The following is a 72,089-nucleotide window of genomic DNA, read 5'->3' as shown; positions in this document are numbered from 1 at the left end:
AGAAGAGTTAAAATACATTTATCAAATTTCAGTGTCTATCAGCATCTTTGTTGCTTTCGGCAAGCGTGTCCTCAATTTTATCATCAATTTTCATATTAATATGCTCCTGATATCTTTGAGGGATTACTTCTGTTTCACACAAATTCCTTAAGTTTCTAAATTTTTGAATATGAATGAAAATAGCAGTGTAAATTCTCTGCGAGATATTAAGTTTTCCCTAATTAAATTGCCACGTAAAAAACATAAGATAGACATGATATATATCAGTGGATAGGGAACTTTTTCTATTTTTCAAAAATGTTTTTAGCTTTTGAAATTCAAAAATGCATGGAATACTTTTTTGAAAAATATGACAAAAAACAACAAAGATACAAAATTTTAAAATAGAAATTAAATTTTTATTTATGAATATTATTTTATGAAATTTTACAGTTATATAGATTTTTGTATTGAAAATGGAAAATTAAAACCAATTTCTAAATTTGTTAGTCCCCATCCATACTGTGAAACATTTGCTGCAAAACATTTGAGTTTGTTGATGAAAGGGGAAAGAGGAATGGAAAAGGGTACTCTGTTTCATGTACCTGAAGTTTTTGTTGAGTATGTCATTCACATTTATTCGTTCATATTCGTTCTGTACAGAAATGTCAAAAATTGAAAATCAAAAACTTCACTGTGTGGACACGAATGTAGTTTCAAAGGAGAATTTACAAATGTTTTGCAGCAAATGTTTCACAGTGTGGACCGGGACTTATCGTGAATCCCGCAATTCCTAAAAAAGTTTTGAAAATCCCAAAAATTAGATTTTTTTAGTTTTTTGTCTATAATTATTTATAAAATAATTAAGAACATATTGGGCCATCTAAAATGGCCCTATGCGACTATGCGATTTGAGAATTTTGTCCCTAAATTTGAATTTTACATAAAAAATAGGCGTTTATTGGGTGGACCTGGTCCTCTCGGTATCAAACATTTTAAAATTTTTTTCATTGGAAATATTTGATCAAAAAATATAAATTCCTTATACATCTTCTTAGAAAATTTTTAAATAATTAAAAAAAAATATTTAAAAATTAAATTCAAACTAGGTCAGTATTTTTAAACAATTTTTTTTATTTGACACTTACATTTCTTGATATTCCAACAAAGGAAAATTAATGAAAATCTGGAAATATTTGGATCCGTTATTATCAAACAACTGGAGTAGAGTGGATCAAAATGTTAAAATTTAATTTTCAATTGCTATAATAAATAATTGATAGGTGCGACGAGGTTTTTTGTATTGATTGACGAGGAGATTCTACATGTGTATTTTTTTAGAAATCAGAACACAAACGAAGAAATGCGATCGTTTTAAAAATTTAACATACCCGAAGTATGATACTTTGGGTACCCCTGTCCGCGCCCCTGGTTGGCCCATGTGGCCCTTATTCAAACTTTAAACTTGAATACACTTCCTCTTTGCGCATGTGAAATTTCATTCAAACCGGACTAACCATATATAAGTTACACATTTATTTCTCACTTTTTATACCCTTCAGCTTCGTAGAAGGGTATATATAAGTTTGTCATTCCGTTTGTAATTTCTACATTTTTCATTTCCAACCCTATAAATTATATATATTCTGGATCCTTATAGATAGCGGGGTCGATTAAGCCATATCCGTCTGTCTGTCTGTCTGTTGAAATCAATTTTCTGAAGGCCCCAGATATCTCCGGGATCCAAATCTTCAACAATTCTGTCAGACATACTTTCGAGAATTTTGCTATTTAAAATCAGCAAAATCCGTCCATAAATAACGGAGATATGAGCAAAAATCCGAGACAACCTCTCGGATTGTATGAGCTTTGACAAAAAAACAACAAAACGTATGTTTGGATGTGCAAGTTTTGTGTATTTTGTTTTTTTTTGTGTTTTGTTTCTTTTGGCGTTGTTGTTGTTTTTTATACAACTAAACGTTTGTTTGGTTGCGTGTTGGTTTTTTTGTCAAAAAAGCAACAAATCGTATGTTTGGATGGAAGCATATGCTTTGCGTATTTTGTTTTTCTTTTGTGTTTTGTTTCTTTTGGCGTTGTTGTTTTTTATACAATTAAACGTATGTTTGGATGTGTGTTGGTTTCATTGGCTTGCGTATTTTGTTTTTTCTTTTGGTGTTTTGTTTCGTTTGGCGTTGTTGTTGTTTTTTGTGTTCTTGATAAATTTAGGATGCTGTACGCTGAAAGTGGGCAATGTACATACATACAGCTGTGTTCAAAATAATAGGAGCAATAGTTAATAGGAGCAATCTGTCAACATTAAAACCATGTAAAAAAGCTAGCGGTTGTTACAATGGAATGTAAAAAACCAAAATAAAAATAAATTATTCTGATAATTTTTATTTCTGTGATTTTTTCTAGTGATTTCTTTATTTGTCCATGAAGTGCATGAATCAAAAAAATAGGAGCAATTGTGATTTACAATAAATTAAAGTGATTAAGTGAATAAATCGTATGTGATATAACAAGTAATTATGAAAACCATATGCGAAAATGTTGTAGCATTATGTTTTTATATAAAATATTTTTATATTTTAAAACACTGGGACGTGGAAAGTACTTTAGCGAAGAAAATCGTGAAATTATTAGAATTCTTCGAAATCAAGGGAAAAAATACATTAAAATTAAAGAGATACTATCGTGCTCTGATCAGAAGATAGCAAATGCCTTGTCATACGAAAAAAAGCCGAGACTCGCGGTCGGGAGCTGAAAACATCGAGTCAAGATGACCGCCGTATAGTACGCTTTAGTAAAGGCGACCCTTCCGCGTCAGCAAATAAAATTCAAAATTAACTTAAACTTCCTTTAAGTATTATTACTATTCGTAGGCGATTGCTGGAGAACAAACTATTCGCTAGAAGTCCGCAAAAAGTGCCCTTACTAACTAAGAAGAAAGCAGCGGCAAGAATTAAAAACCCCCACGAACACATCAATTGGCCAAAGGAAAAATGGAGAAATATTTTGTGGACTGACGTAAACAAAATTGTATTATTTGGTGGAACTGGATCTAGGCAGTACGTTCGACGTCCCCCCCGAACACAGAAAATGAAGTCCAGTACACAAGAAAGGCAGTTAAACACGGTGGCGCAAAAGCATAGATATGGGGATGCTTTTCATACAGCGGTGTTGGTACAATACACGAAATAAAAGGCATTATGGACCCAATAACGTACGTGGAAATATTATGCTACCATATGCAGTGTGGAATATGCCACTTAAATGGGTCTTCCAACAAGACAACGACCCGAAACACACGAGCAAATTGGTAAAGGAGTGGTTTCAGGTCAACATCGTCTAGGTTATGTCATGTCTTGCTCAGTCCCCAGACTTGAATCCCATAAGACATCTATGGAGGGATGTTAAGAAATATGTTACGGAACGAAAACAGTCAAATGCAGCTGAATTATGGTCTGTAGTGCAAGATGGCTAGAATCAAATTCCCCTAAAGCGATGTCAGGATTTAATCGACTCTATGCCTCGCAGTTGTGCTGCAGTAATAAAAAATAAAGGATATTCTACCAAATACTGATCGCATTTAAAGTTTCTGATAATATTCATAAGCTTTTTTAACTTTTTTAATACTAAATATTAATCAATACTGAAATGCTCCTATTATTTTGAACAGCAATTTTTAAGATATTGTTTTTTAACTTCCCGTTACTTTCTTCTCACAAGCTTTATTTAATTAATGAATTATTTAAATAATTTAGGATTAAATCAACATTACACTACACAAAAACAAAAGGAATAAATCATGTTGTTTTTAGTTAAAAATTAATCTCTTGTTTTTTAATAGGTCCGCTCCTATTTTTATGAACACAACTGTATATACTAATTATAAAAAATAATAATGCATCCACAACAAAGGTGAAGGGTATATAAGATTCGGCATAGCCGAATATAGCACTCTTACTTGTTTTCTATACCACTGTGTGTCGCTTACGATAAAATTCGTTTACTATAAAATGTAAATATTGACTTACGATAAAATCCTACCCCCTATATTTTTGAAGTTATTATCAATTTTGATATTCTGAGAACACTAAAACATCAGTCGGTCCATAAAATTTTAATTTCTGCAATAACAAAAATATTTAGTCTAAAATTCTCCATGCAATACTCAATCAAAACCTTTTCCGTATATTGGGAGTGGCCAACGCTGATTTTACCAGTATCACCTTCAGATTTCCATGCCTAGGGACTGTTTTACATTGCCGTTATCCACCAGTTTAAATTTAGCCGCAATGCCATCTTTAATAGAGTGTACATCGGCTTCATTGGAACAAGCAATTAAAATGTCGTCGACATAGACAGCAATAAAATTATATTTTCCATTTTCATGTTTGGTATAAATACAAGGTTCACTGTCACAAGCTTTGAAATTCATAATACGGTTCGCCGCGTCAAGTGTAGTATTCCATGAACGCCCCGACTGCTTAAGTCCATAAATTTCCTCATCCAATGTGCTGTTTAAATAAGCTGTAGATATATCCACGTGATGTAGATATAATTCATTTTCAGCAGCTATTGCAAAAATCAATCTGATGCTTGAGTACCTTAAGACTGGTGAGAACGTTTCCTTAAAATTAACACCGTATTCTTGGCTGCACCCTTTTGCAACCAAACGACCCTTAAAACGGGTTACACTTCCATCCTCATTCTTCTTTACGTTGTAGACCCACTTGCTACCTATGGCTTTCTTACCCGTAGGAAGGTCAACTAAATACCAGGTGTCGTTCTCCTGCAGTGCCTTATATTCGTTGTTCATAGCATCTCTCCATCTTGCGGAATACTTACATGAAACAGCATCTTGAATATTTTGCGGTATTGGGATTTCCTTAGCGAAGTTTATCGTATTGTGTGCCTTTTTTCGGACGACCAACATTACCCGAACGAATTATTCTAGGTCCTCCACGAGATCTTGCACCACTAGTACTTGGTTGTCCATCTTCATCATCGCTGTCAGACTCAAACCCCATAAAACCAATTTCGGAACTCGACTCATATTCTTCATCCGTACCAACTGAAGTTCTCTCAATAGCTTGTTCATCTTCTGTTGGTTAGGTGGAACTGTCAACTCTATAACATCATCTGTTTTTCGGTATAAAAGCATTCTCGCAAAAAATTACGTCTCTCTTGTCAACTATTTTTCCTTCTTGCACATCAAACAATATATAGGCCTTTGCAGTCGTAGAATAGCCGACGAAAATGTATTCCTTGCCTTTTGCCGAAAATTTCTTCCTATGGGTCTTATCTAACGCCACAACAGCTGAACCGAAAATTCTAAAATGAGCTACATTAGGTTTCTTACCATGCCATATTTCAGAATTTTCGTTATCGAGCGGTTTCTAATATACACAGCAGTGTTGACGGCTTCAGCCCACAGAATCTCATCAACGACAGAATAAAGCATCATACTTCGTTCCATCTCAACTATCGTCCTATTGGCTCGTTCAGCAATACCATTTTGCTGTGGGGTGTATGGTACTGTTAGCTGCCCTTGTATACCATTTTCCTCTAGTAGTTTATCGAAATGGGAATTCACGTATTCTCTGCCATTATCGCTTCTTATACACTTAATACTGCGATCTAGTTGTTTCTCAACAAAAGATTTAAACACCTTAAATTTATCGAAAACCTCACTTTTGTTCTTCATAAAATATACAAACACATGTCTGGAGTGGTCGTCAATAAAAGTGACGAAATACCGGGATCCAGCAAGCGATGGTTCATTCATAGGACCACAAACGTCGGTATGAATTAGGTCCAATAAATTGTCTGCTCTGTGCTGATTTGATGGGAATGGTTGCGAGCAAATTTTGGATTTCATACATGTGTTGTACAACTTAAATTCTGTGGAACATCCTTAATATTCAAACTACTTACCGCATTCTCATTAATTAAATCACCCATACTCTTGAAATTAAGGTGGCCATATCGATGATCGGAGTTGATCTCTCGTATCGTCGCCATTTTGTTTCGTACTCCTACAATTTTTTGCGAAGTGTTCACGCTTGGCACAATTATAACATTTAAATTTTCGACCGTTAACATTGTTGTTGTTGTTGCCATTGCTAGAGTTGTTGCTGCTATTATTGTTCTTGTTTTTCATGTGTTGTTTTGATCGAGCTACAAAAGCCTGTTGACTTACAACTACAGCCTCATCACCATCACCATGTTGTATGCGTCGATCACCTTCTTCAATTAACTTTATTTTCAGCAAATCTAACGACGGCAGGGAATCTCGTGTCTCTTGCAGTTTCGAAAGCAAAATTGTGTTCGTTGAAAAATTCGATGCACAACGAAATTTTCGACAGCGATGCCAACTTATAATACGAATTTTACATTCGATAGTCGATATTCGATAGTCAACGAATATCGTTTGTCGAATGCAACTCATAGGGGCCATAGTCATTGTTTCCAGCATACGTAGATTTAAAAGTTTCCAATTATAGGAAAATTTTCATAAAGTTGTATTCATAAACGATTGATAGCTTAAAATACCTTTGATAAACAATTTTTAAATGTACAAATTTTAAAGTAGGTTCGCTTAAAACACCTGTAGTAAACCATTGTTTAATATATGAAATTTAATAATGGTTCAACCCTACTTTAAACCTATTTTAAGGAATTCTTTTAAAGATAAATTTGGAATAATAGACGATACTATTGCAATTGCTAAACTCAATTTCCACTCCGCTGGCGAATAAGTTCCATTTTAATAGTATATGATTTTGTTTGATATTCCTCCGGCAGTGAACAACATGAGGTTCACAAGTCAGTTTGATTGGCATTTTTGTCATTTACTTTTAACCTGCAACGCCATATGATAATAAAATGTGTAAACATTGTGGAAGAAGGTCCACACAATCTAATATACCCACTCCGGAATTAAAACTATGTGTATTCACATAGAAATTCATAAAATTTTGTTAAAATTTAACAAAATGTCAATAAAAATAAATTAATAAAACAAATTATAAAACAGTGATGTTTATTTTATCACAGAATATTCGTCATTCGAATACTTTTAATAATAATTGAAATAAACTATATAAAAAAGTTTGTACATTAATACATTTTAGCTTAATATAAATTTACTAGAATCAGATATACATTTTTTCTCTAAAAATTAGTTGTTATCTTCAAAAATGTATTATTACTAAAAACATTCAATGAAAAAAATAAAATTAACGAATATTTTATACTAATTGAAAGCAACACTAACGACGAAAAAGGGGAAATAAATAAGAAGCATTGCCAGTTTAGACAAAAATCAGTACATTTAACAAACGTTAACAAAATTGTGTTTTAAATCTACAATAAGGTTTTTTTATGCATATAGCCGTTAGTCTATATAAATAAAAATCAAATGTCGCGACATGTCGACATGTCGTTCGTTGGTAATTGCATCAGTTGCGAACGGCTGGACCGATTCGGACCATTTTTTTCTGAAATATTCGTCATAGTCCAACTTAGGTTTTTACGGAAAGAAAAATTGACCACGCCAACTTTTGCGTCCACTTTTTTTCGGTTTATCTAAAATTGGAAAATAGCTGCACCGATTTGGCAAATTTTTTGTTGGAATGTTCGTAGTAATCGAATTTAAGTTTTTACTGAAAGAAAAATTGACCACGCCCACTTTTTTTCGATATATCTAAATTCGCAGAAAGCCAGGACCGATTTGGAATTTTCGAATTTTTTTTTAAATCTTCTCAATAATCCACAAAAGTTTTTTACAAAAAGAAAAAATTGTTCACGACCACTAATACGCCCACTTATCAAATACATCTGCAAATATGTAACCAAAGGCTAGTGCTGAGAATTCCAACGATGAAGTCACTCAATTTCAAATGGGCCGCTATGTTAGCAGTAACAAAACACATTTTTTCATTTGCCATTCATGAATGAAATCCAAATCATTTAGCCGTACATCTGGAAAATGGTCAAAGAATGCACTTTACTGAGGAGAATGTATTACAACGAGTTGTCACCCGCCAACCAGATTTTTTGAAATTTGCCTAAATTATGACTTTGCCCGGAATCAATCGTCAGAGAAATTTCAACGGCGGAAACAAGGAAATCCAGTTCCAGGTTTCCCCCATTTTTTCCACCGACGCATTAGGTCGCATTTACACAGTCCATCCAAGAATCTGTTTGCGTTTGCTATTAGTCAACGTTTGCGCTATTAGTTATTCCAAGATTTGCGAACTTTAAATGGTTAATTGTGTGACACGTATAGAGAAGCGTGTCAACGCTTGCGATTGGGATATGTGTGCTTTCGACAAATGCTCATCAAATACGAACACTGTTTTCGATAATTATTTCAACATGTCTCCCATCCAAACCGACTGATTTGTGAAGCAAATGCAAAGATGCCATGTGTGATGGTATATTGCATCAGATGCAGCAGAAGCGAGAAAATTTACAAAGAGGCTTTGATATTAATTGAGGATATGTGCTTGATGATGTTGAACAAGGTATTATGACATTCACGATGCATTTAATAAAGAGTTGCGACGCGAAATACAATGTGATTGCGATGCATTGAGGAATCAGTTCGAACAAATGTTCCACTGTTGAATCAACAACAAAAATATGCGTACGAGGGATTTTTTTATGCTCGCGTTACAATTTGAATAACTTTTTTGATCGCGTTGATTTTGGCAATGATACGTTCGCAGAATGATATTGCAATTTCACTGCAGCTACGTTGTTGGAAGGCGGTCGAACTGCTCATTCATAGAGCATTGCAATGAACGTATTTACGATATCACAGCAAAACAATTCTTTATTTTAATAGATTACCTCAACATCGATCTTTCAATCAAAATGTAAATAGAACATCATACTGCATTAATTGATTCATTGTACATATTTTCAAATCAAATATACCCCAAACTAGAGTATCGTGTTCGGTTTTAACCGAAACCGCGGTTTTTCAAGGTCTAAAACCGAAATCGACAATTATTCTACGGTTTTTACTTTTAATCTATTTTCAGCCGAAAAATTCAAAATTTAGAAATGAAAAACAAAACAATTTCTCTAAAAACAAATCGATATAAAAATATCTTAAGATTTCTTTAAATTTTTTAAATTGTATTACAAATATTGCTTCAGATAATATATCGGGCTAGGCAAGGAAATCTTTTGAAGAAGAATGACACAGACTCATTTAAGACAAGTAACAGAGCTATATTCGGCTGTGCCGAATCTTATATACCCTTCACCAAAGTATACCTTAATATAAATTCTATATACAAGACCTACAGTGATGAAGGTTTGTGTGTTGAAATAAAAAAACAACAAACAAATGTATTTATAAATATATATGTACGTTTTTACTCATGCAAAACACTTCATATACCAACAACATGCACTACATGCACTACGGTTTTAACATAAACAGATAAATTAGTATAATAAGAACAAAAATATCAAAGCCATTCGACTGGTGTTGAACGTAAAAGTGAATGAATTTGACATTTCAGTTCATACAAATATCAGAAAATGTAAATTGTGAGCTGCAATTTTGTATTGAGTTGCTTACGTTATCGTTCGCATTTGTTTTCTTTCTACTAAGAATATTAGTGAGCCGCAAAACAGCCGTTTGAAACGACAACGTTCGACATCGTGGGCCAGGCTGTAAATTTTAATTTAATGAAGTCTCTCTTAGTTTTCAATGAATCATTAGTAAGATTTAGCCTAAACTTATAGAATTATGCGGAATTTAATACAAGTTATGATTAATAGACGCCCAGTAATATTTACATCAGCGTATAATCCAGTTCACACTTCCAATTTCAAGGCTGATTTGTATAAAACCGACCCAAAACCCATAAACCTGTTTTTTATCTTTCTAAACTCCACCGGTTTCGGTTTTTGTAAGACGGTTAACCAGTTTTAATGAAATATATTTTCTATAGCTCATTAAACATGTTTATGATAAACTTTGATACCATTTTTAAAAATATTCTTCTTCGAAATGACTTAAGACCTATTTCTATTCTTGCTTCTTTGTCGAAAGTGGTTGAGCATTTGATGAATAATCAGATACTTTCCTTTGTCCAAGATCAGATTTCTGCTTCCCAGTATGCTTTTCGTCGTGGACATAGTTCTTCTTTACTACTTTTTAACTTAACAGATGATGTTCGTAATTCATTGAATAACGGAGATCTTGTGCCTTGATTAGGAAGTTGAAAGATTTGTTTTGCTTTTCAAAATCGGCTTGTAAACTTATTTTCTCTTACTTATGCGATAGGTCTCAATTTGTTGATATGAATGGTACTTATTCTAGCGTTCTTTCTCTTTCGTCCGGTGTTCCGCAAGGTTCTGTATTAGGTCCGCTTCTTTTTATACTATATATTAATGATCTTCCTAATGTTGTTGATACGTCTGTTTGCAAATCATTTTTGTTTGCTGATGACATCATGCTTTTATTTCGTGGTGACTCTGATAATGGTGATGTGCTCCAACGCAATATTGATTATTCCATTGATCGATTCCTGCAATGGTCTGTTAATAACTGTTTGACTGTTAATAATTCTAAAACTAAAGCAATTTTATTTAGCACTATTGATTTTACTTTGAGAATTGTTGTTGGCAATACGAGTATTGGTTTTTCTGACAAAATAAAGTGTTTAGGAATTTATATTGACAGGCGCTTAAGCTTTGATTATCATATTGATCAATTGAGCTACAAAGTTATTGGTATAATACGAAGGCTTCATTCAGTTGGTGTTTATCTGCCTTGTCGTATTAACCCCCATTAACACGAAGTCTGATTAGATGCTAAATAATAGTTATACTGTCGTTTAAAATTATTTTTGTATGAAAACTGTCAGTATAACTATTAGTTAACACATAATCAGACTTCGTGTTACTGGGGGTTAGTATGTTATTGCACATGTACTTTTAATGACTCATGTGATGTATGGACTGGAAGTTATATCTGGTACTGTATCTTATAATTTAGCTAAGCTTAATCGTATCACTATTATGATTGTGCGTTATGTTTAAACCTTTGCATGAATGGATTTGTTGTTAAGTAGTACACAACAAAATTACCGAGTATGTATTTGTTGTTACTCGGCTTTACGTTTACTAGTTAAGTACAGTACTACTTGAAGTTTGGCAAATACAATTTAAATTTAATATTTTCTTCTTAATAAGAAATGGAAATAAATGAGGCAAGTTTTAATATAATATATTTTGTTATTTATTCACTTATGTATATTTTAAAATTGTTATTTATTAAAATTTAAGAAATATGTATATTCTTAAATCTGATATTAACCCAGATATGCCGAAGGCTTGAGCTTGATCATTTTAAAATTACTTTTATATTATTATGGAAGCAAATGAGTTTTTTAAAAATTTATTGAAAATAGTGGTTTTTTAAGTCATCCAATATAGAGGACATATGGGTCACAACAACAAAACTAAAACGCAATAATCAAGCTACTCTTCATAAATATAAATACCAAAAAAAATATAGTATTTATTCACTTGTAACTGTACAAAATTTTACTTTCCGTGCAAACGAGATATGTCCATTATGACTGAATATGGACATTATGAAAATATCACAAATTAAAAATTCAATAACTCAAAAATAGTAGCAAAAAATAATGTCATCACACAATCTCCCATGAGGTATTGGTGAATACTAAGTATGTGACCAAAAAAAATGGTATTTTGATAAATGTGACGTATCCTGTAAACAAGAACTACATGTAGTACAGTTGGCATATCTGGGTTAAATCTGTATTATTTTTTATTTGCATATAATTGCAGTACCACATGAAGAGAACATGAAGTTTAAGGTACTCCTTTTTTTCTTGTTCACATTCAGTGATGTTAACCGTACGGTAATTACCGTATTGTACGGTAATTTAGACCTCCGTACGGTAGGCAGGTAATTTCTACTTTTGTACGGTAATTTTAAATTTTTAAGAATTATATACCAAAAGTAATATTTCCATGATATACATACATATTTCTCATTAAAATAATCATAAAATTTTGAGGATGATGATAACCAACTACCGCTAGACAAAATATATCTAGGCGATACCAATATTTCTGTAATTCAATTAGTTTTGCTTTTCCTAGAAGCTGTTCAAATGAATAAATTTAATGAAATTGATAAGGAATTTATGCTTATAATTTGTTGTTTGCAATACGAGTATTGGTTTTTCTGACAAAATAAAGTGTTTAGGAATTTATATTGACAGGCGCTTAAGCTTTGATTATCATATTGATCAATTGAGCTACAAAGTTATTGGTATAATACGAAGGCTTCATTCAGTTGGTGTTTATCTGCCTTGTCGTATTAACCCCCATTAACACGAAGTCTGATTAGATGCTAAATAATAGTTATACTGTCGTTTAAAATTATTTTTGTATGAAAACTGTCAGTATAACTATTAGTTAACACATAATCAGACTTCGTGTTACTGGGGGTTAGTATGTTATTGCACATGTACTTTTAATGACTCATGTGATGTATGGACTGGAAGTTATATCTGGTACTGTATCTTATAATTTAGCTAAGCTTAATCGTATCACTATTATGATTGTGCGTTATGTTTAAACCTTTGCATGAATGGATTTGTTGTTAAGTAGTACACGTGTACTTGTACAGTTTGTACACTTACTCAAACTATACATAAAAATAATGTTCATATTTTTGAGAACAACAAAATTACCGAGTATGTATTTGTTGTTACTCGGCTTTACGTTTACTAGTTAAGTACAGTACTACTTGAAGTTTGGCAAATACAATTTAAATTTAATATTTTCTTCTTAATAAGAAATGGAAATAAATGAGGCAAGTTTTAATATAATATATTTTGTTATTTATTCACTTATGTATATTTTAAAATTGTTATTTATTAAAATTTAAGAAATATGTATATTCTTAAATCTGATATTAACCCAGATATGCCGAAGGCTTGAGCTTGATCATTTTAAAATTACTTTTATATTATTTTGGAAGCAAATGAGTTTTTTAAAAAATTATTGAAAATAGTGGTTTTTTAAGTCATCCAATATAGAGGACATATGGGTCACAACAACAAAACTAAAACGCAATAATCAAGCTACTCTTCATAAATATAAATACCAAAAAAAAATATAGTATTTATTCACTTGTAACTGTACAAAATTTTACTTTCCGTGCGAGATATGTCCATTATGACTGAATATGGACATTATGAAAATATCACAAATTAAAAATTCAATAACTCAAAAATAGTAGCAAAAAATAATGTCATCACACAATCTCCCATGAGGTATTGGTGAATACTAAGTATGTGACCAAAAAAATGGTATTTTGATAAATGTGACGTATCCTGTAAACAAGAACTACATGTAGTACAGTTGGCATATCTGGGTTAAATCTGTATTATTTTTTATTTGCATATACTTGCAGTACCACATGAAGAGAACATGAAGTTTAAGGTACTCCTTTTTTTCTTGTTCACATTCAGTGATGTTAACCGTACGGTAATTACCGTATTGTACGGTAATTTAGACCTCCGTACGGTAGGCAGGTAATTTCTACTTTTGTACGGTAATTTTAAATTTTTAAGAATTATATACCAAAAGTAATATTTCCATGATATACATACATATTTCTCATTAAAATAATCATAAAATTTTGAGGATGATGATAACCAACTACCGCTAGACAAAATATATCTAGGCGATACCAATATTTCTGTAATTCAATTAGTTTTGCTTTTCCTAGAAGCTGTTCAAATGAATAAATTTAATGAAATTGATAAGGAATTTATGCTTATAACGGCCATTTTCACAATGTACGATTATTTCATTTTAACCGGGAAATTAACTAACTGTCGGTTTGTTTAACGGGGACCATTTAACCAACGGTTACCGATTTACGTTTCACCATCATTTGATTACTTAACCAAAGCATTCAGTAGAAAGTATGGCAATAATGCATACATTTGTTTACGAAAAATAGTGTAATGAAAGATTGAAATATAAAAAATTGTCCAAAAGACGGCATAAAAAATAATAATTTGTGTTTTCTTAGTGGTATAATAAAAAAACGTATAAAACTCAAAAATATTAAGGTGTATATAATAATAACTGTAAAATTTACAGAACAAACTGAACAACAATTACTGAAAACCAACAAGGAAAAGTGCACATTTGTTGTTTGGTTTGTAAGTGCAATATCCGGGTGGTATATGGATCACCCCGTGCAAAATTTACTTTTCTTCGCTTTACACTTTTAAAAATTATAAATATTACAAAAATATAAATGTTTTTCCATGTTCTTTTATTATATTTCTTACAATTAAGATGCTAACCGGCGAAATTTGTTCGGTTATATTTAACAGCAACTTTGTTGTTAAATAGTGTCAGTTAAGAATTAATCGTACATTGTGAAATTCATATTAGCCTAACTTGCGGTTAAAGTTCACGTTAACTTTTAATCGTACATTGTGAAAATGGCCGTAAGGCAAATAAAAGATCTTGATAAAAATGGGATTCTGCTGTTTTCAAACTTGGTCCTATATTCAAAACCCTCTATCTTTGATATTCACGAAAACTACTTTTTGATGGTAAAATGTTCAATAAAACAGCCCTCTTCTATGGTGTGAATTTCTTACAAACATATTGTGTTTTGCTTTTTATTTGCATTTTTGTTATTTCTCTATGTTATACAATTAATTTTTTCCGAATGCAAAAGTCTCTATCTTTTCAAATAATTAATTTTCAAATTTTTATTTGGAATAATTTCTTCTTGCAATTCATGTTTTCTTACTAATTTTTGAATGCTGAACATGAATTTTAAATTTTTCAATCATTAAAAAAATGAATTCCCATCAAAATATTTTACCTTTTTGTTTTTCGAAAATATAATTTCCATGGCATACAAATAAATTGTTAAAGTTGGAGTTTGCTTAAAAAGTGTCTACTTTTAAAGTGTTTTTTATCTTATGTTGTATTATTAGCCGTTATCTTAAATAAATCACGTTATTAACTGACCGAAGGTATAAATGAAATCAAAATAATTTAATTCTATCAAAATGCAAAATTCTCTATCTTATCATTTGTATACATTGAATATTATGAGAAGAAAAACCCTCTATCTATCATAAAGTCCCCAATAATGCAAAATTTTAAAAACCAATTATATGTGAGATTCAGTAGTTGCTTTAAAATAATAATTGTAGCATACCGAATTTTAATAACTCAAGTAATACGCGAAAAAAACTGTTTTTTGGCTTTCCTGAAAAGTTGTGTTTTTTAAGATAGAGAGTTTTGAATATAGGCCCTCGATATATTGAATTATAAAAATACACCTGTTTCAATAAGAAAATATTATTATTTTTGTACAAAACTTTGGATACGGTAATTTTACCTAAAAAACGGTAATTTTTTTGGGCTGTACGGTAATCGAAATTAAAAAGTTAACATCACTGTTCACATTTCATGTGACTTCGTCTACTTACTTGTTCGTATTTAATAAGAAAATTTTCTCTTCTCTTCCCTACTTGTGCTCTGAGCAAAGTAAATTAATAAAGTAGCGACAGTACTACAACAAATACAACATTTACAAAAACCACAAGCAATTTTGTTTTTGGTTTAAGGTCTGAGCTGTCAAAGTTGCCTGTTGTTGTTTTTGCTTTTGGGCTTGTTGTATTTTTCGCCACAACAACCATAAGTGAATTGACAGATCAGACCAAAGTAAAAAAAATAGTCAGCTGTTCTACTGAGTCTACTTTATTAATTTACTTTGGCTCTGAGTATGAGTACAAATAAATACTACATTTGACGGCGAGTTTCACATATGAAGAAAAAAACTTACTCGATGCAGATCAAGGCGTATTTAACAAGGTGACAGCAGTGGCGAATTGAAATAAATACAGGCGAATTCATTTATTTTTTATATATAGAGTTTGACATACGGGCGTACTAGCGGATATTTTTTATATATGTAGTTTGACATTTGTGCGTGCTATTTCTATAATCAGCTGTGCTGTCGATGGCACCTTATTAAATGCACCTTGATGCAGATGTTAATTATGTATATAATCAAGGCGAATTCATATAAGGTACCTCATTAGCCCAGCTGATCATCAGCTGTTTTGCCCAAACTGTTAAAATTGTTGGCTTGTTGTTTACTTTCTAGTGCGCGCCAAAAAATTTAAAAAGTGAGAAAAAGCATAAAGTTTAAAAAGTGATATTAATAATAATAAAATCAATTTTAAAATATGCGTGTGTGCACTTATTGTAAATTTAAATATCCAAAGGGAAGTGGAACTTTGTTCCGCGTACCTAAAGATGAACTAAGTCGGAAGAAGTGGAGTGAAATTTGCCGAGTAAATCTCTCGCCACACTCCCGTATTTGTTCCAAACACTTTGTTTCCGCTGTTTAATATTAAATTTCTTTTGTTCACCACGCGTTTGAACTCTTCATCGATAATATTACCATTCTCCACAAGAAATAAAACAATAAATAAAAATAAATATAAATCTTTCACTGGTTTGTTGTTAAATTCCAGTTTATTATTAAATTCGCCTTGCTTTATACACAGCTGTTTTTTTGACAGATTGGGCAAGAAAGCAAAAACAAAATGTATGTTGTTTTTGTATTGTTGTACTTGTTGTAGGGATGAGGTCACCTTATATGAATTCGCCTTGTATATAATGATACTCTGTTTTTGAGCGATCGTTTATTGCTAGAGTTGCACGTTGCTGGAACACTTTACCTCTTGAGCTTCGTTATGCGGAATTTAGTTATAGTTTTGTTATAATGTTCATAAAACTGTTTAATTTGTTTTATGCAAATTTTTATTTCATGATGCTTGCTACTACTTTTGGGATTATGTAACTATGGTAATTTTTTTTCTCTTTCTTATTTTGGCTGGGGAGCCATTAACTAGACGTATTGAGTTTAGATATCTTTATTCAGGAATAAATCTTGTAATATATGTTAATTGGCCTAGGAAGGCTTTTATATTACTGTAAATAAATAAAAAAAATAAATATTATGAATGAACAAGTAAGAGTGCTATATTCGGCTATGTTGAATCTTATATACCCTTCACCTTTGTTGTGGATGCACTATTATTTTTTTAATTAGTATATATGTATGTACATTGCCCACTTTCAGCGTACAGCATCCTAAATTTATCAAGAACACAAAAAACAACAACAACGCCAAACGAAACAGAACACCAAAAGAAAAAACAAAATACGCAAGGCAATGAAACCAACACACATCCAAACATACGTTTAATTGTATAAAAAACAACAACAACGCCAAAAGAAACGAAACACAAAAGAAAAACAAAATACGCAAAGCATGCACATTCTAACATACGATTTGTTGATTTTTTGTCAAAAAAACCAACACACAACCAAACAAAAGTTTAGTTGTATAAAAAACAACAACAACGCCAAAAGAAACAAAACACAAAAAATAACAAAATACGCAAAGCTTGCACATCCAACCATACGTTTTGTTGTTTTTTTGTCAAAGCATGCAATGTTTTTTGATGAAATTTTCAGAGGTTGTCTCGGATTTTTGGTCATATCTCCGTTATTTATGGACGGATTTTGCTGATTTTAAATAGCAAAATTCTTGAAAGTATGTCTGACAGAATTGTTGAAGATTTGGATCCCGGAGATATCTGGGGCCTTCAGAAAATTGATTTCAACAGACAGACAGACGGCTTAATCGACTCCGCTATCTATAAGGATCCAGAATATATATACTTTATAGGGTCGGAAATGAAAAATGTAGAAATTACAAACGGAATGACAAACTTATATATACCCTTCTCACGAAGCTGAAGGGTATAAAAATACAACCTCAAAATATATGGCAAAAATCGCTAGTGATAACAGGAAAATAATATATAAAATTATGAATAAAAAATATTTTTTTTCCATTAACTTGAATCTTTCTCTTTAGAAATTCACAGTAAGTATTACAATTAGAGATGCTAATCGGGACTGTTTTTTGAAAATCCCGAGGTTCGAGATTTAATAAAGAATTCCGAAATCCCGACCAGGGTTTCGGGAAATCTAAATGCCGAAAATTATAAGAAAAAAGCGTACATAAGTATGTCTTTACAATTGAAAGTCAATTTTTTATTTGGCAAAAAGCATACATCCATATACATATATGTATGTGTATATATTATACAAACAATTAAATATAATTCATAAATAAATCACATTTGATTTTTAACCAACTTTTGGTCCTAGCACCATGGCAAATATTGTGTTATTTACGACAATATTTTTTTCGGTCATTTTGGAATTAAAACCTCACCCACAAAAACGATATTTTAAAGTGAAAATTTTCTCAAATTTGTATTACTTTTTTATTTTTTATAGTAAAACAGCGGATTTTTTCCGTTACAGCAAATTTTAAATATAGATTCGAGCCAGGTTAATATATTTATAAAAAAAAAACTATTCGCGTATTTTAGATAAACATTTTTTTTCCAAACTTTAAAGCGTTTTGACAACCGCGAAAAAGTAATACCATTTTTATTAAATAACTTTCAATGGTCTATTCAACTATGCTAGGGCCGGCCATTTTGATATTCGCAAAAATGTAAAAAAGTTATAGATCTAATGTACATACCTAATGTATCTTAGTAAAAAATTAATGTTTGTTTGACAATAGTGTGTATACACGTAGATAGCTTTACAAAAAAAGGAGAAAAATTGATTTTCCAGAGCCCCAATCAAGGAAAACCAAATTTCTTTTATTAGCTATATTGTAGCAGGCGTTGAGCTTAACAACTTTGCTGAACATAACTTTGCGATATTCGGGCATGTCAAAATGCATGAAAAGGCACACAAAAATTACAATTTCTCCTATTTATTTATGAAAAACGGGATTTGAGAAATCCTGAAAATCCCGAGATATAAAATTAAAAAATCCCGGGCTCCGGGATTCTCCGTTTGGCATCTCTAATTACAATATTAACCTAAATTATAAATAAAGTTGTGCCACTGCAATATCAAACAAAAAGTATTAATCAATAAGATTATCTGGCAAGGTCCATTCTTCTAAGGTGACTGTGACCCTCAAAGGATATAAATGGCTGAATTTTTTTGTTATGTTGGTAGAATAATAGTCTTTAAGAATTGGTATGACGTGTCAGTGTAAAAATTTTTCTCAGGTACTATATTTTAGTCAAATTTAAATTTTAGTGGAATAGAACTTCTTAGGGTCAAAAGGGGTTAAACTAATTTTACTACGCCATATATACAGACCTGTCACAGAATTCCATTCCGATAGAAATAATTCCGCATTTTGCTTCTTCAGAAAAAGTAAAACGAAAATTTCTTTCGGAATGAAACCACTTTCAGTTTTCAAAGTGGAATTGATATTTCTTTGTTTTTCTAAAAATTTTAATAAATTTCTGTACCAAAAACTTCACTTTTGTTTTAATATTAAAAACATTGTCAAATTAAAATCAGAAATACAGTATTAAATATTTTTTGAATTAATAATTTACACGGAATCTGATGAACCTAAAACGAAATCGATCGGAATAAAAACTACGGAATTGAAACCATTCCGAACAAAATGTGTGACATGCCTGATACTTGTTGTCCTGTTTTGACCTGTCTTTAGACCACTTTTTTCATTTGAATGAAATTACTCCCAACATTTTTTCTATTTTTATTTTACTTGTTCATATGACTGGCGCAAAGTACAAGTCGCAATTTTGAAAATTATTATTTTTTGATCATTTCACGGACCATCATTTGCGAGTCTTTGAAGTAGGATACAACGGAATTAATAAATTTCAATTCGTATTTAAATACTTATAAAATGTCATTAAAATTGACACCAAATAAACACTGTGTAAAATTATATGTATATCATTTATTTTACATTATTTGACTAGTTCATATACGCTTCGTGTCACAACTATAAACGCATCTTATTTTTCGCATTGCCGAAACTACGAAAAAAATTTCAAATATAACTATTGAGTTTGGAATTAAAGTATGAAAATCTACAAATATAAAGCATTTAAAGAATCCAAAAGACTAGAAATAGGATAAATTCGTCGGCATCTGTAGATGTACTGGTTGCAAGTTAACCCTTGTGTGTTTGGATCAAAGAACTGTTGAAAACCTTTTGGGGATATTATTCCGCTAATATTTTCTGGAAAATCGGTGGTACCAATGGTTATTGTACCTTAAAGAAGCTGATATACATAATTGGAAGAAATAAAAAGCAAATTTGGTAGAAATTATGCCAGAATGGAATTTGTTGAGAATAAGAGAGATTCCATCCAATATAAATTTATTTTATCTTCGTTTTACACGATATTTTTATATTTTTTTTTAACACTAGCTATTGCAATTGTCAATAATGCAAATATGACCCTGTAGAATAAATGTAATATTTTAATTAAGTATTTTTGATATACTTACAACTTATTCTGTTCAATTGGAAATTTATTTTCTTAGATTTAAATACAAGCTATATCAATGCGTTAATAGTTGTGACACGCAGTGTTATACAAATAAAATAAAGTGAGTTTATAAAAAAAAATTCACTATATGGATGTTCCAAATGCGTATATATTTTTTAACACAAACAAAAATTTGAATAGACATTCGTTAACCCATTCATTTAAAGTTTTTCAAATGAAGTAGAAATTATAAAGATACAAAATAATTAACGATCAATTTCGCCAAACACAACATCAAGAGTACCAATGATAGCAACTATATCGGCCAACATGTGTTGTCTTCCAACATGATTTAAAGCTGCCAAATGGGCGAAGCCAGGCGCCTTAATTTTGCAGCGATATGGGCGACTGGAGCCATCGGAAACTAAATAAACACCAAACTCTCCTTTAGGAGCCTCAATTGCTGTATAAGTGGCACCTGGAGGAACTTGATAGCCCTGGGTGAAAAGTTTGAAGTGATGAATAAGAGCTTCCATTGAGGTCTTCATTTCGGAACGAGATGGAGGAGTAACCTTGGCGTCATCGGTTTTAATTTCTCCAGAGGGCATTTGATTTAAGCACTGATCAATGATGCGCAAGGACTGACGCATTTCTTCGACACGACACAGATAACGGTCATAGCAATCACCTTTGGTGCCAATAGGTACATCAAATTCCACTAAATCATAGGCATCATAGGGCTGTTGTTTACGCAAATCCCATTTAATGCCCGAACCTCTTAACATAACACCACTAAAACCGTAATTTAAAGCCTCTTCGGCTGAAACAACGCCAATATCCGCAGTACGTTGTACCCAAATTCGGTTAGTCGTAAGAACATCTTCAACTTCATCCAATCGTTCGGCAAATTTGGAGGCAAACTCATAAATGTCATCCATTAATCCTAATGGCATATCCTTAAAATTTTTAGAAAAATATATATTTAACTCTTTGAAACAAAACAATAAAACTTTTCAAATGCATACCAAAGAAACTCCACCAGGACGAATATAAGCAGCATGCATACGTGCTCCCGAAACTCTCTCATAGAACTCCATCATTTTTTCACGTTCCTCGAAAAGCCAGAAAAATGGTGTCAAAGCACCAACATCAAGAGCATGTGTGCCAACAGCCATAATGTGATTTAGGATGCGTGTAATTTCAGCAAACAATGCTAGTTTAAGAAAACAAAATTATTTAATTTGTTTTTATTATCAAATTTTAATTTTTTTATTGTAAATTAATGAGATAATATTAATGAGATAATGTTATCTATTAACGGTTAAAAAATAACGCAAAAGCTAATTTAGCTTATTTCGGTAACGATATCTTAATTACATTTATTTAATCCTGAATTAAATTATTAATAAAATTTATAAACATTGAATATAAGTTGCACAAAGTAGTATTTTATTATATTTAAATTTTTTGATTGCAATAAACTCAATATTGAAATTATTTAAATTATTTAAGAATATATAATTTAAATTATATTAGAATATCGATAATGGTATTTCGATTATATACGTTAGCGCAATTTAGTGGTAATGGGAATTGCAGTAAAAATATATTTTTATCAAAAAATAGCTTAAAATTTAGGGTGTTTAACAAATTGTTTGCCTGTATCAACCAGATCAGTTGCGACTAACGGAGGGTTAAACAAGCATCACAAAAATGGCTGATGCATTGTCTGCGCATCAGCGGATTTGCATCAGCATCGCAAACTAATCACAGATGCGCATTATATGCAGCGCAGTGATGCATTTCCGAAAAGGCCCAACTACATTAAATGAATTATACTATTTTTGAAAACATTAGAATCAAAGGAAGCAATAATATCCTTTCTATGCGCAACTTTGCTGGCAGTACTTTAAATTCTAGAGATTAAACCGTTAACGGTGCCAAATGTTGCTAGTTCTAATAGCATTATAAAAATGCTATTCACATTGTCTACGACATAAGCACTACATGTATTTATTATATATGTCTGCTTCGTCTTCAAAAGCACATTTATTAATAATCAAAAAAGGATGTACATTAGTGCTCTTAAAAATAGTTAGTGCTAAAATACTGGTTACTAGTTACCAATGACAGTGTTGTCATATATAACTTATTAGTAACATTAGGGTGGTTACTATATATGTAACAGTATTTTATTTAAAATACGCACCATTCCATCTATTTACAATAATGATATCTTCGTCTCTAATTAAAACTTTCAAATTCTTTATTTTTATAACAATTTTGGAAAGTTTGGATTGTTGCCAACCAAACATCTTTATACTAAGCTGCATTAAACATACTGGCCCATAATCATAGTCAAAAATAAAGTACATTTTAAAGCTAGGTACTCTGTTCAAAATTTCGTGCGAAATGCTGTCAAACTACATATAAAATATTTGGAATGAAATATATGCGAAATAATTTCGCAAAAGTTGTACCAAGGCGAATTCATACAAGGTGGTGTCAGTTCTACAAAAACAACGATTGGTCTTAACAAATGTCAAAAAACCAAAATGAAAAATTAAACAAATAAGTATTTAAACTTAATATAGTGTAGATAATTGAATAGTGAGGGCTTTACTTATTTATGTAAACAATAAATATTTTGTTAATACGATTGGAATATGTAGATATTTAAATATAACAAGTAAGAGTGCTATATTCGGCTGTGCCGAATCTTATATACCCTTCACCAAATTATACTTCAAAATTTTAAATATTTTTAGGTAAACAAAATTGAATTTTTTTTCCAGTTGCTTTTTGAATTTTTTGGAAAAAAAAAATTTTCGATTGTTATTTTAAATTTTTTTTTTTAAATTTAAAATTTTTTTTTTTTTAAATTTTAAAAAAAATTTTTTATTTAAATTTAAAATTTTTTTTTTTTTTAAATTTAAAAAATTTTTTTTTTGTTTTTTCAATTTTTTTTTTTTAAAAAAAAAATTCGGGTTCAAAATTTTTTTCCCGATTTTGACCCATTGCAGGTCCAACTTACTATGGTCTTATATACGTCGTTGCAAATGTCTTTGAAATATCTATCATTAGATATCCATATTGTCTATATTAATGTCTTAGTAATCCAGATATAGGTAAAAAAATAGGTCAAAAATCGAGGTTGTCTTGGTTTTTTCCTCATATCTCAGCCATTTGTGGACCGATTTTGCTGATTTTAAATAGCAAAATTCTCGAAAGCATGTCTGACAGAATTATTGAAGATTTGGATCCCGAAGATATCTGGGGTCTTCAGAAAACTGATTTCAACAGACAGACAGACGGACAGACAGACAGACAGACAGACAGACGGACATGGCTTAATCGACTCCGCTATCTATAAGGATCCAGAATATATATACTTTATAGGGTCGGAAATGAAAAATGTAGAAATTACAAACGGAATGACAAACTTATATATACCCTTCTCACGAAGGTGAAGGGTATAAAAACAAGCTTTGACAACTGTTAGAACCAAAAAGCGAAAAAAAAAATTATCAGCTGTTTGACTGACTCCACCTTGTATAAATTCGCCTTGAGTTGTACTCTGTTTTTATTGTGGAAAACATGTGAAATACATCTGGCAACCTTATTTTTCCACACGAAATAACATACGCAGCACTTCTTTCGCACGAAATTAAAAGCAACAGCGAGCTGTCAAACTGCATATAAAATTTTTCGCATGAAAAAACCATGATTTTTCGCAAATATGAACAGAGTACTAGGCTTAAGAGAATTAAACTCGACTTTACTTAAGAGTGGACTTTAGGTCTATCATAGACAAGTTAAAGTATACTTCTGATGCTGAAGTCGACTCTAAATATAAAACTAGCTGAAGTTGTTTTTAACTCGTTTAACAACAGCATCAGCTATTCTTCGCCGAGTAAAAAAGTTCGTCACAAAGTAAAAAATGTTTAAGTTACAAGATATTGGTAGAGATTTTGCCATTACAGTAATCAATAAAATTAGTACCAAAATATCGTAATTATGATATTAATATTATCTTTTCTTTAGATGTCCCGGTTACTTTTATTGTTTACGTTTTTTGGATTGACAGCTTTAATTTTGTATGACAGCTGTTCAGCGGTGCCACTTGTCTGTTTTTTGTTGTATATTGTATGAAAACATTTTCTACATTTGCGGTGGCACCCAGTTAAAGTCGGTTCAATTTAAAACATACTTTAATTTTGACTATGGTTGCAAATTAATAAAAAGCAGGTTTTTATTTTAAAGTTGTTTTTAAAAAGAACCGACTTTAGTGTTTGACTATGATTATGGGCCACTATCACCAAATTTTCAAAAATGAGCGGTCATGAAATTGTTGAATCCAAATTCGAAAAATAAAAATTTTAAATATTTTTTGTTATTTTTAAAGTATTAGTCAGAAGTTTTAAATTAGTACACAGAAATAAACTTAAACCATTTTGAACTTAAAAATTTAGTGCACAATTTGAAGTTGCACTCAAATTAGTGCAGAAGAAAAAGTTGCAATAAACTGATGATTGCATTTTTTTAAATCCACTAATTTAATATTGAGTGCAAAATTTTTTAACTCACTATCACTATCAAAACGGGGTCCCTTCGACTCTACTTGATTGTTCGCACGTAGTGACTACCTCGTAAACCAATCACTAATGTTTAATGAAATATGAACAAAAGTTTGCACTAGGTATTAGTGGAAACTGCAAAATTAGTACACTACACCCATCGATGTCGTCGATAATATTATACAGTTGAGTTGACTTGATGATGGTTATTCGTCTGCATGGGATTGTTTTGTGCTGGTTGTTGAATTTATTGGAAAACTTGTTGTGAACGCTTTTGATATTGATTTTTTTGGCATTAAAATATATACTCGATAAAGGCTGGCTTGAGACTGACAATGTTAATGTTCACGAGACGAGTTCCGATATTGATAATAAATTATTTCGCAGTTTTTCGAACAATGTATGAATCATCATATCGTTGCTGAACGCCAGGGTGAGCTAGACCGTAAACGGTAGATAATATCTGATTACGAAATGATTTTGGTATGAAAGGGCGGACTTTTTTTTATCAAAGTATCAGAAACCAAATTATGCTCAGAGTCTTAAATGCAACATATGGGCAATTCCATATCATCGTACGTGACATTTGTACGCCTATAGAGTGGAATAGATTTTGCAAAAATAAGAGTATATGAAAAATAAGTTGGTCTTTATGTTCCACTCAGAGAATACTATATTTTAAAATAATAAAAAGTTCTTTCGAAATATTGTTGTCCAAAATATTGAGCGAAATAAGGGTATATCGTACGCGACATAAAACGGAACTCATTTTGAGGTACATTTCTTTTAAATTTTTACACTAAACGAAATATTTTTCCTTTACAATCCGTCATATTTAAATAAAAATAATCTTTGAATGATTTTATAATAAATAAAATTTAGTATCGTACGTGACATACCGTACGTGACAGATTTTTCTCTTATAATAGCACAATATATATTCTGTATGTATGTATGTATACAGTGTTGCCGTTTTGGTTATTTTTTTTTCCTGATGTGTAGATGTGTATTTATTTTTCATTTTGGTTACTTTTTTCAAAACATTTTGTTATAGACAGATTTTTCAATATTTAATGGTGGTGTACTTTAAAAAAAAATGTTTCGACATCGGTTTGTGTTAATCCTTACTGTAGGTGTATAATTTTTCATGAGAGTTTTCATAAATAAATTATATCTATCGTGATTGGCAATTGAAGCCAAAACATTTGAGAAATAGTAATTGTTTTAAAAGATATTTACGATTTGTTTGATTTAGGGATGTAAATGAGTTCCTAATATTGGTTTAATTACACCAGTGAACAGACATTTCAATTACATTTTGTACGAGTTGATGAACACTTAGTACTATGTTAAATTAGTTTTTTTCAGTCAGCTCGCGTTTTCGAAATACTGCTGTTTTTATATTCACATTTTTGGTGTTTTTCTTCTAAATTTTGGGTAACACAGCATAGAAAATTATTTTTATTCCATTAAACTGGTCTACGTAACCATATGATTCTTTTGAGTATAATAATTGTGGTGGGTGTTTCTTTTAGCTTTATTTAGGATAAATAAAATGTTGTATTCCGAAAATTCTAAACAATAATGTTTATTTTTAATATTTAGCTAGGTTCAACCTTTGGTTTAGATTTTATTAAAAATACTCTAATAAAAACTGCCAATGTCGTACGCATATAGACATCTGTATAAAACTGTATTTAAATTCAAATATTAAAAATTTCATTAATAATTTATTTTATAAAAATGATAAAATTGTTTTCTTTCTGTAGCCAGAAGGCATGAAACTGGAATTTTTTAAATATTTAAAAAAAAAATAATTAAAAATTATTTCTGTCCTTTTTTCAGAATATTTTGCTATTAAGAATTTATTTTCATAATATTCTAAATGTTGAAATCTTGACATAAAATTTAACCTGTGTAAAATGTATTAAAAAAAAAATAAATTTCATTCTTCTGTTCATATTTTTTTTAAACAAAAACATTTTGGTTATTTTTTTAATCAAACTTGGTTACAAATATTTTGAGGTTGTGGCAACACTGTATGTATACAAAAACTAAAAAATTAATAGAAAATATACATTCGGTTTCAATAAACAATTTGACAATAGCAAAAAAACAATCAGAGTCAAATTCATTTCACACTACAAGCTAATTGGGAGCCTAGTTTTCGCCGCAATTTTAGCCTAAAACATTAAAAAATTAAATATAATATGTTTAGCTATTATTTTTGTCTTTAAATTGTTGTAATATGATCTAAATACTTTCATTTTGAAAAAAAGTTTCAAGGGTGGCTGACTTCCAAAATGTATCAATGCAAAGTTTGTATGCAGTTCTCCTACGGTATTTTAATTATGTACATATTTAAACTTCCTAAACAATGCAACTATATACTTTGTTTACATTTACGATATGAAATGAACATAATGCAAATTATCATTTTTTTCACTGAAAAATATATAAAAGTATTTATTTGGTCTTTATATTAAGTTTTTTTATCCAAAAAATATAATACTACTTCCATTTGTGAGTCGGCCATTTTCTATATTCTTTTCTTTTTTATTTAAAAAATTGTCAAAGAAAGCATCAACTATAAAACCGATGCGTGAATATTAACAGAAAAAAAAGTTATGAAAATATAAACTGTTACTGGAATCTTGATTTGTTCCAAATGTATGTTTAAACATGTTTTAATTTTAACGCTGCGAATGAATTAAAGGTTTTCTTACTGTAATCATTTTAAAATAACAATTTCAATCATTAATAATATTAAGTCAATAGGTGAAAACATTTAGATTGTACTGTTTGAAAATTTTTTTCTCTGTGTAAATGGATAAATGTAGATGGATAAAAAAAAATCGTGCGAATATTAATAAATTTATTTAAATTTAAAATTTTAAGGATTTATTTAATTTTCAGTAATTGGGGAGCATTTTCATTATGAATTAAGTCCCCAAAAATTTAACTAAGTCCCTAAATTTTGTTGTTGGTTTTTTCTGTATAAAATTTTGTTTGTAGCGCCTTTACAACATGTGTCGAAAATGGCAAATATATTGATACAATGCTGTCATCTTACGAACATAGGTGTTTTATTTTTACTGTTAATTTGATAATTTGTTTGAATAAAATCCTAGATGCTGATAAGTACCATCCACAGATATAAGGTTTGGTATTGAAAAAGGAATGCTGTTTGAGCAGTCATAAATATGTTGATTATGCGGAAGTCCGGTTAAAATTTTGCACAAATTAGTTTTAAGTACTCTGAAATTATACTGTAAAATAAGGCGAAAATCGGACAACATTTGTCCCTAGTTCCCACACAAGGCACCCCTCAAAAAATGACTTGAACATCATAATTGTCTTATAATAATTAATATCGTGATTAAATTGGTCATAAACAAGTTTTATATGCTATGTGGTGGTGTACTTAACATTGACGGACTTTGACGTGAGAGGTAACACCGGCACCTGTATCAACTAGAAACGTATGTTTATTTATTTAGTACTATCGGATACCCAGCGTGTGCTACTACGCTAAAAAAATTTATTAATAGAGGGGTTTTATAATAAACATTTATATACCAAATTAATGTACAAAAAATATATTTTTGTCAAAAAAGTACAAAAAAAGGGATCAATTATACGTTCAAATTTCCCAAAAAAGTTACAAAACCCATTTTTAATTTTTTTTAGAAAGACTACAATTCCATTTACAAAATTTGTTGATCTTTTTTTCAAAATGGATCCTTTTTAATTTTTTTAGCTCAACCAAAGCTTAGATATTTTCCTTGAAGACCCTTTTGGTCGCTTAGTGGGATGCGAGTGGGATATCTATCAAAATAAATATTTTGTAACTCACTGGATGTTACAGTGCTGATCGAACCACAGTGGTCGAGGCAGAATTGGCATCAACATCTGCATTATTAGTTGAAAGGTACCGAGGACGAACACGTGCTGGATTACGAGACTGATGACGACTGCGAAAATGGGAGTGAGCAGTAGAGATGAGCGATCCCGTGATTTTTGAAGAACGTCGTTCTCAGTGAACGTGATTTATAAATCACTGTTCTTTTAAACAGTGACTGTGATCACGTTTTATCTATGTTAAGCAAAATAACAATTATGTTAAGAAGAATACATAACATATTATTTTCATTCTTAAATCTGTTCTTATGTTAACCAAAAACTAATATTTGCTGATTTAAAAACGTCTGTTAAAAACATAGGAAATAACAGAATTAAGCAAATGCAACAAACTGTATTGCAGATATATAAAATTATGCGCCTAAAAATATGCAGTAAACAGCAGTTACCAGTGAATGTTAAAAAATATAAAAGAACGACATTTAACAGTTTGTTGAAATACGTAAAAGAACGACTTTCTGCATTTGTTACCAGTGAATGTTGAATAATATAAAAGAACGACATTTAACAGTATGTTGAAAAATATGAAAGAACGACTTAAATGAACCTGTTACTTGCTATATTCAGTAACTGTTGTTACCAGTGATTTTTCAATCACAGTGATTAAATCACAGGTATGGAAATATCGCTCATCTCTAGTGAGCAGTAAATTACTCAAATTGTTTCGCGAGCAACTCGTCGATTTCGTTAGTACCGTGTTTTGCAATTGCATTAATATGCTTATCAGACATGGTATCCACCAATTCTCATAAATCCGGCGGAGGTACCACTCGTTGCACAACGTCAGGAAGCCGTTTTAATCATAAACCTTTATAAGCAGCATATCGTAGTAAGGTTCAGATGGTTTTTTGTCACCGAGAGACATGTCGGACAGGTGGCAATTGAGTCTGCGCTGATCACTGTTGCGTCGCCCACATGCCCGAAATTATATTTAACATTAATACCATAAAATTATCTAATTGATAAAGCTAATTGGATGGATATTAAAAAAGTTTTTCTCTGTTTTATTTCAATTTAAAGTTCTCCGCCTCTATAAAACCACCCTTTACTTACAAATATCCCAAATACCTCCGTTCTATTGCTAATTTGTATATTGATTTAATTCTTAATATATAAATAGTTAATTTTCTTGCATATTATACTCACTTCGGATATATTTAGCACGTAGTGGTACTTCAATATTTAGCAGCTTTTCTACGGCTAGAGAGTAACATTGTTCATTACACATCATAGATACATAATCCAAACGATCAAAGTAAGGCAATGCTTGGGTATATGTTTTATATTCGATAAGTTTTTCTGTACCACGATGCAGCAATCCTATGTGGGGGTCACAGCGCATTACAGTCTTAAAAAAAAACAATATTTATATTTTGAGAATATTTATGTTGCACCATTTTGGTTAACTGTATTAAATGAATTATACTATTTTTTTCTCCATAAATAAAAGAAATTATGGGGATATCATAAACCGTTAAGAAGATCATAATATTAATAGGCAAGTCGATTTCTTTATATTTGGGCAAGAAATATACCATTTTAAAGCGATTTATTCACATTGATTTCGCTCAGTTTTAAGTGAGAGTTGTTATAGAAAACAAAGAAGAAGACTTTAGTAATTCAAAGTCAATTAAAAAACTATATTTTGAAGGTGTTTTTTTTTTTTTGTTTTCTAATTCCCATATGCATAAACAATTTTTAAATTTATCAAAGGTTTATAAAACAAAATTTCCATTCAAAATTAGTTTTATAAACCTTTGAGAAATTTAAAAACTGTTTATGTATATGGGGGTAAATACTTCATACGAATCAATTTCTTATAACAGCATGAAGTTTAATAAATAATGGGACGGGTCGGAACAAATGGTGATTCACCTCCCATACAAATTAAATAGTTATTTCTAAATATTTTGTGAATTATAATTGCAAGATTCTTCAAACTTAGTCTAAATGGCTCATTTATAATTTTGCATAGTTCCGCTGAAATTGTTCGGGATTGGAATAGTGAGCGTGGCCTTATACAAAGTAAATAATTAATTTCGAATATCTGTAGAACTATAATTGTAAAAGTGTTTAAACTTTTTACGAATTAATTTCTTATTACTGTGCGGAGTTTAGCTGAAAATATACGGAATTAGATAAGAGGGCGTAGCACCTCCCTTACGGAGTAAATGTTGATTTCGAATATCTGGGGAACCAAAATGGGAGGGGTCGGAAAAGGAGGTGAGTCACCTTCCATACAAAGTAATAATTGCAAGGTTATTCAAACTTTGTCCGCATAGCTCTCTTATGCTATTTTCACACTTGGGGTTTTAAACGCGTTTAAGCAAAATGTTGATTAAGTTAATCAAAGCCGTTCACATTACATTTGAGATGATTAAGTTGACAGTAAAGTGATTAAGTTGACAAATAAAAAAACAACAAACAAATTTATATTTCTTTAAAGCATTCAAAATGGAAAGAAATACTTTAATACAGTTATCAGCAGATTATTAATACTTATTAATGAAGGAATTGTGAGCATTGATGGATTATTTATAGTTGTTTATGAAACATTTATTTATCGGTAGTACATCTGATAGGTATGTTCCTTGTGGCCGATGCTACATCATCATCAGTTTGAGGTATGTTCAGTTGATTCTAGCGAACTGCACCGGGTTATGCTAGTATGCCCAAATCTATAAGTCTCTAAAAATGATATTGTTTTTGATTTTCCATGGAAGAAAAAAATGTAGCCCCAATTTCCCCCAAGCGGGTTTTTTAATAAAATGAAAGGTGGGAGTGTCTTGTTTCGATTAAAAGAAAAAATAGTTTTCGGAAGTTTTCGGAACAGGATGAAAACTTAACATTTTTTGTCGAATAATAAACGAAATATCAAAAAAAATCTTATCTATGTATTGGTTTCGTGTTTAATAATTAATGAAATTTTTCATGCGAAAAGAGGAAGTATTGTCGAATTAAAGTTTTGAACTAGGACCTCATGAACCCACCAAGATCGCGGGCAGGGGTTCCCAAAGTAGGACACCTCGGTATGTTAAATACTTAATACAATACTATTTTTTCGTTTGCTCTCTGATTTAAAAGAAAAATACATGTATAGAATCTCCTCGTTGAAATATGTGTAATAAAAGTAGTTTTTTATAAAATATATACATATACGTTGTAATTTTTGATCAACCAACAAAATGAATAATTCCCTATAGCGTGTTGCAATCGATTATATCTATACTATCTATATATTTAAAATACAGTATTCAAATAGGGAATTTTTTTAAGATATCGGAAAAAGTACCATTATTTACCCAATTTTACAACTTTCAATCGATTTCCGGCACGTGTTCTAGTTATCCGATTGCACTTAAATTTTACAGTAGTTAGTTTTAGCTGCTAATGAACAAAATAAGACCCATCCAAAGAAAATCTATTTTTTAAGGGCATGTCTAATGTACATATTTACTTGTATATGAGTTTTTGTCCTCGTAGGATACCGTTAACCCAAGAAAGTCTACATACAGGAAAAATTATTATGTTACTTTAATTTAAAGCAGTTTTTTATGAGATATATAATAATACATGTCTTATGTCGATTTTTGCAAAAAAAATTATTCAAATAACGCCCAAAAGTTCACCGTTATTAGAGTAAAATAACGAAAAATTTATTCTCGGTCACACCTACTTTTGGGTGGGCGGAGCAATTAAGTTTCATAATATTTTGAACATAAAAGCCTAAAAAACCCCCAAAAAAATCGTTATTTGACTCAGAATCAAAAATTCTAATAACGGTGAAATTTTGGACGTGATAGGAAATGTTACTAAACCCGACTTAAGTGATGTTTTAGTTTTTTTAGTGTGAATTTATTTGTTTAACAAATATATTTCATTACTTTTAACTTAGAAATACAGCTTTCAACGAAAGAAATTTAATTTGAATTCCTGTATGTATACTTTATTGGGCTAATGTATATTTATTATTATTTAGTTTAGGATCTATAGACGGCTAAACGGCTGAACCGATTTCCTTGAAATTTTTACAGTATATTACTGTTTGTCTGGAAGGAGCTATAGGCTACTTTTTGTTTTGAAATTTTAGGTGGGCGTGGTACCTCTCATACAAAGTTAATTTTAAAAATCAAATATTTAGGAAACTATAATACATCCATACATTTTGTACGGTTATTCTACCATCAATATTAATATTTAGGACAAGAATGGGCGAACTAAAATAATGGGCGTGGCACCTCCCAAACAATCTAAATACTAAAATTCATATATATCTGTAAAATTGTAGTATGTAAACCGTTCAAATTTTGTATGAACTACTTATTTAGGCAAAAAATGGGCAAAATAGCAATAGTGGGCGTGGCAATAGTAGACGTGATGAAAAATTATATATAGGGACAGCTATAGCAGCTATCAATATTAATATTTAGTACAGAAATGAGCGGACTACCAAAAATATTAAGTAAATGTTAAAATTTGTATGTATACATTTCAAATTTTGAAACCCTTATTTACATATATACAGTGATATGAAAAATAATAAGGACACTAATGTGGTACATTATTATTTGGTGAGAATGTAAGTAAAATTTGAGAATTGCTGAAAAATATCGGTTCTTATTTTTAGATAAGATATTATTACAAAAACAAATTATGTTAACATTTTTTTTTAAATTTGATAATAACAAATTTTTAATTGATGAGCGGTTGTTTGAAGCTGTGCGAAATAATAAGGACAGCGCATAAATTTGAAAATAAACATATTATAAAAGTTATTGAAAGTTATTATTTTGTGTATAAAAGGTAAGAAGAGTGTTCTAATTTACATTCCAACATAAAAATAATTACTTTTGTTTAAGCCAATTAGTGAAAAATAGAAAATCTAAGCATTCGTGACCCAGAAGTACGGCAAGATATCAAAAAGTTGTGTGAAGCGGGAAATTCTAATAGAAAAATATCAATGTTGCTTGGAATTTCAAAAACAACGGTAGAATATGCTGTCAAATGGATTCCTGCTAAATAAACGCGTCGTAGAAACCCGAAAATTACACCAGCAGTAAAAGGAAAGATCATTTGATGCGGTAAAAAGCCACTTAGAAAATAAGCCACTTCGATGGCTATTCCAACAGGATAATGACCCCAAACACAACCCAAAGTGTACTAAGAAGTGGTTTGAGAACAACAAAATCAATCTATTAGACTGATCCAGATATAAACCCGATTGAGAATTTGTGAACTACTGTTTCAGAGGAAAGTGTCCTATAAATTGCGATGAGCTCTGGGAATTAATTCAGGCTGCGTGGAATGACATACCGGTATCAGTCTGTCAAAAACTTGTCGATTCTATGCCCAGATGATGTCAAGCAGTTTTAAGCAACAATGGCACATCAACAAAATATTAGCAACTCTAGCACCATATTAGAACTGAAATTAGTGCAAATCTATTATGAATTTAAATTTTTTTATATAATTTATTTAAATAAATAAAATAAAAACAACAATTTAATAAAATCGCAATAGAATTTGTTTTTGTACTAAATTACCTAAAAATGAGTACAGTTATCTATCGACAATTATGTCATTTTACTTCATTTATCATCACATATTGTTATGGTACATTCGTGTCCTTATTATTTTTCACATCACTGTATAAAAGTCAATGTGTGTTTGTTTGTATGATTGTATGCGTATTTGTAATGACACTCTACATACAGTAAGGAAATTAATGAACAATCTAATCGGGCGACTTTTATAACTGGGAAGTATAAAGGGACATATGTATTGCTTCACGTATTCCGAACTTCGGAAATGCCATTGATTTTAATCGATTGGAGTTTCCTATTTGCTTAGCATTTGCAATATCAATTGATAAAGCTCAAGGTCAGTCTATGCAAGTTTGCGGACTAAGTCTAGAAAATCCATGTTTTTCACATGAACAGTTTCAGTTGCATGTTCGCGAGTAGGAAAACCCAAAGACTTATAGGTCTATGAACCAGATGGAGAAACCAAAAATATTGTATATCCTAAGGCATTGTAACAATAAATAATTAATACAAAATTGTATATACTAAACATTAAATAAAAATATTTTTATCAAAAAGTTATACGGGAATACAAAATTAATTTTTTTGCTAAGAGTTAGTGTGCTGAATTCCCAATAATTGATAAATTCACTGAAATTTATTGTTGGGGGATAAGCTAGTTCCTATGCGCATTTCACTGGTTGCTTAGGCCAGATCATCAGGAAACCTCATAAACGAGGAGAAACTGAAATGGGCCTTACGTAGCTTTGACCCTTATAAATCTCCGGGTCCTGATGCCATCATTCCGGCTGATCTGCAACGGAATGAGGATTTAATCATACCCTGGTTGACTCGTATATACTCTGCCTGCTTAGCTTGGTCATATATTCCGGAGTCGTGGACCAGATGTACTGTAGTCTTCATTCCCAAGGGAGGGAAGGCATCTCACACTAGACCCAAGGACTTTAGGCCTAAGGTTGATTGATCTGCATCTTCTTTCATCCATTGATCCGAACCGACTATCCTTATCTCAACATGCCTACATGAAGGGCAGATCTGTTGAGACGGCCTTACATTCGCTTGTGGGATTCGTAGAGAAATCACATTCGTAGAGAAATCAAAGAATATGCATTGGTGGCATTCTTGGATATTGAAGGTTCCTTCAACAATGTGACGCCAGAAACGATTCTTTCGGCTCTAAGCGGTCTGGATATAGATCAGTCTATTATCTGCTTCATAGGTAGACTTCTGACCAATAAAGACATTATCTCTTCTATGGGAACTGCTACTATTTTTAGATTAGCGAACAGAGGCACTCCACAGGGAGGGGTTTTATCTCCACTGCAAAACTGTTGCATATGCTGATGATGTTGCTGTTGCTGTAGCTGTTTCTGGGAAATACCTGGACACATTATCACAATGCCTACAAACTTCACTTAGTACACTCAGCCAGTGGAGCACTGCTAGTGGACTTGGTGTGAATCCTGGGAAAACGGAGCTTGTGATTTTCTCCAGAAGGTACAAAATCCCCTCGTTCCCACTACCGCGCCTTAATGAAGTGGAACTTAAGCTCTCGGATAGTGCTAAGTAGCTGGGAATTATTCTAGACTCTAAGCTATCCTGGAGCCAAAATATTCATGCGAGAGCGTCAATGTCTGCAGAAGGGCCATTGGGAGTACCTGAGGAATAAGCCCTAGGAACGCGAAATGGCTTTTTGATATGAAGGTTAAGCCCATACTAAAGTATGGAGCACTAGTATGGTGGAAGGTTCTAAGTAAATCCACCTACTGTGGGATAATTGAGAGAATCCTGCGAATCTCTGCACTAATGGGTGCGCTGCGCAGTACTCCGTCTCGTGCTCTATTTGTAATGATACACTGGCTACCGGTGCAGATACGGAAAAACTATAGAAGGTATTGTCATACTTTTTTCATATTTTTATTCCCTACTAGACCCAAGCTTTCTTTTGAGCAAAAAAAAATTTAAAAAAGGGCCCATTTTGGAAAAAAAGTTCGATTTTGAAAAAAAAGTGAAAAATTGCATGTTTTGAGTTACAAAACATTTATTTTGAAAGATATCCCACTCGCATCCCACTAACCCACCAAATAGGTCTGAAAGGAAAATATCTAAGCTTTCTTTTGAGCAAAAAAAATTAAAAAAAGGGTCCATTTTCATTATTAGAAAATATTTAGACCAAATTTCGTATTTTTAGTTCCACTTGTTTCGGCAATATCATGTTATTTATTAGCAGCGAATGTACGCTGAGGATGGTCAAAGTATTTCCACATATCTTTGTCCATATATGCTGTACCGATTTTTCCTAACATTTGTGAGTAACTAAAAACAGTAATACTAAATTTTATAACCCTAGGTTCTTTTGCCTTGGCATTTTCGCACTTAAAATGCAGTCGATAAAAAATCAAATATTTGTCGCTAAATAGCTGGTCGCCACTGTACATACTTTTGTGGGTCTGCGATATATATTTCGATGTTACATCGGAATGACAAAATCAATATACCCCGCATCTTTTTGGTGGTGTGTATAAAAAGAGATCTTCGTCTCTAATTAAAATTATAAATTAGTTTGATTTATTTTATTATTTTTAAATACTATTGATTTAAATTTTATGTCGTATATACTTACCTCACCATCTAACTCCATAACTAGACGTAAGACACCATGAGCTGCTGGATGCTGAGGACCAAAATTAAGAGTCAAATTACGCACAGTCTTCTCCACGGGTGTAATTTGATCTGTTGTAATAGCAGAATTTACAATTATATACAAGTGGATTACATATTACTATAATAATTACATACGATTCCATGGTGGTAGTTTCCACTGAGAAGTAACCTCATCAGGATACATAACTGGACCCGAAAATTGTTGCATAAATTCGGGATCTGGATACCATTTTGCCGCACCGCGAGTGTTTGGTTTATTAGTGCTTTAATAGAAATATTTAATAACAAATAAATAAAACAATAATTTTATACAATAAAATGTTTGTGGCTCTTACTCCATCCATACTACACTGTCAATAAAAATGTATATAGCATTGTACATTGTGCACAGAAAAAAGCATAGTGATTACAAAAATTTTAAAATAAAAACAGCAGAACAGATTTGTATAGCCTTCAACAATAGTGATAAGGATATATACATATATACCCAGCAAAAACTTGGTAATGACTTGCAATTACTAAACAGCTTACTTTTCAATGACTATTTCATACCACCTGCATTACATATAAGTAGTTTAGTAATGGCTGGCATATAATTTGATACTTGTTTATGAGCTGATTTACCAAATTCAGAATTATTTCATAATAAAATGTTTTTAACGTTTTATTGATAAAATTTTTGTTGATTTAAATCTAATACAAATTGATGCCTTCTTGAAAGCTTTCAAATATTTTCAAAAAATACGTATGCATATGTGATATGAATGCGATGAAAAATAATATTTTGTATGATACACTTATTTAAGTACCGATTTGTAAGCGAACGTGGTAATACTTTGTATTTATTAATATTGCTCGATTAATAAATAATATTTTATAATTCCTCAGGATTGAGAAATTATAAAATGAGTGCTGGGGTTGAGAAAAGGGAATAGAAATAAAAACACAGAGAGGTAGTGTTTGAATGTAAATAAAAGTGGATTTTATTTTAATGCTCACCGTTTGCCTGTTGGTTGTAAAGTGAGTTTTCTTATTTGGTTATATACCAAAAAATAAAACTCAAAAAACCGTTATAACGGTTAACTTAAGTGTTTCGTTTAATTACCAAAAGGGTTTACAAGTTTGGATTAATTCTCATTACATTTCAATATAAGTTTTTGCTGAGTATGTATCAGTTTTAGATTTCGTTTGTAATTTATACAAAATTAATTTGAGACCCTATATAGTGTACATATATGCAAATTCTTTCTTCAGACTTTCATATAGTTATAATGGAAAACTATGGTTCATTTACTGGAGAGCCAATTCGTAAATATGTTATGTATCTAATTTTATATTTTTTTTATAGATTTACTTAAATAACTTTTACTCGGGAATTTAGTTTTGTAATATAAGATTATTGGCCTTTAAGGCTTGTTGTATTACTTTTAATTGAAATATATAACTAATCTTGTATATAAATATAAATCAAATGTCGAACACCTGGGCCGATTCAACAATATTTTTTTAAATGTTCGTCATAGTTCAACTTAGGTTTTTACGGAAAGAAAAATTGGCCACGCCCACTTTTACGTTTACTTTTTTCGATTTATCTAAAAACGGCTGCACCGATATTGCTAATTTTTTTTTTGTTAAATGTTCGTAGTAGTCCAATTTATGTTTTTATTTTCTGAAAGAAAAAATTACCACGCTTACTTTTACGCCCACTTTTTTTCGATTTATATAAAATCGGAAAACGGCTGCACCGATTTGCCTATTTTTTTGGAAATGTTCGTAGTAATCCAATATAAGTTTTTACTGAATGAAAAATTGACCACGCCCACTTTTTTTGATATATCTAAAATCGCAGAACGCCGGAAGCGATTTAGGTAATTTATTTTGAAATGTTCTCAATAGTCCACAAAAGTTTTTTACAGATAGAAAAATTGTTCACGACCACTAATACACCCACTTATCAAATACATCTGCAAATATGTAACCAAAGGCAGTGGCATGGCTGAGTTAGTGCTGAGAATTCCAACGATGAAGTCAATCAATTTCAAATGGGCCGCTATGCAGTAACAAAGCAATTTGGGTCATTTTTTCATTTACCATTAATGAAAGCCATCCAAGTGTTGTTCATATAGCCGTACATCTGGAAAATGGTGAAATAGTGTGTTTTACTGCGGAGAATGTATTACAACGAGTTGATCGACCGCCATCTACAGCATTGACCAGATTTTTTGAAATGTGCCGAAATGATGACTTTTCTCGGAATCAATCGTCCATTTTTCCCACCGACGCATTTACACAGACCATCCAAGAAACGATGAGTGTTTCTATTTGCGTTTGGTATTAGTCAACGTTGTCGAACATGCTTCCCATCCAAACCGAATGATTTGTGGAGCAAATGCAAAGATGCCATGTGTGATGATATTTTGCATCAGATGCGTATTAGAACCAGTAATGCCGTTTGGTTACATTTGTTACAATTTTCGTAACTTTTCAGCCCTCTACGTAACATGTATAATTTGCTTGTTTTGGACCTTATTTTCACAACTAAATAAATAAAGTTGTGAAATCGTGCTAAAAGTTAGAAAAGTTCAATTAAGGACATGCTGATGAATATCGCTGGATTTTAACTCCAACAGTAACAAGATAGCTCTCATTTAAACCATATCTAAGCTGAATTCTAGTGCAACACACAGCTTTAATGGAAGATTTTCGCTTAGAAATTTGTGAAACCCCTACAAATGGCACATATATTTAGAGTTCCCTTCATACACTTTTGAATTTTTAAACGATTTCAACAAACATTTTCAAACGGTAACTATTATGTACATCAGAGATGTGCATGAATAGCATTCAAATGACATATTTATTATTTTGCAAAAGTGAATACTGAGTTATCACTATACATAAATTAAACGAATACTGTCATTGCATGATTCACTACAGCAAGTGTTTTGTTACAAAATGCATGTAATAGCTTGCATATTCTGTAAACTCTTACCATACACAAAGCAGGGACTCAATATGAGTGTTTCGAATATAGCCAGAGTTTTTTGAGTAAATATACACTTTCTATATGAGTATGTTTGAATTAATTTAAGACTGTATTTAGAAGGATTTTTCTTGCATATTTAAATTTTTTCAATATTTTTTATTATTTCGCAGTTCATTGTATCAAAATACAGTGCACTCGCGATAATATGAATACCCCAATATATGAACACTTTTTACTTCCATAGGTTACTCTAAAAAATGTACTTAGTGAATTAAGCTGTTCATATTTTAAAGCTTTTTAAAATATGAGTTGAAATCTAAATCAACAGGCTAGTGGCTAAATTCTAATTCTACTGCTTAATAATTTTTTGACTTCCCTAGCTGTTGATGGGAATTAGATACCATTCGCAAATATGAACAATCATGCAAAAGTGAATTGTCCTGGTTTTAATTAGTTCATATTATCGCGAATGCACTGTAAGACGAAATTTAGTTCTTGAACTGAACACTGATTTTGTCTTATGCATTCAACTTATCATCGAGCTTTTATGAATTATTTGAATGCTTTGCATACAAATCAAAACACAGTAATCATTTTTGAGTTGTTATTGTTAACGGCATTTAAAAAATGTATGTGTAAATGGCAATCAATTGTGAGAGTGCAAGCACTGCACATAGGACTGGCGAGCCACTTTTGTTGGCCAAAACTAAAATATTCACTTATATACATAAATTCATACAAAAGATACAATTAATAACAAAACAAATTAATTTTATTAAGTTTTTAATAATTTAATTTTCTTCTTGTTTTTTACTTCAACTCTGCCAAACTCTGAGTAAATCACAATTTTTGAAGCAAAAGTTTCCTGAAACAAAAACTGATTTCTTAAAAATAAGCAAAAACTAGCAGAAAGTTATTGATGATTCGTAAGCACAAAATACCATAGTAATTTTGTGCGTTTTTGGTTCGATGAAATCGGTTGAAATTTTGTAAGTTATATAGTATAGTATATACTATATTTTTTTTTATAAAAAGTTAAAATCACTGATTTTTAGGTTATGAAAGTTTTTTATGTAATTTCTTAGTACCATAATTTTTATTGAGTATTTCACTATCAAAAATTTAAATATCCATAACTAATAGATTAAATTTTTTTTTTTATTTTCGTATAACATGTGACTCAAATAAAACAAAAAACTGCACTACGTGTTTCAGTTTACCACTGCACTTAAAACATTGAACTTTCTCACTTCATAGAATAACGGTTAATTGAAATTTGTAAAAACAAATAATTTTTTTATTTATCTGAAGTGTTTGCTACTATATTCTAAAAACAAATATAGGAAAAGAAGTTTTGAGTTTTGGCCAAAAAATGTGGTTCGCCTGACCTATGTGCACTGCAAGCAATATAATTTGCACATGTTGATGATTGAAAACACAACAAATGCAGTGATTTCATTCATATAGAAAAAAAAGCTGATGAACATTATAACCACCTTACAAGCAAAAAAAAAAAGTTCGCAATACACGAAGTATTTCAGCAAGGCAGTTACGAATACTAGAATCGGATACTTAAAGTTAATGGACCTTAAAGTATGATATTTTAATATCGAGAAGACAAAAACATTGATCATACTTTAAGATCCGACTGTAAATGGCAAAGATATAACGAAAAATGTACATTCGGCAAACAAAAAAAATAAAAAAAATTTTTCGTAACTGCCTTGCAGAAATACTTCATATTAGGGGGTGTAAGGCAATGTACATATTTCGCAGCCAGGGGTTAAAAATATATAAAAACAATCGCAAGGAACTATTTAAAATTTTCCTATTTTAAATTTAATTTTTAAATCAAAATTACTTTTTAGCTCAATTAATTTAGAATAAGAACAATGGGAAGGATTTTAGTGATTTATTAAATAATTTTCCAAATTTAATTATGTATTCTTATTAAGGTGCAAGCTTTTCATAAAGAATGGCATGAGCACTCATTGCATGAATCCCTAATCTGACGAATACAGGGAAAAACTTTCCAGTCTTAAGAATGCGGTGTAGAGAATATTTATCCAACTAAATCTTATTCAAAACTGGAGTAGAATTACTGCATTCGTGATCGTATGAACTAAAACATCGAAAAATAATTTCGATATCTAAATTAAAATAAAATTTTCTAATTTTCTTGATCTATTATCCGGTTGAATAGAAACAAGATTATTATTTTTGATATATTTTATATAGTGTTTATAAAAAACCGACTTTTTAAAAAACCGGTTTGTCGGTTAACCGAAAATTGGCCTTTTTTAGAAAACCGGTTTTTCGGTTAACCGACATTGAAGAAACCGGTTAAACCGGTTAACCGTCATATATGTGTAGAAAACATAAAAATACCAATAAAGTATATACAGCTTTAAAATTTGTAGTTTTTAGTAATCAGTACCCAATAAGCAACCGAAAAATTTAAATTCAAGTATTGGCAATTTTATTGGAATTCAACTTGAATTTCAGCCCCTTTTTCAAGCATTTTTAACGTTATAAAATGTTCAAACTTATTTGAAAATTTTTCTTTTCTTGTCAAACAAATAATAAAAACGAATGAAATATTTTAAAAACAGAAGAAATAATATAAAAATGTTCACTGTTAATAAGCAAAATTAAAGTACATAAGCAAGTTCATTAGCAAAACATATGTAAGTAAAATCAAAATATGTTATTAAAAGAAAAAGATAAACATTATATTCTTTATTTTTTCCGACTTCCCGCAGAATGTTACATCTCCTTCTATATCCCAACAATTTCCAAAAATGTATTTGGCTTCTAAAGAAGATTTCGATAATGCTAAAAAATAAATAGTGAAGCTTACATGAATCATACTTTTAAATGTAAATTTATTCCGATTTCAGTTTAAATAACTTTAATGTACGTATACTTTTGCAAAATAAAAATAATAAAAACCAAATTTGTTGTTGAATTTAGAACTAGTTAAAAATCAAAGCTTGAATTCTACTATTTTTCTACTTGTATTGAACTATAATTCAAGGGTTGAATTAAACTATATTTCAAAGATTTAATTCAAGTATATTTTCGATTTGTATTTCACTGTAATTCAAGGCTGGAATTCAACTATATTAACATTGTAATGTTCGACTTGAATTCAAGTTTCCTTTTCACTGGAGAATACTATTGAAATCAAGTATAATACAACTGTATTTCAACCCTTGAAGCTTGAATGTATGATTGGAATTCAACTTGTTTTACCCTTGAATTCCAGCAAAAATGCTTATTGGGTAATGGCTAATATTAAATAACTACGAATATTCAAAAGTGCTAAGTCCATTTTATTTTGTAAAAATTTCAAAATTGTTATCTCACTCAAATGGAATTGAGTATAAATATGTTTGTTTTTTGTTTATTCATTAAATTTCAACCAAAAAATGTAAATCCGCTTTTTAATTAAATATTTGATAATTTTAAAAATTTATTATCACCTCGACTTTCAGATATGAAACAGAAAATGTAGCAAGTCCAAAAAAGAACCTATAATATGCAAATGCACTTCTTGTTAGCTGTGATTATTTGTCATTATAAATCATACTAAATAATTAATAAAACTCCATTATCAGATTTCAAAAATATTTCAAATCATGGATTTTAGACCGTTTATTTCTTAAAAGGAACACTAAGCTAACGAAATGATTAATAAAATAAAATTTTAAGAACAAAATGAAGTCAAATTCTTTGAAAGAAGGTATGCACATCAAATGCAAGTTAACGTTAGGTAAAATCATCACTAAGTTTATAATGAATCATTATTACGATTTAGCTTAACTTCTAGAATTATGCGGAATTTAATTTTTAATAGTTTCATGTGCAATTTATTGTGAACATTTTTTAAGTAAACCTATAAACCGGTTAACCGAAAATCAACATTTTAAATTAACCGGTTCGCAAAAAACCGTTTTTTCAGTTAACCGGTTTATAAACACTAATTTTATAAAACCTTAGTAATAATAAATACAATATTTATTTAAGAACAATTCGTAAATGTAACTTTTTAAGAAAAAATTTAACTTTTTATAAGAAAAATTTGAACTTTTTCCAAACTACCCCTGGCAACACTGATTAAAACATCAAATTCAAATTAGCAACTATGCGAGGAAATTTTCAACGCGGCTTTCATATTAATTGAGGACAAGTGGTTGATGATGTCGAACAAGTTATTATCCGATGCACGACGCATTTAATCAAGAGTTGTGATGCGAAAAACAATATGATTGCGATCCCTTGAGGGTATCAGTTCCACTGTTAAATCAACAACAAAAATATGCGCACGAGGATTTTTTTTACGCTCTCGGTAGAACTGGAACAACTTTTTTGATCGCGTTGATTTTGGCAACGATACACTCGCAGAATGATATTGCACTTGCATTGCAGTTACGTTGTTGGAAGGCGATTGAACTACTCATTCAGCACTCAAGTTGCCATTGAATATACAAATCAATGACAGTCCAACATGCAACATTTCCAAGAACAGTGCAATGGCGAAAGTTTTGCCAAAGCAAACTGATCGTTTGGGATGAGTATACAATGGCGCATACAATATGTTGCAAGATTTACGAAACAATCAAAGCCTCTTTGGTGGTGCGATGATTCTGTTGGTAGGTGATTGTCGGCAAACATTGCCAGCCGATGAACTTAATTCATGTTTGAAGTCGTCCGTTTTGTGGAAACACGACAAGAAACTTAAATTGACTGTGAACATGAGTGTCGAGCTGCCGAACGATCAATCTGGAGAAGTATTTTCCAAACAATTGCTGGACATTGGCAACGGAAAAATCAATGTTGACATTTCGACCGGCTGCATTCAATATCCCGTTGCCTTTCTGACAGTTCACCGAATCAAAATCCGAACTCATCCAAAAGGTGTTCCCAACATTGCACAAAATTACAAAAAACATGATTAGTTGAGCGAACGTGCGAAAAACATTGATGTCGACAAACTGAATTTTTGAGAAAGTGAAATTGCTGTCGAATTAATGACGTAGAAATCGGATGATGTCGTCAACTATCCAACGGAATTTTTAAAATCGCTGGAATTACCCAGATTACCGCCTCACGTCTTTGTAATGGCACCCAACTTGCGGTAAAAAAACCAGATGAATAACGTCATCGAGGCAACAATATTGTTACGGTTTAACCTTTTCAAAACGTTGGTTTATTTCCTTTAAATAAACCGGATACTTTTGATTGCAAATAAAAGCCGTTTAGTAGTTTAAAAATTGTAACAACTCTTTATTTATTTAAAATGTACAACAACCACAGAATTAAGTAGTCACTCAATGTTTTTTATACACGTTTATAAATTCGCAGAAATAAAGACACATTTTATAATGTACACGAATTCACTTGAAAAATACAGCACACTTCTCTGATAAACTCACTAACGACTGCAACCTCTGCCACTATTTATAACACTGCCATCTGCACTCTAGATTGTTCTTAACTGTCAAAGCTCGTATATTCTAGAGCTTTCTAATACATACGCCATCTGTGGTGTACTTTCTACATTGTTCTTTAACTGAATATTCGAATTCGAATATACGGTCGCAGCAAACAGCGTTGCCATACTTACGATCAATGGTCAACTGAAAGCTTTTATTCAATGTTAATAATGCCCATAGATATGTTACACTTTGAGAGGCACTGCTATTTGAAAGCATTATGGAACTTTTAAATCAGCCGTTAAAATCGTTATATTTGAATTCAAGTACAATTTCGTAACAATATGTAAATTCATTTTTCTTTTTTAAACGATTTCTATATACGGCAAAAGTAATATCGAAAATTTATTTAATATTTCTCAATCAGCCCAATTATGAATAAAAATTCCCCAGGAGTTTTTCCCCTTTCTCATTTTTCCTATTCAAATTCAATGGCAAAAAACTTCTGGGGAAGAAACTCCTTCGGAATTTTTTATTCATAATTGGGCTGAATAAGTTTCGTCTCGCTAAACTTAAAGCTACAGTTTTTTTTAAATGCAAATTACTATTAGAAAATGTTTCGAAGTTTGGCGAAATGCCAATTCAATTTCGCAAAAGAACATTTCTGTGATTAGTCACGTTTTTTCGACGCTTGGGCTAGTTAATGATGAAGGAAGTGAAAAGTGTAAAAAACTTAATTTGTATTATATATTTAGATTATATTAGGAAATTTTGTTGTTGATCATAATGTAAACTTTAATGTTGTTTTCTCTAATTTTTTTTTTACGAACAAATAAATGAAATAAAATTTTTCATTTTTTTAAATAAAATACGAAAAGCTAATTTCTTTAAGTTTAACTTATATTCATATGTAGGGGGCGGATTTTCATGCATTTATTATTGGCAAATATGCGCCTAAAATATGCTTCAAAAAAATAAAAATATGACCTAAAAATTTAAAAAATATGCACTTTTATTTTTGTGCAGAAACATAAAATAATTAAGTATGGATTTTGAAGTGTCAAAAAAATACATAGCGCTGTTGTTAGAACTTTTTAAATTATACCAGAAATTAAACAATTAAAGTTCTAAAACTATTTTTAAAATAACTTTTCTTCTGAAAAAAACGATGGATATTTATATTAATTGTAATATCTTGGTATGAATACTTGTTTAAAGCCATAGAGCTTATATATTGTGACTTTCCTTTTAAAATCATCAATAATGTCTGATCACTTGGCTGACTCCAATTTATATATTTCGGGTCATTTGACGTGCTATTTGTAATGCAGAGAGAAGTCAATTGGTTACTTTATACATCACATGTAATCTAACATAAAGACAATTGTCACTTAAGTGTCTCTATGTAATCTATAGTGTAGGGACTTTAAACGTTAATTGTGTAGTGCATTTTTCTCTAAGTTATCCAAAATCACTAGTTTACGACAGTCTCGGAAATGACTGTCAGGAGCTGTTACTGTGTAGGTGAAGTAACAAAATCTTTCGATAACGAAATCTCTTATAAATCGAATGTGCAATGAAAACAAATATGAATGTTTTCGACACATTTAATGAATTTTTGATACTTAAAAAAACTAAACTTAAAAAAAATGTTTTGAAATGATAATTTTCAATTACTGATAGAGAAATGAAGAACTTAATGCCTGTTTCTCGATGTCGAAAGAAGTTAGTCGATAAAATTGACTGCTATTTCTATAACAAATTCGACCAAAAAAATTTTCTCGAAACAATATATTGCTCATTAACGACAAAAAATTATATTTTTATTAAAAAAATGGCATAATATGCATATAAATATGCATTTTGAAGTAAAATATAACAAAATATACATTATCAATAAAATATGCAAAAATATGCACTAACAAATCGATGCTATTTTGCAGCAAAATGTGCGATTCGGATAGATAATTAGTCTACATTGTATTTGGACGTTCGAGAAAAAACATGCATTTGCATATAAATCCGCCCCCTATTCATATGTGATGACAGTAATTTCTCCTTTTGACATATTTTATTGCAAAAAGCAATTGCTATGATTTAATGAACATATAAAAAGATTTTTTGTTGAGTTTTGTTTAACAAAAAATTCTGATTTATTTTGTTTAACTTTAATATCCAGCTCTTCGCAGCTACATCTTATTTGAAGTATTACTACATATATCAATAGCGACCAATATCGGTAAATGATTAAATCTTTCCAATAATATAAATGCAACATAGGACATTACTTTCAGAAAATTTGCATACAAATTTTAAAGAGCTTCCTTTTGGTGTAACCTGTAATCAAACAGGGTGTCTACAAATACAATATATTTAAAGGTCACTCTATTAGCTACAATCGCTTCATACATTTCTTACTCCTCAGATCAATAGTTTAAAAGATACGATTTTTTATAAGCTAGATTGGTGAATTTTCTCACTGTGCGACATGCCATTCGATTTTAAACGCTTGCAGTTTCCGGTACGGCTTGCATTCGCAATGACATTTAATAATAATCTCGCATGGTCAATTGTATCTCGCCTGTTCCCGTGCATCATTTGTTTACAGCTGTCAAAAATTGTTGTATTTAAATATCTACATATTCTAATCCTCTTAACAAAATATTTATTTTTTACATAAGTAAGTAAAGCCTCACTATTCAATTATCTGCACTATATTAAGTTTTAATGCATATTTGTTTAATTTTATAATTTTTGCTTTTGACAATTGTTGTTCTTGTAGAACTGCCACCACCTTGTATGAATTCGCCTTAGATGTGACAATTGCAATTCTGTGTATTTTTTTTTTCATACATCAATATATTTTTATTTATTTATTATTATTATTATACAATTATAACTGAGCCCAATGGGCCATATATAGTTAACAAATTTTCCACTTTTTTTAAAAAAAGCTACATTGCAAAAAATCAAATCAAGATCCCAGTAAAAGTTTATATTTTTTTTATTTTTTTTCTGTTAATATTCATATTTTCTGTATTGCCCCCCCCCACCACTCTTATAAAACTCCCTCCAACTCACCAACAATTTAAAAAAAAAATTAAATTTATATTCTCATAGCACTATCTACAAATAGAATTTCTTCGTTTGTTTGGCGTTTTCTTGGGGCTCCGCGATAAGTAAATTTTGGGTAAGCAATTGTGTATGTCTTTGACAATCGCTACAAAAAATTTTAGTATGTTTCTAGAAAAAAGAAAATTATTTGCTTCGGTGCAAGTAGTTGCAAAAAATTTGAGTATGGCATGAAGCCCGACCTTCCCACAAATATCCACATATACAGTGGTGGTCAAAACATATGCAACTAGCATATCTTGGAACGAGCAATGCTTTCAAATGCTGAAGATAATAAGCCTCTTCGATAAGTTATTCAGCACGATAACGACCCCAAGCACTCTTCACATGTTGTTAAATCGTGGATAGCACAAGAGTTTCGGTAATGGAATGGCCACCACAATTACCAGAGCAAAACCCCATTGAGAACCTTTGGAAAATCGTTAATGAAAGAATCGAACCCGAAAATTTCACTAATTCAGATATTATGTTTCAAGGATTGGTAGATGCTTGGAACGCTATTTCTGCAAATTTTATTGCCAATTTGACAGCTTCACTCTGGATTTGCCACCAAATATTAAGTTTTATAGACATAAATATTTTCGAAGCAATTAGTTGCATATGTTTTGGCCAATGAAATATCAACCCATACGTAGTTTTTCTAATTTTTTTCTTTTCAATGCAAAAAATTCTGAATTAAATTTCATATTCTTATTTTTAAAGCATTAATAAAAAAATATTATAAGCAAATGAATATATTTGTTTACCTTTAAAACTAATTTAAACAACTTTTGTAAAATTCTGTTGCTAGTTGCATATGTTTTGACCACCACTGTATGTATATCATTCCTTGGTCAAATGCAAGCAACGTAAGTTCTATACTATAGAAGACAAACAACTTTTTCGTAACTTCACAAAAGACATTACTAATAAAAACACGAAATTTTACACATAATATAAACATTTATTAAAATATTTAAGTACAAACCTCCGGTATTGTAATCCATTTTGGTAAAATATTAGTTATAACTATTTTTTTTTTTTAAAAAACCCCTTCCTTAAACTTCTTTCCTTAATGTACACTTTCACAGCTGTTTATATATAAAGTGAGTGGCCAATTATCATAAATTTTTGGCATTTATGTCGTCGAAGTGTTAGGAATTGAACCGTAAAAATTTTTTTTCAAAAAGCGAAAATTGAACATTTGAATTTTTGCCGCAAAAATTGGAAATGGGCACATAGTCAAATGTGTAAAATTTTATGTCACTAAATTGCTCTTTTACGCTTATACCAGACCAAGAACTCCACATAATTAATACCGCTATTGTTAATATTTTTAGGCATTTCAAGAGAATCAAGAGTCTCGGGTATAAAGGTACTATTCAGACATCTTATTTATTCAAGATTGTAATGCGAAGCCATTTTAGGCAGAAATATAAATATGTATTACATAGTAATAAAAATCCTGAGATGTTAACTATACTTAGTAAAAAGCCGGTATGATAAAGGTATTGATACCGATATTATAATGGTATTGATATTGGTATTAGGGGAAACAGTATTTCAATTCCTGTATTTTACCGATATAATTATTTCGGTATCAATACCGGTTCTCAATTCTAAAAGGCATTTAATCGGTATCGGTTGCCAACCTTGATATATATTTTAAATTTGTATGGAATTGACTATGAACGTTATCAACAACACACGGCTAATATTCGATTCACTGTTAATTCAATGGATTAAGTAAACCACACACAAAATAATTAAACGTTCAAATAAAATTAATTATTTTTTAACATTTAATTTACATAATATCTAAGAATAACACGAGTGAGTTGCTTCTTTCAAAAATCTTATTATGTAAGACCAGCACAGTTATATGGATGAAATCAAATACCTTCTTTAATTATTAACATTTTACATTACTGTAAAACTATAACATAGGAATATTTACCTTCCGATCTTAACACCACAAGCTGCCAAGGCATGGGGCTTCAATAAATTAAAACCAGCCGTGGCAGACCGCCTGACGAACTCATTCACAGTACTAAGAGCCATAATTACCAATGGCACTAATCGTTTTTTTTATATATCTATGTACACTGTAAAAACATAATTATAAGGCATTATAAACACTGAATTATATTTTTGGCTAGATAATCAACAATTATATTGTTTTCATAAATAATATATTAAATTATTAACTTCTAAGAAAAAAACATCTAAATTACCAGCACGCAGACTATAAACGATTGAAAAAGTGCAAACATATGATGTAAGGCGAATTTATAGGTGACTACAACAAATACATGCATTTGTTTTTGTTCATCGATAATTGAACTGTCAAAGTTCTGAGTAGTTATTTTTACTTTTGAGTATGTTGTATTCTCGCTACAACAAACACAACTGAATTGACAGTTCAATTACCTAAACAAGTAAAGAAAAAAGGATCAGCTGTTCTTTTGAGCTCATCTTCTTTATGTGCGCCTTGATATGATGCAAAACCATAGCTGCCAGATTTAACGATTTTTCGTCATTTTGACGATATTTTGTTACAAAAATAGTAATGCCACGTTTACACATGCAAGTAAATTGATGAAAGTTGAGAACACAAATTATGGCTGGAAAACAAATTTTATTATTTTTATTAATTGATTTGGACCTTTTGTTTGTTTTCTTTTTCTATAATTATTGTTTTTTTTTTAAATCTTTTTAATTTTTACATTATGGTTAGGGAACCGTTATAAATAAGAAAATTCATATTAATAGTTATTTGTGTTATTTATTGTAACACTTTGTTAATTTTGTTCTATGCTTAGGTATTATTGCTAAGTAATATGTAAGTTTGGACTTGAAGGCTTTGTATTACTTGAATAAATAAAATAAATAAAAAAAAAGTGTTACCATGCAATACACACTGTTAAACACACGAAAATAGCTCTAATTGTCAAAAATGTCATAAGGCATGTATTTTACATGTTTACATGTGGAAAAATGTCCCAATTATTGTCACAAAACCCATGCAAACATACGTATTCTCAACCAAGGCGAATCTAAAGCGCACAATACACTATCAAAATACTCATCAAGAACTATGGCAATATTTTAATGAAAATGTGTTTGTATGTGTGACACCGACAACGCTTGATGGAAAATCAAAAACATTTTGATTTTTAGCATGCTTGATGTCACTTTTTGATAGTGTATGGTGTTTTCTCATTAATCAAGAAGTCATTTACAAAAATATTTCAAGGCGTGAGGTTGGTGAGTGTGTCGGATGAAGAGAATAATTTTTTATATTACATATTTCACTTATTATTTTAGTTGTTTTCTTTATTCTCAACATGTTGTTATTGCAATTAAAGTTGCATCCGATATTGACATTTTTAAATACATTTTAGTGCAGATTGACGAGTCATCAATCAAGTGTACATCAAAGCATCAAATTACACTTACACGGAAGTGACATCAAGCATTTTTATAGTGTATGGTGCCTTTAATAATAAGGGGGTCAGACGGCATGTATTGCTTGTGTATTGGGACATTATTCGATACATATGGAATTCCATGTGTATGTCAAAATTCACGTTATTCATACGATTCATAATTTCCACGTTCAAACGTACATATGTAATTGCATGTGACATAACCTCTATTAGTTTATATGTTTGTTGTTTTTAACAATATATTTATTTAAAACGTTTTTAAATAACAATAAATATATTTAATGCAATGAAACTTATTTTGTTATGATTTTTCTTTACTCTTTGGTTTTGTTTTTTTTATTTTGCACTCACACAGTGTTGTATTTCAAAATACAACACTGTTATACACACGAAAATAGAACATGCTCTAATAGCCAAAAATGTCACGAGTACATTAGTACATTATGTCAGTTGTTTTTGACACTATAAAAGTTATTTGTTTTTGTATTGTTGTATGTATTTGTTGCCGTAACGCACCTTATAATCATTACACCATGGTTTATAGTCTGTGAAAAATTTTCATATGGATCACACGGTATGTATATGTTTACATGTGGAAAATTGTCCCAATATATGGCACAAAATACAAGCAATACATACCGTCTGACTCCCCTTTAAAGCTATTATCAGGGCGAATTTATACAAGGTGGAGTCAGTCAAACAGCTGATAATTTTTTTTTCGCTTTTTGGTTCTAACAACTGTCAAAGCTTGTTATACCCTTCACCTTCGTGAGAAGGGTATATATAAGTTTGTCATTCCGTTTGTAATTTCTACATTTTTCATTTCCGACCCTATAAAGTATATATATTCTGGATCCTTATAGATAGCGGAGTCGATTAATCCATGTCCGTCTGTCTGTCTGTCCGTCTGTCTGTTGAAATCAGTTTTCTGAAGACCCCAGATATCTTCGGGATCCAAATCTTCAATAATTCTGTCAGACATGCTTTCGAGAATTTTGCTATTTAAAATCAGCAAAATCGGTCCACAAATGGCTGAGATATGAGGAAAAAACCAAGACAACCTCGATTTTTGACCTATTTTTTTTTACCTATATCAGGATTACTAATACATTAATATAGACAATATGGATATCTAATTATAGATATTTCAAAGACATTTGCAACGACGTATATAAGACCATAGTAAGTTGGACCTACAATGGGTCAAAATCGAGAAAAAAAATTTTAACCCGAATTTTTTAAAAAAAAAAAAATTTAAAAAACAAAAAAAAATTTTTTAAAATTTAAAAAAAAAAATTTAAAAAACAATCGAAATTTTTTTTTCCAAAAAATTAAAAAAAACAACTGGAAACAAAATTAAATTTTGTTTACCTAAAAATATTTAAAATTTTGAAGTATAATTTGGTGAAGGGTATATAAGATTCGGCACAGCCGAATATAGCACTCTTACTTGTTTTTATATTAAAATATCTAAATATTTTAGGCTTATTAACAAAAAATTTATTGTTTACATAAATAATTAAAGCCCTCACTATTCAATTGTCTACAGTGCAGTAGACTCTACACTATATTAAGTTTAAATCAGCGAAATGAAAACTCACACCACTACAGTTTTTATACCCTTCAGCTTCGTGAGAAGGGTATATATAAGTTTGTCATTCCGTTTGTAATTTCTACATTTTTCATTTCCGACCCTATAAAGAATATATATTCTGGATCCTTATAGATAGCGGAGTCGATTAAGCCATGTCCGTCTGTCTGTCTGTCTGTCTGTCTGTCTGTCTGTCTGTCTGTCTGTCTGTCTGTCTGTCTGTCTGTCTGTCTGTCTGTCTGTCTGTCTGTCTGTCTGTCTGTCTGTCTGTCTGTCTGTCTGTCCGTCTGTCTGTCTGTCTGTCTGTCTGTCTGTCCGTCTGTCTGTCTGTCTGTCTGTCTGTCTGTCTGTTGAAATCAATTTTCTGAAGGCCCCAGATATCTCCGGGATCCAAATCTTCAACAATTCTGTCAGACATACTTTCGAGAATTTTGCTATTTAAAATCAGCAAAATCCGTCCATAAATAACGGAGATATGAGCAAAAATCCGAGACAACCTCTGAAAATTTCATCAAAAAACACAATGTATTGCATGCTTTGACAAAAAAACAACAAAACGTATGCTTGGATGTGCAAGCTTTGTGTATTTTGTTTTTTTTTTGTGTTTTGTTTCTTTTGGCGTTGTTGTTGTTTTTTATACAACTAAACTTTTGTTTGGTTGTGTGTTGGTTTTTTTGACAAAAAATCAACAAATCGTATGTTTGAATGTGCATGCTTTGCGTATTTTGTTTCTTTTGGCGTTGTTGTTGTTTTTTATACAATTAAACGTATGTTTGGATGTGTGTTGGTTTCATTGCCTTGCGTATTTTGTTTTTTCTTTTGGTGTTTTGTTTCGTTTGGCGTTGTTGTTGTTTTTTGTGTTCTTGATAAATTTAGGATGCTGTACGCTGAAAGTGGGCAATGTACATACATATATACTAATTATAAAAAATAATAATGCATCCACAACAAAGGTGAAGGGTATATAAGATTCGGCATAGCCGAATATAGCACTCTTACTTGTTATATATTGCAGTTGTATGAGTTGAGTATTATTCTCCGGCAAAAACAAAAAGCTGAAATAATGAAATAAACAAGCATAAAAGCGTAACACAACCTGCTTCTTTCAATGCTCATGCGAGACCACAAAGTATATTCTGTGTGCGAGACTGACTGTTTTTATACAATGTGTGTGTTTGCGTACATGTGAAAACAAAAACAAGAGAGCTCATTTGAGAGCTCACTGCAGCTCGCTGGTTTAAATACTTATTTGTTTAATTTTTCATTTTGGTTTTTTGACGTTTGTTAAGACCAATCGTTGTTTTTGTAGAACTGACACCACCTTGGCTATTATCAGCGTTGCCGTTTTGGGCTTTTCCTACCAAATTTGGTAGGATTTTTTTCGTTTGGTAGGAAGGTAGTTTAAATTGATTTTTGGTAGGTTGAATCAAAAAGTATTTATTTACAAGATAGATTTATCGCATTATTAGAGATCACTAAGGCAGATGCAGTTTCAATTTTCCAACTTATAACAGATTTCTTTTCGGCACATAACTAGGGTTTTTAATTTCCCGACCTTTTTTGATTCCCGGGAATCGGGAAATTTTTTCTACATTCCCGGGTACCCGAAATATATAATGATACTGTAAATTAGGAATATTATAGCCAAATTTCATATAAAAACTTAGCGTTATAATTATTAAATATCAGAGCTTCGAATTAATTAATAAAATTTGAGCTTAATTCACTAAAATCTTAATCCGTAATTGAAAAATGTCAGCCTTTTATTCCATAAATCCATTCCTAATATTTAATTTTTTAGATTCATTCCAAAGCCTTTGTTTAAACTGAATTAAATTTAAAGTTAATTAATAACAGAATTTATTCAAACTTTGAATGATTAAATTTTTGTTAAATCAAATCATTTACAAAATTAATTGAAAAAAAATTTCTTAAGCCTTTTTGTACTAGATTTGAATTGAAGAAAAATTTAATCAATTGGAGTTCTTAGTTGTTTTCAATGTATTTTCGTCAGTTTTTAATTCCCGGGTGAAAAATTGACAAAATTCCCGGGAAATTTGTACCGGGATAAAAACCCTACACATAACGTTCCTTTAAAAAAACTTGATCGGATTGGTAATAGACGGTGCTAACGTTATGGCTGGTAACGTTACTTACTAATGAAACTGACTTGTTTTACATTAAGTGCACATGTCACTCACTCCAACTCTGCTCCAGTTATGCATTTAACTTGTTGCCAAAAAATATTGAGCTTCTTTGTGGTAATATATATACTTTTTTCTCTCATAGTCCCAAAAGAATTAACGAGCTTAAAGAATTTCAGGAATACTGTTCTGTAAAATCTCATAAAATATTAGGTGTTTGCCAAACAAGATGGTTATCTTTAGAAGGTGTTATTGCAAGAATTATAGAACAATGGGACAGTTTAAAATTGTATTTTATATCACGTTTTTATTTTTTATTCTTGACATACATACATATGTATATGATTTTAAAAAAATGGTAGGTTTAAAACGATTTTGGTAGTTTTTTGACAAAAATTTGGTAGGAATAAGATTTGTTCAGTGGCAACGCTGGCTATTATTATGGTTTTTTCATGCGAAAAATTTTACATGCTGTTTGACAGCTAGCTGTTGGTTTTAATTTCGTGCGAAAGAAGTGCTGCGTATGTTTTATTGGAAAAATAAGGTTGCCAGATGTATTTCACATGTTTTCACCAATATAAAAAGAGTACTACTCAAAGTAAATTAATAAAGTAGACTCAGTAGAACAGCTGACTATTTTTTTTATTCAGTCTGAACTGTCAATTCACTTGTGGTTGTTGTGGCGAAAAATACAACAAGCCCAAAATCAAAAACAACAACAGGCAACTTTGACAGCTCAGACCTTAAACCAAAAACAAAATTGCTTGTGGTTTTTGTAAATGTTGTAGTACTGTCGCAACTTTATTAATTTACTTTGGTACTACTTTTGCGAAATTATTTCGCATATATTTCATTCGAAATATTTTATATATAGATTGACAGCATTTCACATGAAATTTCGAACAGAGTACCTAGCTTTAACCTTCGCTTTACCAAAGGTTTTTTATGTACGTGGTTTACCAATACCCACCCGGGTGATACTGCACTTCTATACATATATCCGACGAACAAAATTTTTAAAAATCGAAGAAACCTTATAAAAAGTTTAAAATGTTTTTATTAAATAATATAGAACTCTAAAATTTGTTCATTGAGTCTAAATATTATTTAAATCAAAACAAAATGAAAAAAAATATTAAGCTAACAAAAACCGAGTGGTCACCCGGGTGGGTATTGGTAAAGCGAAGGTTAAGGTTAGTACTCTGTTCATATTTGCGAAAAATTATGGTTTTTTCATGCGAAAAATTTTACATGGTGTTTGACAGCTAGCTGTTGGTTTTAATTTTGTGCGAAAGAAGTGCTACGTATGTTATTTCGTGTGGAAAAATAAGGTTGCCAGATTATTTCATATGTTTTCCACAATAAAAACAGAGTACTGCTTGTGCGAAATTATTTCGCACATATTTCATTCCAAATATTTTATATGTAGTTTGACAGCATTTCGCACGAAATTTTGAACAGAGTACCTAGCTTTAGGTGACCATACGACAGTTTAACGAATAACCCTATGTCTCCACGTAGAAAATTTTATTTTATAAACACAAGCAAAAACGTCGGAAGAACCACAGCAAAGCGATTGCTTTACACCCCGTCTACAACAGGCATGAAATGCTGTTAAAACATGATGTTAAGACATCATGTTAAATTATTAATATGTTAATGGTGGAGTATCGTACTCATGTCAATATTAAGATATTTCATTATTTTTTAATTGTCAGCGAAGCAAATTCTATAAAACATGGGAACTGTTCGTATAATCCATTGATTTTAAAAGTTTCTTCAGCGTTAGCATCCATTTTTATTTATTTTATTTATTTTTTGTTTTATAGAATTACAAAGCCAATCAATTTTTACACAATTTTCCACATTATTTTACGGCATTTATTTGTTTGTTTGTCGAATGAAAATTGTAAATGAAAAAAAAAGCAACAAAATGGCTGCTGTCAAGCTTAAACGTCATTTCATGTTATAATAGAGTTGTTAAAACACATGGTTTAACAACCATGTTAAAACATGAGAAAAACGCTAAATGATGTCTCTATACCTAACATTAACATCATGTTAGTGTTAATGTTTAGCATTTCATGCCTGTTGTAGACGGTGTGTTAGGTGGAGAAAACGTTCGTCACAAATACAAAATTTTCAACGGGAGAAGTTATATGAAAAACTGATCTGTATTTTGCTTATATTTTGTCTTGAATGATTTTTTTCACTAATTTCTTTGTTTTTTTTTGATACTTAAATAAATTAAATGTGTATGAAAAAAATTGCGAAATTTATACAAGACGATGAGAATCATATCGGGAAACAGAAAAGATAAGTGAACACTCATAGGAATCGAATGCCATAACAACTTCTTTTGGAAAAACTTGAAACGTAGGTCCATTCAAACATTGATGCCATGAACATTTTTTTTTGTTATATTAGAAAAAAATTGCCACAATTATATAAAGCCTTAGGCATCATATCTGGGAACGATAAGTGGACATTCATTGGAATCGAATGGCATATAAAGATTTTTTAAAAAAACTTGAACGTTAGGCTAGGCCCATTCAAACTTTGATGTCAACACCATTTTTCATGAACAATTTTAAATTAGAAAAAAAATTGCTATAATTATATAAGGCGTTGGGCATGATATCTGGGAACGGGAACTATAAGTGGACACTCATAGCAATCGAATGCCATAATAACTTATTTTAGAAAAATTAAGCGTAGGGGGTAGATCCATTAAAACTTTGATGCCATGAAAAAAAGAGTAAAGAAAAATCATAACAAAATAAGTTTCATTGCATTAAATATATTTATTGTGATTTAAAAATGTTTTAAATAAATATATTGTTAAAAACAACAAACATATAAACTAATATAGGTTATGTCACGTGCAATTACATACATATGTACGTGTGAACGTGGAAATTATGAATCGTATGTATAACGTGAATTTTGACATACACATTGAATTCCATATGTATCGAATACATGTCCCAATACATATGCAATATACGCTGTATGACCCCCTATAAATCTTCTAATAATGTTAAATTAAATAAAATTTTGTCCTGTATAAAAAATATGTAACTGTTTTGTTCGTTGGTTTGCTACTATAACTGGATTTGGAAATTAAAAGAAAAAACACAAGTAAAAGAGCTATATTCGGCTGTGCCGAAAATAAATTAAAAAATTTTAAATGTTTTTGGTAAATAAAATTTTTTGCAAAGTTGTTTTTAATATTTTTTTTTTTTAATTTTTGAATTTTTTAAAAAAAAAATTTTAGTTTTTAATATTTAGTGAAATCAAATTGTTTGGTGAACCAATTTGACCCATTGTAGGTCAAACTTACTATGCTCTTATATACGTCGTTGCAAAGGTCTTTGAAATAATTATCATTAGATATCCATATCTATATATGTATATAAAAATGAAATGGTCCATGTATGTAATGTCATCACGTGAGAACGGCTGGAGCGATTTGGCTGATTTTTTTTTATTCGATTCGAAATTTTCAGGAGATGGTTTGTAAAGAAAAAAAATTTAAAAATTCCGGGTAAAACTCGGAAAAAAGCTCCCTAAAGTGTGCAGTACAAATTTATATATTTATTTGTAAATAAATAAGGAGATGCAGGTGTATGTGGGTTGGAGAAACTTGAAGAACTAACATTATTAAATAGCGAAGCCGGGGCGGTCAACTAGTTGTCTATATTAATGACTTAGTAATCCAGATATAGGTAAAAAATATGTAAAAAAATAGCATTAAATAGCAACCGAGCCGGAAGAATTACGGAGATATTGATGTATAAATCGTGTATGCAAGTTATTTGGGGGCTTAGGAAAGTTGATTTGAACACACAGGCGGAAAGACGGACATGGCTATATTAACTCCGCTATCTATAACGATCCAGAATATATATATATACTTTGTGGAATCGCAAATGAAAGATGTAGAAATTACAAACGGAATGACAAACTTATATATACTCTTGCCACTCATGGTGAAGGGTATAAAAATGTATTAGAAAATATTGGGAGTATGACTAAAAAATACGGAAACATTTGTACAATATACATAAATTTATTCAAAGTATTGGCCATTATTAGCTATGACCTTTTCCCACCTTTCTGGCAACATATGTATTCCGAGCCAAAAGAACTACTCATCTTTTGAGGCCAAGAATGAATCAAGCCAATATCGAATACTCTGTTCCAAAGTGAAGCGTATTCCAGTAAGAAAGTTTAGCTACGATCGAAACAAATAGTAGTCTGGCGGGGTAAGTTCCGGACTATAAAGCGGGTGATGCAAAACTTCCCAACCATTTTATTTTAAGTAGTTTTTATAGGTTTTGCAACATGTGGCCTCAGCTTCAATTCGTATGGATTAATTCTGCTGCCTGCAAACGTTTTGAAATTGCTGATTGATTAGCTCCCAATAATTTTGCAAGCTCTTGTTGAGTATGACAACAATCTTTATGGAGTAATGCCTCCAATTCATGGGTTTCAAACATATAACTTGAAAAAAGTGCTCACCAAAGCTTAATGTTCAATAACAAAGTGAGAATAAATGACAGGTACATTACCCTTCATATGACATATAATATTAATAGGCAAGTCGATTTCTTTAGACCCCTTTTACGCTCACATTATACATTCAATTTGTGCAAAAAATATACCATTTTAAAGGGATTTATTCACAGATGTATTTAATTGAAATCGGTTCAGTTTTTTAGGAGTTATAAGCGTTTATAGGTGTTACTAACAGATATCCAAAAACGTGTACATGTGAATCTTAAGCTAAAAAGTAAGCAAAGCTGTAATTTAAAGTCACTTAAAAAATATATTTTTAAAGTGTTTTTTTTATTTTCTAACTCCCATATGCATAAACAATTTTTAAATTTATGAAACCTTTGACAAATTTAAAAACTGTTTATGCATATGGGGGTAAATATGTAATTGTACATAAGTAAATAGTTATTTTATAATATATGAAGAATTATAATTGTGAGGGTTTTCAAACTTCATACGAATCAATTTCTTATCACTGCATGAAGTTTAATCAAAAATGGGACGGGTCAGAACAAATGGTGAGTCACCTTCCATACAAAGTAAATTGTTATTTCTAAATATTTTGTGAACTATAATTGCAAGATTGTTAAAATTTTGTCTAAATAAATAGCTATTTTATCAGATTGCATAGTTTCACTGAAATTTTTCCGGATTGGAATAGTGGGCGTGGCACACCCAATACAAAGTAAATATTTAATTTCGAATATCTGGAGAAGTATAATTGTAAAAGCGTTTAAACTTTTTACTAATTAATTTCATTTTATTGTGAAGAGTTTAGCTGAATATAGATGGAATTAGATTAGAGGGCGTGGGCGTAATTATTGATTTCGAAAATCTGGGGAACCAAAATAGGAGTGATCGGAAAAGGAGATGAGTCACCTCCCATACAATGTAATAATTGCCAGGTTTTTCAAACTTTGTCCGCATAGCTCTCTTACCATTTTACATATATTAGCTAAAAATGGTTGGGATTGCATTAGTGGTCGTGGCACAAAGTAAATAATTAATTTTGAATATCTGGAGAACTATAATTCTAAAAGTATTTAAACTCTGTATCAATTAATTTATTGAAGTTTAGCTAAGCATTATCGACATAGTAATAATGACCCCTCCCTTATAAAGGAAAGTTAAAGTAAAGCTTGATATTTACATAAAAGGTTTAAAAATGGGTGGGATCAGATCAGTGGAGTGGTATCTCCCATAGTAAATTAGTTAGTTATTTTCGAATATCAAGTGAACTGTAATTGAGAGATTCTCAATATTTTGTATGTGTTATTTTCGTACCAATGCATTTTACGTAGTTACGTTTTATCAGAAATCCATCCATATTTTTTTAAATTTTACTAGGGTAGGGATAGCGAAGTGCACCAAGTTATGCTAGTAAGTTATTAAAAACAAAACCGCGTTTAACATACACTCATAAAGTCTGTTCATTTACTTTCCCAGTAAATACTTGCAACGAGAGAATAAAATCAAAATTTACAAAATTACTCTCTTAAAATCTCAAAAATAGTAAAAAGTAAATGAACGCTTTTCCAGTAACAATTGTTTTATACCAGTAATGCGCAGCCCATACCACAATTGTGGAAAATAAAATTACACGTATTCTTATGCTCTTACATTTTAGTAGTCGTTGTCCACTCAACGAGACAACTAGGAATACGCATGAGCACTGGTGTATGACTTTTTCTTTATTTTTTCAGTTTTTGTATTTGTGTGTTTGTAGGTGCACTGAATAAAATAAAGAATTGAATGTGTTGGTGAGAGTAAGTGTATTGGTGAGAGGATTTATTTTTGCGAACCTCTGTTTTATACACACAATTTTCATATTCTATTCCTTTTAAAATGTATAAATACTCACATTTTCTTCAATTTGATTGAAAATTCTTTTTTTTATATTTTTTCACCACAAAAATAAAATTGAAAATAAATAAACAATAACACAAAACATATGAAATATAAGCTGCTAACTATTACGAGTTCAAAATAGAACTTGTAATCAGGGTTGTCAGATTTTTTTTATCTCCATCGCCAAAAGCTAAACGAAAAATCGCCAAATATCGCCAAAATATTTTTTTTTTTGAGTTTTATATTGTAAAATACATACATACTAATTTTATGTATTATAAAGTCAATTTATTTCGGTTTAAATCTAGTTATTATTTAGTTATTTATATTAAATTGATATAAAAGTATACATTGTATTAGAATTAAACTTTTTTAACATTTTATCTGTAGGCTGAAATGAATTGCAACAAAATTTATTAACATTCATATAACTTACTATTCTTATCAATGAATCTAAAAGTTCATATTGAAATTCCCTTTCTACGCAAACGATGCTGGTTAGTAAAAATAAAATTTTTACTAACCAGCATCGTCAATGCTGTCTTTAAAGTGAAATGTTAAACCTGCATCTCAATAATTGTAAATTTGTGGCCAAAAATCTAACAAATTTTGTTGGAATTTCACCTTTAAAGATCTGAGTCCAATTTATATATGCTAGTTTTGACCATTGCAATTCATATTCCCCTGCAGATACTTTTGGATTGAAAAATAAAGTTAATGAATTTTGAACTATGTACCTAAAATTTTCATTTCAATATTGAAAATTCATTATACACTTTAAAAAGAGCTTCTTTTAAAAGTTTTTTGTGTACAAAATACAATTTTCTTTTAAAATTTCTACATCATATTCCTCCATTTTTATATTTTGTAATTCCATTTCAAATTCTGTGCCAAAATCGATAGATTCCTGATTCCAAAGAATCCGTCGAACCAATAGCCAATTTTAAGCATATTAAGTTATCAATATTTCCATTATTACTTAAAAATGACGGCTTAAACATTTAAGAAGAAAAAAATAATATTGTTGAAACTATTTGATAATGTATGCTACCTGCATCCATATTATCAGATTATAAATGATTAATTTTATTAACTATTGGGTTAATAAATATCAAAAATAGTCCAAGAAAAACAAATAATTTAAAAAATCGCCAAATAAATCGCCAACTATTCTGTAAATCGCCAAAAAATCGCCATGTCGCCAATTGGAAATTTTGGTCGCCAAAGTCAATGAAAAATCGCCACGTTTGGCGAGAAATCGCCACATCTGACAGCCCTGCTTGTCATAGTTTGCAACGAGAGAGCACTCTCTAAAATGTATACGCTCTTGAATTTTCCTCTACTTGCAAGTTTTTTGAGTTAATGAACGCTTTTCCAGTAACAATGGTTACTAACTAGTAACAACTTTTAGTTATTGAACATAGCTATAGTAAAACATGCATTTAAATATTAAATTATTTTTTAATATTTAAATGTAGGTGTTAAATTGATTTTTGAAAGCGCGGAGTGATTATTTGCAGCAATTTATATTCGTTCAAAACCTATGTATATCAAGAGGATACTTCTATGGGGATAGATGAAATAATGAACCTATCATAACCAAATTCAATAGGCTTAGTCCTTGCCAAATTTTGTCGAATTATCTTTAAAAGTGTGACCTGTAGTTCGATTACAAGGTTTATATGGACGGACAGACGGGTGGACGGACATCGCTTAATCGACTCAGAAAGTGATCTTGAGCAGATTGGTATACTTTAAAATGGGTGTTTTTGTACGTAACAAACATAAGCACTAATCCAATATACCCTCGCCACTATGATGGTGTACGGTATAAATATCTGGTTAAATATACGAACACAATAGATATTTACACACGGGAAATACGTACATATCAGTTCAATATAAATGATTTTTAATAAACTTTCAATTCAAAATCAACTGTTCTTTACACCTAAAATTAATGGGTTCTGTATTTATTGGTAAAAACTTTAATATTGTACAGGCGGCCTTTGGCCAGGTGCTCATACGATTATTATATGGTAGTTTTTTCTACTTAAAGCGACATCTAATATATAAATTTTACAGCATCATGTGAATTATATGAAGTACAAGTTATTCAATGACACGCAAATGTAAAATTTACTGGTTTTTCATTTAAACTATTACAAATTAAAAAATATTTGTTATTTCTAGAATAAAGAATTTGTTTACAATTTGTATTTATTATCAGCTGATTTTGACATTTTGCCGAATTTGTTCATTTTTATTCGTCTGCGTACAAATTCGTGAAGTTCGTCATCTTGCTCTTGGGAAGTGTTTTCATTATTTGATGAGGGCTTAATACCGAATTCTAAATCACCAGGCAACTTGAGTTCTGTCCCGACAATTTTTGCTTATAACCGTTTTAGCTTCCTGATTGGGTATGGCATATACCTCTGGCCATTTGCTGAAATAATCTATAACCAATAGAACGTAACGGTTTCCGGACTCACTGACAGGGAAAGGGCCTATCCAATCGGCTACTGCTTGCTGACAACCCACCCAATAAAAACGTTGTTTTAGATTTTCTAAGGTTTTTGTCACACCAAGATGACCACCACTGGTACCGTCATGGAACTCTTTCATTACTTCGTTTATTGTAGAGGATGGTACCACAATTAGATTTGTCACTGTTTTACCGTCAGCACTTCCCATATGCGGTATGAGCAGCCATTTAACAACTGTAACTATTCCACAGGGCTCAATAAGATTTCATCAGTGGACTTTCGGCCAATATTTCATTGCGGTCTGGCCTTCTACCTTCTTCTTTTGCCGATATTATTTTCGCCAGTATGGGGTCATTCTCTGCGCTACAGACCAATCTTCACTGGACTCTATATGCATTAGTCGAACGTCGATGACACATTCCTTTTCCTCGGCTTTTGCGCATTGTTTGCATTCCACGTTGCAAGGTCGTCTTGAGAGCGCGAGAGCTCGATGCTAAAGTCATAGCTCTGAATCCAACGAGCCAGTTGCCCTTCAGGTTGTTTAAATTGCAGCAACCACCTGAGGGCAAAATGATCGGTTCTTAGTTGGAAGTGTTGACCCTACAGATACTTGTGGAAATGCTTCACACACTCTAATACTGCCAGGAGTTCACGTCGTGTTACGCAGTAATTTCTCTAAGGCTTGGAAAGTATTCGGTGGTAATAGCTTATGACCTTTTCCGTCCCGTTGATCACCTGCGAAAGTACACCGTTTATTCCGTATCGCTGTCTAGCACAAACTTCGTCCCAGGGATGGGATATTCCAAAATTGGTGCTGTACACAACAATCACACATGAACGGTCGCGACTTCTGGGTTAGCTCATGTAATCTTGCGGCAACACTGGCAAAATTCTGTACAAATCGTCGGTATTACGTACAAAGGCCTAGAGAACTGCGCAATCCGTGAAGATTTTTTGGACGAGGCCAGTTCTTTACGACTCGTATTTTATCTTCATCTGTTAATATGCCGTCTGCTGTTAAGCGATGCCCTAAATACTTAACATCTTTCTGGAACAATGCACATTTCTTTACGCCAAGTCTTAGTCCAGCCGCAGATATTCGTTTAATGTCGTCCACAATGTAGGCAACAATAAATACATGATTGACGCTAACATTGGAAATGGTTAATGTCACATTTACTTTACCATACACAGTGGCCGGCTCTCCAGTAGCTGTGCGCAGACTTACCCCACATAATGGTTTTATTGACTAAATCGGGCTTGACGATACACTGCGACGCTCCTGTGTCTATGTGCTTCTGACCGTTGATGTAGCCCGTTTTAGTTTAATGGTGATTCTTGTGATGATTGATAATTTTCTCAGAGCTTTGCAGTTTCGCAGAATATGACCAGATTTACCGCAGTTATAACATTTTACTCTGGATTTGCTATGCTTCTCACTAAACGCCTCCAAGACCTTTTTTAATTCGTCGACTATATTTCTCTCATCTTCAGCAATACCCTCGGTATTCTGCACCTTGCATATTTGCAGCTTTGAAATTATTTTCGCCGTTTCTTGTGCCAGTGCAAATGAGACGGTTTCAGCAAAATATGGTTTAGGTGTAGCACAAACCGCATGTTTTATTTCACGAACGCGAATGTCATTAACAAATGCCTCTATATTGATATGGTCCAATAATGGGTTGTTTTCCCCTGGATAAGTAAACTGTAGCAAACGCTCGATTTCCAACTCAAAATCTTGTAGTGTCTCATTAGCCTTTTGCACTCTACAACGCAATTCCATTCGGTATAATTCCTTTTTTATGTTCGCCACCGTACTTACGTTGTATTATGTCATCATAACAATTTCTGTTGCTTGCTTTCAAGAACAACTGATGCATTTCCTTTTAAGGCCAATATTAACTCTATAGCTCTTTCTTCGTTGTTTCTAATGGCAACTGTATCAAACTGGAACTTGAAAACATTAAATGGTGTTCTGCCATCAAAACTAGGGGCCTTTATTCTGCTAGATGCTTCTGAAATAATTCGAACAGGTCCATCTTGGCATTGAAGATTATTAACCTTTATTTCTAGATCATTCAGTTTTTGATCAACACCATTACCTAATTCTGACGCCTTCTTGTCAATACCATCCACTATGCTGTTAAAAGCTTCAGACATTTCCTGAATTTTCTCGTCTCTGACTCTAGATGATTCATGAAATTTCGCTCCCATTTCAGCTAGGAGTTGTCGTTGTTGACTTGAACTTCAGCTAATAATTTCTCATTGTTGACTCTAGAAGTTTCTTGAACTTCAGCTTTAACTTCAGCTAATAATTTCTCATTGTTGACTCTAGAATTTTCTTGCAATTTCGCTTCCAGGTTCTCGTTGTTTACTTTAGAAGTTTCATGAACTTCAGCATTAACTTCAGAATGAAGTTTCTCGTTGGCTGTTTCCATTTTATCCATTATAGCCGCGAACATTGTACTTAAATCCATGCTGCTTGTTGTTGCACGGGTGGAAACTTCAATTTCTTCTTTATACTCAAACTAGTAAGTTCCGATGTCAATATCACGCCGCTTGAATTCATCATTAGCCTCTTTTGCTATTCTGCTTTATTACCTGCTGTCAGCAACTCCAACTTACATAATTCTCTCTTGAGTTGTTCCACTTTAAGCTCTTCAAACTTCATGATTATTATTTTGCAATCCCACTTCTGACATCAATTAAATAAAACAGATACTTTTGATTGCAAATAAAAGCAGTTAAGAGATTAAGTTTTGAATCTGGACCTCATGATCCCACCAGGAACTGGGCCAAAGTAGGACACCTCGGGTATTGTCAATTTTATAAATGATCCTATTTCTTTGTTTGTGTCTATTTGTCCTATTTCTTTGTTACATATATTTCTTTGTTACATATATATAATCTTCTCATCGAGCCCTACATAAAACCTCGCTATCAATTATCTCTTATAGCTTAGGAGATATTCGCATTTGAAAATTAAATTTTCAACATTTGTACCCACCCTACTCCAGTTTTTTGATGACTGCAAAATTTAAGTGAAAACGGATAACTAGAACACGTGCCGGAAATCGATTGAAAGTTGTAAAATTGGGTAAATAATGGTACTTCTTCCGATATCTTAAAAAATTTCCCTATTTAAATACTGTTTTTTAAACATTTTCAATAAACCTAAGCTTCTAGAGAAAATTATCTTTCTAACAAGGTATAAAGCATGAACATCGAGTTAAAAATAACCATGTTATTAGCATTTCCCTACGTCATATATTCAAGAAAAACGACATTTTTGTATTATTTGCTCACTGTTTTGCATGCAAAAGTTATGTAAACAACTATGTCAACAATAGAAATGCGAGTAAAATATGAGTAAACTAGCACTTTTTGCTCAATATTTGGTCAGATAAAACTCGTCTAACTTTGTTATTTTTTATTCGAAATTATTGTTTTATACCTAGTTAGAAAGATAATTTTCTATAGAAGCTTATGTTTATTGCAAATGTTTAAAAAACAGTATTCAAATATGGAATTTTTTTAAGATATCGGAAAAGTACCATTATTTACCCAATTTTACAAATTTCAATCGATTTCCGGCACATGTTCTAGTTATCCGATTGCACTTAAATTTTGCAGTAGTTAGTTTTAGCTGCTAACAAACAAAATAAAACCCATCCAAAGCAAATCTATTTTTAAGGGCATGTCTACTGGACATGTTTTATATCAATGGATAGAGGATTTTGTCTACTTTTTATCTATCTATCTATCTATCTATATATATATATATATATATATATATATATATATATATATATATATATATATATATATATATATATATATATACAGTGGTGGCCACCAATTTAAGACAAATGCTTGAGTTTTTTCATCAACTGAATTTTAAGTGCGATAGAGCCAAAATAAAAGGACCTCTAAGGGTATGAAATTTATTATTAATATTTCTAGTTTCTGAAAAATGTTTGGAAAAATCGGTAAAACATATATGGACAAAGATATGTGGAAATACGTTGACCCACCTCAGCGAACATCTGCTGTTAATAACATGATATGACCGAAAGTAATGGAACTAAAAATACGAAATTTGGTCCGAATATTTTATAATAATAAAAATATAATGATATAAATGTGAGAAAATATGTTCATTTAAAAAAAAAAAATTTTGGTCAAGTTATAGAAAAATTTTATGTGTTCGTGGTGAATACGTATGAATTGACACAGTCGAATAAAACACACTTGTTTGTTAAAACAGTCCTCATGCATACATATTTGTGGAAATATTTGAAAAAATAATTGACAATCACGTGGAATTTAGCAACCAATTTTTGTCTTAAATTCCTGGCCACCACTGTATATATATATATATAGATAGCAAATCTATTTTTAAGGGCATGTCTACTGGACATGTTTTATATCAATGGATAGAGGATTTTGTCTACTTTTTATCTATCTATCTATCTATCTATCTATCTATCTATCTATATATATATATATATAATAAATGGATGTTTGTATGTGGGTATTTTCATTTCAGGAATTTTCAGGAAATCTTCAGAATAGCCTAGCGGGTAACACTGTAAAGTCAGATTTTTGATATTCGGTCTGTGGGCGGAGGCGCGTGGCAAAATCAAATTTTTACTATTTACCGCTAATGCCATCTATATATATTGTTACGAAATTGTACTTGAATTCAAATATAACGATTTTAAGGGCTGATTTAAAAGTAGCATAATGCTTTCAAATAACAATGCTGTAATAGCAAACTGTAACATATCTGTGGGCATTATTAAATAAAAGCTTTCAGTTGATTTGATCATAAGTTGGCAACGCTGTATTCGAATATTCAGTTAAAGAACATTGTAGAAAGTACACCACAGACGGCGTATGTATTAGTAAGATCTAGAATATTCGAATTTTGACAGTTAAAGAGCAATCTAGAATGCAGATGGCAGTATTATAAATAGTGGCAGAGGTTGCAGTAGTGAGTGAGTTTATCAGAGACGCTATTTGAATAAACATCAACTGAGTGCCTTAAAGTGTGCTGTATTTTCCAAGTGAATTCGTATACATTATAAAGTGTCTGTATTTCTGAGAATTTATAAACGTGTATAAAAAAAACATTGAGTGACTATTTAATTCTGTTGTTGTACATTTTAAATAAAGAGTTGTTATAATTTTTAAACTACTAAACGGCTTTTATTTGCAATCAAAAGTATCCGGTTTATTTAAAGGAAATAAACTAAAGCTACGTACACACGGTTGTCCGATTGTCAGGAACATGCTAACACAACCATTGAAACATATGGTTGTTAACCATTTATTGAACATTTTCTGACAATATTGTAAGCATATGACAACCGTGTATACGTAGCTTAACGTTTTGAAAAGGTTAAAACGTAACAATATAAAAAACGGCTCTACCGATTTTGATTCAGGGTATCTTCAGAAAATCCCAGCGGTTAACACTATAAAGTCAGATTTTTGATATACGGTCTGTGGGCGGAGGGGTGTGTAAAAATCAAATTTTTACATTATACCGCTAATGCCTTATCTATATTAGGGTGGCCCTTAATAAACGAAAGTTGGATTTTGGCCATTCTCACCCCCCAGTTTGGTGAACATTAGTAAAAAAATCATCCTGAAACCATTTTAGGTAAATCGGTTGGGATTAAGACGTGCCGCAAGCCCTCTGAAGTTTTGAGATGCATTTACAAGGGGAAAAAATGCATTTTTTTCAGTTTTTGTAAAAATTTTGCCATTAAAAAATTACTTTTGCAATTTAATTTAAAAGAATACAAATGTGTACGTAATTGTCGTTCTAATGAGACATAAAAAACAGAAATTGGTCAAAAAATGTTAAAGTTATTAAAAATTCGCCAGGCCATTACCGTGTCTCAGGCTACTAGAACAAGAAATGTAGGAACAAAATTAACATATTTTGATAAATATTAAAATAAAAGCTCATTTTAGCTTAAAATTTATCCATATTTACTTGTATATGAGTTTTTGTCTCCGTAGGATACCGTTAACCTATTCGCAGGTATGACCAAAAAAATAAAATTTGTTTCAAAACTCCTTTTTAAAATTTTGTTAAATAAATTTCATAATTTTTTTATCATCTCATTGGGATTTATTGAGAATATAATAGGGAATAAAAATATGAAAAAATTATGAAAATATCTCTTATAGTTTTTCCGTACCTGCGATTTAAATTTTTAAATTTTCGAGAAAAACCAATTACTTGGCCATTTTTTGGCGAATGAGCTCTATTTCCTTACTGTTATGAATTTTAAGTAAAACCTATTCAGAATATTATAGTCCAGATAATTATAAATACACTCTGAAAGTTTTACTAAAATTGAAAAACGTTAAACCTTAAATCGTGAAGGTCAAAGGTAAAATTTTTCATTACTTATACAACATTGGCCATCACGTGGTGGTATGCCAAAAATTTCACCAAAATTAGTTATATGCCTATTCTACATATATATATAGAAACAACTAAACTTTTGTTTTCTTTTTATTATACTATTATATATGTACATGATTTCATGAAACACTAACAAAATACATGGATTTTTGGGTTTTTTTGCTTATATCTCGGCCATTTGTGGACCAATTTTCTCGATTTTAAATAGCAACCGAGCCGGAAGTTATTTAGGGGATTTGGAAAGTTGATTTCAACACACAGACGGACAGACGGACATGGCTATATCGACTCCGCTATCTATAACGATCCAGAATATATATACTTTATGGGGTCGAAAATGAAAAATGTAGAAATTACAAACGGAATGACAAACTTATATATACCCTTGCCACTCATGGTGAAGGGTATGAAAAGAGTAAAGAAAAATCATAACAAAATTGCATTAAATATATTTATTGTGATTTAAAAATGTTTAAATAAATATATTGTTAAAAACAACAAACATATAAACTAATAGAGGTTATGTCACGTGCAATTACATACATATATACTAGGGTGATCGATTCTTCGACATTTTTTAGAAACCGGTTTTCGGTTTCTTCGAAAAATTGGAATTTAAATAAACCGGTTTCGGTTTTTTATAATAACCGGTTAACCGGTTTTTTGGAAAAATATTAAAATGCCTAGAAATAAGAAGAAACAAGTTTTATTTATTAAAATAATAGTGATTAAACCAATTTTGATTACTTCTTCTATCCCATTTGACCCATTTTGAAATTAATATTTAATTTTTCTAAAAGTGTGTGGTTGATATTTTAAGAATTTTATTTAATTTCAAAAGTCAACAACTACGTT

The 72,089-nt window shown here is 31.0% G+C and overlaps 1 protein-coding gene across 1 annotated transcript; it reads right to left on the bottom strand.

Moving 5' to 3' along the window:
• Positions 1-20,620: 20,620 nt before the first annotated feature.
• On the bottom strand, positions 20,621-51,025 carry LOC135962757 (NADH-ubiquinone oxidoreductase 49 kDa subunit-like). The gene is made up of 7 exons (XM_065514638.1): positions 50,946-51,025; positions 50,669-50,816; positions 37,312-37,439; positions 37,136-37,245; positions 30,116-30,317; positions 21,497-21,684; positions 20,621-21,427 (listed from the first exon to the last, which is right to left on the bottom strand). Exons 2-7 carry the CDS (start codon positions 50,770-50,772, stop codon positions 20,738-20,740), a joined length of 1,422 nt encoding a protein of 473 aa, XP_065370710.1. The 5' UTR covers positions 50,773-50,816; positions 50,946-51,025; the 3' UTR covers positions 20,621-20,737.
• Positions 51,026-72,089: the final 21,064 nt, after the last annotated feature.

The sequence above is a fragment of the Calliphora vicina genome, chromosome X (genome assembly GCF_958450345.1).
Source record: "Calliphora vicina chromosome X, idCalVici1.1, whole genome shotgun sequence".
Lineage (NCBI taxonomy): Eukaryota > Metazoa > Arthropoda > Insecta > Diptera > Calliphoridae > Calliphora > Calliphora vicina.
This window is presented reverse-complemented; position numbering and strand designations above follow the sequence as displayed.

Excerpts from the sequence above, each read along its gene's own strand:
- LOC135962757 (XM_065514638.1), bottom strand. The coding sequence starts at position 50,772 with ATGGCTCTTAGTACTGTGAATGAGTTCGTCAGGCGGTCTGCCACGGCT. Across the intron at positions 37,246-37,311 it reads GAAACTACCACCATGGAATC|ATCAAATTACACCCGTGGAG; the intron begins GTATGTAATTAT and ends CTATTACAACAG. Across the intron at positions 21,685-30,115 it reads ACGTGCTAAATATATCCGAA|CATTGTTTGCTGAAATTACA; the intron begins GTGAGTATAATA and ends TTCTTAAACTAG.